This window comes from Oncorhynchus kisutch, linkage group LG24, assembly GCF_002021735.2.
Source record: "Oncorhynchus kisutch isolate 150728-3 linkage group LG24, Okis_V2, whole genome shotgun sequence".
Lineage (NCBI taxonomy): Eukaryota > Metazoa > Chordata > Actinopteri > Salmoniformes > Salmonidae > Oncorhynchus > Oncorhynchus kisutch.
Window position 1 is genome coordinate 11,130,120 of NC_034197.2, and position 63,439 is coordinate 11,193,558.

At 40.3% G+C, this 63,439-nt stretch overlaps 1 protein-coding gene across 2 annotated transcripts; it reads right to left on the reverse strand.

Annotated features, from left to right (window-relative positions):
- Positions 1-9,531: 9,531 nt before the first annotated feature.
- Positions 9,532-54,767, reverse strand: LOC109869824 (nuclear factor of activated T-cells, cytoplasmic 2-like). Of its 2 annotated transcripts, none has more exons than XM_020460089.2 (10): positions 54,293-54,767; positions 50,423-51,350; positions 50,073-50,241; positions 45,839-46,041; positions 44,913-45,085; positions 33,415-33,555; positions 27,392-27,447; positions 27,016-27,148; positions 26,013-26,759; positions 9,532-10,596 (listed from the first exon to the last, which is right to left on the reverse strand). In XM_020460089.2, the coding sequence occupies exons 1-10, from the start codon at positions 54,435-54,437 to the stop codon at positions 10,541-10,543; spliced, it is 2,751 nt and encodes a 916-aa protein (XP_020315678.1). In that variant the 5' UTR covers positions 54,438-54,767; the 3' UTR covers positions 9,532-10,540. The 2 variants fall into 2 exon arrangements, with proteins under 2 accessions (XP_020315678.1, XP_020315677.1); XM_020460088.2 differs by having other exon boundaries at positions 26,007-26,759.
- Positions 54,768-63,439: the final 8,672 nt, after the last annotated feature.

Genomic DNA, 63,439 nt, shown 5'->3' on the forward strand with positions numbered 1-63,439 from the left:
GATACACAGACAATGAATCCAATATTTGCCATATTGAAATAAAATATATATAGATATTGAATTTGAATATTAAAACTGAATGCAATATTAATTCAATTCAGTTTCAAATGATGAAATATAAGTGATTATGATTTCAATGATTCAATTTGTGTATTATTATTATAAATTCAATAATATTTCATTTAATTTCAATATCTTATACAAATAAAACATGTTTTTATTCAAATACAGCTTCTGTTGGCACTGAAATGGCTCTATACTATAACACTAAACAATGATTTAGATTGAAGAGGTTGATTGACAGTCATGAAAAATTTGAGGAATTGAGTAAACCACCTTTGGACTATGATAAAAAAAATATGCCTCTGGCGTCAGAATGACCCCAGTCGGTAGCTTGAGGGTTAATAACGTTTTTTTTTATTAAACATGATTCGACATCCTATTGGTAAACTCTCATGGGATGTTCATTGATGGGCTGCTACGGAGACCTGACAGCAGACAATCCCATATTAAAATGTAAGTAAATCATTAATGAAATAGGCGAATGCATAAGGGATAATTTATGTATTTCTACATAAGCCTATGTCAATTAAATCAGATGTGGAGGCTAACTTACTTATCCACAGTTTAGTGTTGTATTTGTACACATCTTACCTACCTACGTGTGTTACCTATGCCCGTAAGCCCTGCAGGAAACTAACATCTATGAGTGAGAACACCATGCAGGTCTTTGAGAAGTGTGTCTGCTACTGGATAATTCCAACATTTTTCAACACCAACAGGCCATCACTGTTGGTAAAGGGCCCTGACATTTTTATAGAAGGAAATTCTGGCCTCTGAGTAGTAACATACCTGACCAGTCTCAAGCTCCGATAGGCACAGAAAAGGTACTATTGATGGCCAATGACAATCGTATAAATGTCTGTTTTACATGAGTTATCTTAATTACTTACATTTAAATTAGATTTACTGTACACCCCCCAAAATTAAGGTTCTTAAATGGTTGTTTCTTAGCTCTTAAGGTTACTTGGAAAACTCATACCCGATAAAGAACCTTTGAGTTTACTGTGGGGTTTATGGTGTGGCTTTTATGGTTCTTCAGAATGCTAAAAGGTTCTTGAAATGTATGGCAGCCTCCAGATGTGTCCCTTTCATAGCACACAGCAAATTGGCCAGTGTTAATTAACTAGTGTTGATTTTTCAGTTTAACATTTCTAGTGTTGATTCAAGAGTTAAATTAACACTGTAAACAGTGGTGTAAAAGAACCCAAGTGTTGGTGTTAATATTCAGAGTTGAACCAAAACCATGCCCATTATTATCAGATTTCCTAGCGTGCTTTATTGCAGGTAGATTTTTAAAATTGTTTCAATATGGAGTGGCCGGTAGCCTAGTGGTTAGAGTGTTGGGCCAGTAATTGCAAGGTTGCTAGATCGAGTCCCTGACCTGACAAGGTAAACATCTGTCATTCTACCCCTCAACAAGGCAGTTAACCCACTGTTCAAAGGCTGTCATTATAAATAAGAATTTGTTCTTAACTGACTAAATAAAAATATCAATGTTTTTTGCATGTACATTGATTAATCTTATGCTACTCTAATATAAATTACATACATTTTTCTAAACTATTCCAATCTGTTACTTGGACTTATGGCACCCGTTACTGAAATGGTTGTTCGAGTTTAGATGTTTAATGTAGTCTCATAACTTAGTCTTCTCAACCCTAGCAGTCATGCAGGTTGCAGGTCAATAACATTTCTAAATGTTAGATATCCCGACTCTGGCTAGATTCCAATAGGAATTACACATCACCTTGCAAGCCAGCATAATGTGATTTACAGGGCTGATGTGGCCTGTAAACTATGAGTTTCAGGCCACTGTATTAGAGTAAAACTAGGCCCTCCACAGGACTATAAATGAATGAATGTAACAACCATGTCTCTGTCACAAGTAAACACAGACACGGGTGGTACTGGTAACTCTAAAATTAACTTGAAAGGCACCCTGGAAAATATGCAAATAAGGCTTGAAACACTACAGCAGGGCTATTCAATTATGCTCCTGGAGGCCCAAAACATTTCTGGTTTTGGATTTTTGTAAGGTTCTTCAACGAACCATCCCATTTTTGGCTCTTCAGAGAACCTTAAATGGTTCCCCTATGACATCACTCTCAAGAAACTTCTTTGGTTGCAATCAGGGACAGGTTTTTCTATTTGATTTGAACTGAACGGGACATGGATAATGGTTGTGTATTATCAATTTGGCATAACTAATGCTAACCCAATACAGTCTGTTGAGTCTAGTGATGACATCAGAGTGTAATGAATGAAATTCCATTCGCATTAAGGCTCGTTTTTTTTTGTTCTGGGTCAATCTCACACAGTCAATCAGTACTACAGCCGTCTGACCTCATTAGTACCTCATTTGGAGAGGAAGGGCACATGAGTCATGGGCCACAGCATATCTCTAAGAGTGGGGTGAAAAACGCTAATCTAGCGTTCCATCTAGCCCACGTGCTGTGTTTTTTCACCCATGCTATGAGGTCATAGGCAGAGACTTCCTGAACACAGGGTTCATTCACAGAGTCCTCCAGTACTCCCAGTCACAAGAATTAGGCTCCAAACATGCTGTCTCCTGGCAACATGGCTTACAGGGCTATAGTCAACTCTCTTGTTGTTATTTGTCTGAAGGAGGGGTGGGGTTGTGGGGTTGTAAGTGGGAGTGTGTGTGTGTGTGTGTGTGTTGTCACTGAGTATGTCTGTAATAGATGAAGCCGTGGTAAAAATGAACATGAGGAGAGGATAACAGAAAAGGTCACCCCATTGATGTGCCAGGCAGGGGGAGAAGTATGGGGTTATGTAGCATGAGTCAGTGACTGTTAGGTTCTCCTTCACAAAAAAACACAAACAGTCTAAAGACAGACGTCAGTGACAGTATTACCTTGCCAACAACCAATGGAGGAAGCAAAAATATGGAAAATCATCAATTAACTTCAGGATAAGGATAACTTGGAAGTACTAAAACGTACCTACTGTACATGTCAAATTAACTGCAGAAAAGCCTTACACAAAAATGACAAGAACAGTAGTTTCATTTCTTTATGTTTTATTGCTATTTTAAAAATACAACTTTTGCTTCTGGAAAAATAGATATGAATATTACAGAGTTTTAAGGAACATACATACATCAGATATAGAACAGAAAACGTAAAATATTGATTATTAAGCTAAATTAATTCTATGGGGGAAATTATTGCCTGCACTCAAATTGCAGAGATTTGTTAAAACCTGTGTAAAACATCTGAAACATAAATATAACCTGTTTCTCAAATGCAAACTTAATATCAACATCACTTATATTAATATGGGGGCAGTATTTTGATGTTTGGATGAAAACGTACCCAAATGAAACGGCCTATTTCTCAGGCCCAGAATATAGAATATGCATATAATTGGTTAGGTTAGGATAGAAAACACTCTAAAGTTTCCAAAACTGTCAAAATATTGTCTGTGAGTATAACAGAACTGATATTGCAGGCTAAAACCTGAGGAAAATCGAAACAGGAAGTGCCTAAGAGAAACGAATCTCCCTGTTCCATTGCATGCCTTCCCTTCATTTAAAGGGATATCAACCAGATTCCTTTCTTTATGGCTTCCACATGGTGTGAACAGTCTTTAGACATAGTTTCAGCCTTTTATTCTGAAAAATGAGCGAGAACGATCACATCGCGTCAGTGGATGGCTGGGTGCCAGCAGAGTTTTGCATGCACAACAGCTTGGAGCAGTCATTTTCTCTCTCTTGAAAAAGCTACGGTCCGGTTGAAATATTATCGATTATTTATTGTAAAAACAACCCGAGGATTGATTATAAAAAACGTTTGACATGTTTCTATGAACTTTACGGATAATATTTGGAATTTTCGTCTGCCCGTCATGACCTGCACGAGCCTGTGGAATTCTGAAAAAAACGCGCCAAACCAAATGGAGGTTTTTGGATATAAAAATAATCTTTATCGAACAAAAGCAACATTTATTGTGTAACTGGGAGTCTTGTGAGTACAAACATCCGAAGATCATCAAAGGTAAGCGATTCATTTTATTGCTTTTCTGACAATCTACTTTGCTGCTAGCTGTTTGTAATGTTTTGTCTGCTGAGAGAGATGTCCTAACATAAACGCTTGGATAGCTTTTGCTGTAAAGCTTTTTTTAAATCTGACACGCCAGGTGGATTAACAACAAGCTAAACTGTGTTTTGCTATATTGCACTTGTGATTTCATGAAAATTAAATATTTGTATTAATTTAATTTGAATTTGGCGCTCCGCAATTCAGCGGATGTTGACGAAAATGATCCCGCTAACTGGATGGGTGCGCCAAGAAGTTAAGACAGCTATACAGTGGCTTGCAAAAGTATTCACCCCCTTGGCATTTCTCCTATTTTGTGTCCATACATCCTGGAATTAAAATAGATTTTTGTGTGTTTGAATCATTTGATTTACACAACATGCCTACCACTTGAAGATGCAAAATATTGACCAAAGTCAATACTTTGTAGAGGCATCTTTGCAGCTATTACAGCTGCAAGTCTCTTGGGGTGTGTCTCTATAAGCTTGGAACATCTAGCCAATGTGATTTTAGCCCATTCTTCAAGGCAAAACTGCTTCAGCACCTTCAAGTTGGATGGGTTCCATTGGTGTACAACAATCTTTAAGTCATACCACAGATTCTCAATTGGATTGAGGTCTGGGCTTTGACTAGGCCATTCCAAGACATTTAAATGGTTCCCCTTAAACCACTCAAGTGTTGCTTTAGCAGTATGCTTAGGGTCGTTGTCCTGCTGGAAGGTGAACCTCCGTCCCAGTCTCAAATCTCTGGAAGACTGAAACAGATTTCCCTGTATTTAGCGCCCCCCCATCATTCCTTCAATTCTGTCCAGTTTCCCAGTCTCTGCCGATGAAAAACATCCCCACAGCATGGGGATGGTTATCTCAGGGTGATGAGAGGTGTTGGGTTTGCACCAGACATAGCGTTTTCCTTGATAGCAAAAAAGCTACATTTTAGTCTCATCTGACCAGAGTATCTTCTTCCATATTTTTGGGGAGTCTCCCACATGCCTTTTGGCGAACACCAAACATGTTTGTTTATTTTTTTCTTTAAGCAATGGCTTTTTTTCTGGCCACTCTTCCGTGAAGCCCAGGTCTTTGGAGTGTACGGCTTAAAGTGGTCCTATGGACAGATACTCCAATCTCCGCTGTGGAGCTTTGCAGCTCCTTCAGGGTTATATTTGGTCTCTTTGCTGCCTCTCTGATTAATGCCCTCCTTGCCTGGTTCGTGAGTTTTGGTGGGCGGCCCTCTCTTGGCAGGTTTGTTGTGGTGCCGTATTCTTTCCATTTTTTAATAATGGATTTAATGATGCTCCGTGGAATGTTCAAAGTTTCAGATCTTTTTTTATAACCCAACCCTGATCTGTACTTCTCCACAACTTTGTCCCTGACCTGTTTGGAGAGCTCCTTGGTCTTCGTGGTGCTGCTTGCTTGGTGGTGTTGCAGACTCCGGGGCCATTCAGAGCAGGTGTATATATACTGAGATCATGTGACAGATCATGTGACACTTAGATTGCACACAGGTGGACTTTATTTCACTAATTATGTGACTTCTGAAGGTAATTGGTTGCACCAGATCTTATTTAGGGTCTTCATAGCAAAGGGGTGAATGAATATGCACGCACCACTCGTCCGTTTAGAATCTTTTGAAACAAGTAATTTTTTTCATTTGCCTTCACCAATTTGGACTATTTTGTGTATGTCCATTACACAAAAGCAAAATAAACATCCATTTAAATTACAGGTTGTAACGCAATTTTTTTGGGGGGGAAAAACACCAAGGAGGATGAATACTTTTTGCAAGGCACTGTATATGGCTTTTTGTATATTACTAAGACACTGGATTAACAAAACAAAAGAAAAAGCAAGAAAACAACTGATGCAGTTCATAAAACATATTTTCTACCATACTCTATAACTTTGAAATTAAAAAAACAGGCTTAACAGAAGCATTTATGCAGTTGTAAGCAATGAACTATTTACAGATAAAGGGGAAAACTATTTCGTAAAGTATACATTCAGGATATTTCAAACATACTGTATGCTGTACATTGAGAGAATGGCTCGTACAGGCAGATTCAGTCTCTGGGTTGTTAACTTTTAAATCTCAGTACAAACAGCAATGGCATAAATGACTGGACACTGTTCAGGTTTACACTTTTTAAACTATATATAATCTAAGTAAAGCATATTTTCTTTGGAATCTTCTTAAAAATGTTAACATATTGCACTTGGATACGTAACAAAAGTCCCTTTCTACACCAATGTAAGCTATCCCTTTTTACACAATATAAAAGAACTTTGAGCACTTGGGAAAATGTTAATATATAAAGTCAGGTCCATAATTATTGGCACCCTTGATAAAGATGAGCAAAAAAGACTGTAAAATAAATCATATAAATGAGCTGCATTGTATGCCCCCAAAAATGTCAAATTATATTATTTGACACTAATACAATTTCTCAGAGAAATATATTTCATTAAATATTAAATAAAACGTGCAATAAGATTGGGGTCAAAATGATTGGCACCTCTGTTTTCAATACTCTAGCACCCTCCCCTTATGAAGATAAACGACACAGCCTTTAAAAAAAATTTAAAAAGAGATTGGAGAACACGTTTGGAGGGATCTTAGACCATTCTTCAGTACAGAATATATATTTCATCTGGACTGGCCTCTTCAATTAAAACCATAGGTTTTCAATTGGGTTCATGTCTGTAGATTTCGTGGTCAATTAACCATTTCTTTGTGGATTTTGTTAGTGCTTGGACTTAAAGTCTTGCTGGAGGATCTACTTGCGGTCAAGTTCCAACTTCCAATGAGAGGCAACCAGGTTTTTTGGGGCTAAAATGTCCTGGTACTTGGTAAAGTTCATGATGCTGTTTGTTGAACTTTAACAAGGTCCCCAGGACCAGTGGAAGCAAAACCACCCTACAACATCAAAGATCCACCACCTGATTTTACAGTAGATGAGGTTCTTTTCTGCATATGTTTTTCAACGCCAAACCCACCACTGGTGTCCGTGTCCAAAGAGCTCTATTTCCTGTCTTCTGACCAGAGCACCGGTTCCAATCCAAGTGCGAATGCCGTTTATCAAACTTCAGTCCAGACTTGAACCCCATTGAAAACCAGTGGTTTGAATTGAAGAGGGCAGTCCATAAGAGCAAACAAATCATATCAAGGATCTGAAAAAATTATATATGGAGCTCTAAGATCCCTCCCAACATCTTTTTTTTGTTGGAAAAAGACTGTCATCATCCTCCCAATGGGAGTGTGCTAGAGTATTTAAAACAGGGGTGCCAATCATTTTGACCCGTCTTTTAATTAAAAAAAAAAAGATTACTTGTTAAACAAAATCTCTTTCTCTGAGCAATTGTCTTATTATAAAATAATATAACTTCCAAATTTTAGAGCTCAGTATTTGTATTATTTCTTTTATAATGTCTTTTTGGTCAGCTTTATCAACAAGGTCAATAATTATGGACCTGACTGTACATGCAGGAAATCCTATTGATTTCATGTTTGATTGTACATCAAAATACACATATAATGACAATGACACTGAATAAAGAAATCACAGCTCATCTTGGAAATGTGGGATTATCTTGGAAATGTAAGGCAGAGTATGTACAGTACAGGTATGAATACTTGGGATGTTATTGTATATGCAGACAATAATAAGCACTACATATATTGTATATTGCTGATTGTCATTGCGGGAAGAAAAAAAATGTATTACACAAAAAACTATAGAAATAGGTAGGCTATAATATATGTTTTACACATATTATGTGCATTTTTCTCTCTGTATGAACTAAAAATGCCAAAGATTTTGATAAATGTTACAATCAAATAGGCAACTAATAAGTTGGGCACCCATGAGGCTGTATCACAACCGTCCGTGACTGGGAGTCCCAAAGGGCGGCGCACAATTGGCCCAGATTCATCCGGGTTTGGCCGGTGTAGGCCGTCATTGTAAATGAGAATTTGTTCTTAACTGACTTGCCTAGTTAAATAAAAGTTAAATAAAATAAGAATAATAATAACAAAAATGAGCAAGCATACAGTGCCATCAGAAAGTATTCACACCTCTTTTCCACATTTTGTTGTGTTAAAGCCCAAATTTAAAATGTATTAAATTTAGATTTTGTGTCACTGGCCTACACACAATAACCCATAATATCAAAGTGGACACAATAACCCATAATATCAAAGTTTTTTTACAAATTAATAAAATATGAAAAGCTGAAATGTCTTGAGTCAATAAGTATTAAACCCCTTTGTATTGGCAAGCCTAAATACGTTCAAAGTTTTTAAGAAATGTGCTTAACAAGTCACATAATAAGTTGCATGGACTCACTCTGTGTGCAATAATAATGTTTAACATGATTTTTGAATGGCTACCTCACACACACAATTATCTGTAAGGTCCCTCAGTCGAGCAGTGTTTCAAACACAGATTCAACCACAGATTCAACCACAAAGACCTGGCAGGTTTTCCAATGCCTCGCAAAGAAGGGCAGCTATTGGTCTCATGTTCCTAGGCCGTCATTGAAAATAAGAATTTGTTCTTAACTGACTTGCCAAGTTAAATAAAGGTAAAAAAAATCAATAATAATGTTTAAATGAGGCCAATGGTGACTGTAAAACAGCTGTGATAGGAGAAAACTGAGGATAAATCAACAACATTGTAGTTACTGCTCAATACTAACCTAATTGACAGAGTGAAAAGAAGGAAGCCTGTGCAGAATAAAAAATATTCCAAAACATGCATCCTGTTTGCAACAAGGCACTGAAGTAATACTGCAACAAATGTGGCAAAGCAATTCACTTTTTGTCCTGAATACAAACTGTTATGTTTGGTGCAAATCCAATACAACACATTACTGAGCACCACTCTCCATATTTTCAAGCATAGTGGTGGCTGCATTATGTTATGGGTATGCTTGTAATCGTTACGGACTAGGGAGTTTTTCAGGATAAAAAAATAAGGGAATGGAGCTAAGCACCGGCAAAATCCTAGAGGAAAACCTGGTTGAGACTGCTTTCCACCAGACACTGGGAGATAAATTTACCTTTCAGCAGGCAAATGTTGCACAATCCAGGTGTGAAAGAATTACCCAGAAAGATTCACAGCTGTAATCGCTGCCAAAGGTGACTCTACAAAGTATTGACTCGGGGTTGTGAATACTTGTCAATCAAATATTTCTGCATTTCATTTTCAATACATTTGCAAACATTTCTTATAACATGTTTGCACTTTGTCATTATGGGTATTGTGTGTAGATAGGCAAGATTGTTTTTTAATCCATTTTGAATTCCGGCTGTAACGTAACAACAAATTGTGGAATAAGTCAAGGGTTATGAATTCTTTCTGAAGGCACTGAAAGACTATTGTAGTCAAATGTATTGTAGGCATACACTCAAAAACTATCCTGCTTAGACATCTTTATAGCCTGCTAATTTTGTAACTGGGAACAATACGTTATTACATTTCCCACTAATTATTTCCTGTGTAAGGATTTGCATGTAACTATTTGAATATAAGCCCTTTGAGGCTAATTCAATATTCAATCATTCATAGAGAAATGTAGAATACTTTTTCTCAAAGCAGGTCAAAATAATAACCTGTATTAAAAACACTGGCCTCTTCGGCAAATCAAGTGCTTATACTGTAATATACATTTTAGTTACATTAAGTTCATCACATGACTCAAACATAATGAGGAAAAAAACATTAAATATTGAAATAAAGACAACACACCATGTAAGAATACACATACACAACGATTCCCCTACTAAACAGTGCACATAACTTTGAAAAGCAAGAATATGGGGAGATGAACATTCCATCAAATATTTTGGGGGTTATTAGGATGGCAGTGTGCAATGTGTCTCCTTTAGAGTAGAAAGATGAGATGATCAAAGTAAGCTCAAGAAGAATTTCGGTCATTACATTTCATAACACAATACACATATCACAGTGCAATGCTGACATGTTGGCATATTTTATGCATGGTGTCATTAGTAGAAGTGTCGACAAGATTAGAGGCTGAAAGTTCCTTGAAAAGGTTTGCATAAGGTTTGAACACCGAGTACTGCCACAGCTACTGCCATGATTGTGACTTGCTTGAATTAATGAATTTTCACCCTCTCTTCTACATTATACAAAAAAACAAGGCACAATCTAGTTTACGATGATCCTAAAAATTAAGACGATTTTCTTTGGTAGAACGTTCTTTGGTATTGGGTAAAAGGCACTGAATTTTTAGCTGAGAAACAGTTATTTGAAGGAAAAGGACTGAACAGCCAAAATGCTGGCAGCTGATAGTTGATAGTTGTTATGGAGATGGACAGTTGGGCACACAGGGAAGAAGAAGAAGAAGTTCCCGTGGCGACGCAGAGCGAGCTGCAGCTGTCCACTTCCTGTTTGCTGTCGTCTATGTCTGAACTCTGGCCTGCACGCCGGTCAGATCCTTCCTTATGATCTCGTTTACTAAAGGGAGGAGAAGAGAAACAAGTACTGGGCGTTAGCTAGTCAGAGCATAAAATGTGTTTGATGTAATACTGTACTGTCATATGTTCTTCCCAGGCAGCATTTCACAGCTCCAGAGAGGGCAATTTTCACTTCTGGCCTTTTCATATTTCCTTTCTCTTACAACGAATGCTCATAAAAAGGTACATTACATCGTAGAAAAGGGCATAACATCTTGACAAAAACATTCTGATCCGACAGTAAAACATCAAGGGACACAACACCAAGAACTGCTGATTACTGTCCAGGTTGGCTGTAGTAGTGATAACAGAATATGCCGCAACAGTTCATGAGCTGCATTGGCACAGAGTGTCCACTAGGAGGAGGGCCTCAGTATTCGATTCTACCGCTCTTTTACTCCCCCATTACTTCCTGTTGTTCTGCTGACAGCCAGGTGACACACAGCACAGGGGGAATAAATGGAAACTTTCACAGCTTCAGCGTTCTAAAAATAGACTCAGTCAAGGTGTGTGGAGTGCTTACACACACCATGTCGTGTGTAAGGTGGGGGAAACACATTTTACACACATTGTGATGTGATGAAACCTGTCTAAAGTTCATGTCTGGGAGCTCTGCGATGAGGGTAAATAAAGACGTATTAAAAACAGATCACCACCATTAAAAGGCCCAGTGCAGTCAAAAACGTTATTTTCAACACAATTTGGAATTATACTGTGCAATTGTGAAAATAATGATAATGCCCTTTTAGTGCAGGAGCTGTTTGAAAAGACCACCTGAAATTTCAACCTGTTTTGGTTTGATGGAGTTTAGTCACTAGTTAATTGACCAATAAGTAGGAGTTCCAAACCTCTCTGCCAATAACAGCTACTGTAGTTTTCAGTTTTCCCCTCCCCACTCAGACCACTCCCAGACAATTCTAGAACAATTCTTGCTTGAGAAATTGCTCTTTGCTAAGAAGCTATTTTTGTTTATTTTTGACCATTTTAATTTAAATCAATCACAGTAAGGTACTTAATTGTTACCCATAAATGATCTGATATTAAGAAAAAAACGGCTGCGTTGGACCTTTAAGTAATTCAGATATATTACCATTTGAAAAAGTCTACAAACAATGATTGTACGCTTTCTCATTTGGCTTTATATGATCAGTTTGTATGGGGACCATTACAACATATTTATAGGCCTATCGTGAAATATAAAGAATTATACCTATACTGCAAGGTGTCAAACTGAATACTGTATTGTATTCATAAACCACAGCCAGATGGTTATATGAAAACGAAGAGTGATTGTATAACATCACGAAACCAATAAGATTGCTACTGTAGCAGTAGCTTACACTACAACAGCATGTAATCACACTTTGATTCACATTGACAATAGGGAAAACCTGTAGTAAGCTCAGAGGAATGTCCAGTATGATGAGCATGTAGTGTGTCCGGATAGGCCACATCCTCTGTACTGCAGTCTATCTGTCTTTATCAGTAACTAACAACTCCAACAGCTCTGGAAGCACACTGTGTATACTGGCACTATGACATAAGAGCCTGGCGCCATGGCTTCTTGTTGTGACTTTTAGGGAACATTTTAAGGCATGCCCAAAATGGAGGAATAATAGTGTGAAATTGGTTGACAATGACATCAATTGAGCCAAAATGCCTTTAATTCTAGTACATCTGACTTTAAAAGCTAAACCCATTCATGTTTATGCGTGGTATACTATAACAACATGTTTTGAACATTCACAGGGAGGTTGGGTCTCAGTTAATACAGTAGTTTAACTGATATGAAGCATCCTAAAATATATGAAAATATGATCAATCTTTTTTAAGAGGAAACTTTTTCACTTAAAAGGGATGAATGGGGCAAGTTAGTAAGCAGTAACACCCGGGTTTTAGGGGAACTTAATATCCAACAGGCTTTTAGGAGGCCTTTTTAAAGCATTGACCTATATAGTGGGAAAATGGAAAGGGTGCTGCCATTAAACAGCAAGTTAAGCGAAAACAGACACCGTCAACCAACCCACACAGACACACTCATCCCTGGCTGAGCAGTGGTGTGTACCAATGTAACTCCCTCAGAGACACACAACAGCCCTTACATGCTGACCACACCGCTCGCGTCGCATGTGCGAGCATCGCAAAATACGTTTACGCATACATGTTATTCAATCATTGCACCCACATTTCTCACGCGCGCCAACGAGCGGTCGTGGTAATACTATGAAAGTTAGAAGCCAATCGCCATATACAGTCCAAAGAAGAAAAAGCCTGGAAGGATGAGAGATGACTAGAAATTATTTGGTTGACCGTTTTACGTGTGGATTAATTGTCGGAGTCGAGGACCTTGTGCATTTCAGGTAAAACAACAACTCAACATTTATATCCAAGGACAAATTCGCTAGCAACTGCAAGCTAGATAAATAGGACCAATTAGCTAGCAACAGCTAGCTAGATAAATAGGACCAATTAGCTAGCAACAGCTAGCTAGATAAATAGGACCAATTAGCTAGCAACAGCTAGCTAGATAAATAGGACCAATTAGCTAGCAACAGCTAGCTAGATAAATAGGACCAATTAGCTAGCAACAGCTAGCTAGATAAATAGGACCAATTAGCTAGCAACAGCTAGCTAGATAAATAGGACCAATTAGCTAGCAACAGCTAGCTAGATAAATAGGACCAATTAGCTAGCAACAGCTAGCTAGATAAATAGGACCAATTAGCTAGCAACAGCTAGCTAGATAAATAGGACCAATTAGCTAGCAACAGCTAGCTAGATAAATAGGACAAATTAGCTAGCAATAGCAAGCTAGCTAGCTAAATTGCCATAAATTGTTTAATGTTTTTCGACCTGTCCACAAATTAATATAAGTGGTTCTGAGTTTGTTTTGATATTTCAACCTGCGTGTTATGATTGCGCTTGGTGTGGGGGGACAAAATCAATTTGCGCAAGCGCGCATCCGGTCTGGGCATGGTGTTACCCTAAATAATTCTCAGTGAAACTGGTTGCAAAGTATGCACTAATACTGGAACCCTGTTTGTGTAGTTACTATTGAGATAAAACAGGTACAGTTAAGATAAAACATGATTCTGTAGTTTTCAATAACCTTCGCTTGTTATTGCAAGTCACTGAGTTATCTATCAGATATGCATTTTTTTGCCTGACAAACAATTCAGAAGCTGATCTAAAACAGCCTGCCAGCAGAGCAAACTGTAGGCCCACTTCTATCATTAAGAGTAGCTGCTAGACTATCCTCCTCCCAGTCCTCTCGGCTCCTTCTGTCTCTGATCATCTGAAAGAGAAAATAAATAAACCATGGCTGTTTACAGCAGCTCAACACTAAGCACACTTTATGGAGCAGAGCAGAGCTGCATCTAAAACAGGGAGGGCAAACCAACTAGAGTGGCCAAACCGGCCCGGTTGCTTCAGCTCTCTCTGCTGTCGTCAGAACCTCAACGTCCATGTTTATTTTATCCTCTGGTGGAATTCCCTTTGACACCTAATGCCTTAAAGAAACCTTCAACTACTCAACGATGCCACAGGATTCTCCTGAGTATAAAAAAGAGGGATTAGAGAGGCGAGTCGTGCTCCAGAGCAAGGCAGGCTGGGAAGTTATACAGTAGAGAGCTTTAACTGAGCCTCATGAAGGGTTGGCACGGTCTGGCCATTTAAGGCCGGCCCAGGGAACACTCAGACTTGACCATACAATAGATGAGTGTCTGGCTTTAGAGTCCTGCACCAATAAACATGTTTGTTTACCAACCAGGGGTGGGAGAGAGACACACGCAGTACAGTAGCTGACTCAGTCACTTCATACTGCCTCCTATGAGGTGGTGGTGTGAGTGAGTGCTAAAGTAAACTTCTCAGAATACAGTACTCTTTAACCCAGTTGAGTTTCTTAACTCTGGTTCTCTGAGTGACCATGGGCATGTTGCTATTGTTGTCGTTGATCTGCTCGCTCATAAGTGGGACGTAAGGGACCTAAAACTAATCTGTGCTCAGCATGCTGTTATTGTGTGCTTTTTCTCTGAATAGTATCTCTCTCTCCTTTCACCTGCTGGAATATTTTCACCTGCGCCACTGCCTCTGGGGTTAATTCCAGTCCGTTTCACTACAACTATAGCATGAGTGGGCATGGAAAGATGCATGTGCAGGAGTGCATCCTGACTCACTTTCTAAGTCATAGACAGCACCTTCACAGTACAAGAGTGTTAGCCTATATATGAGCAAAGACACTAGCTTCTAGAAGAGGTCTTTAGAGTACAGTATGTGAAGCCCATTCCATGTTTTAGTTTTACTCATAGTGAAATGCATTGCTTTCTTCTATTGCACTTTATCTCGGTCACACCACAGAGAGCAGCACGGCCAAGATGATATAGTTCTATAATCGAAACCACAGAATCATGACGCTCCAGAGTTAAAAACCTTTTCGAAATGAGCAAGGTGTGAAAGATAGATCTGAGTGACTAATTTGAGAATCTTATTTCTCTGAAAACATCTTTGTGAAGTTCAAATAAATGAATGTTTAGGGCATAAACCACACCTTGACATCTAAGTAGTGAAAGACAATGGGACTTTCTGCATTCCCCATCTTCCTGTGCTTTGTTTGAAGAAAGGGTTTGAAGGTGGAGCGGGGGCGTGTAACTACAAGTGGCACTGGGGAGGTGGATTCACACCCTACAACTGAAGGCTGTGTTTAAGAAAAAGTATTCTACTGATGCTCTCTCAAACTGCACTTATAACCAACACACTATCACAGATTATCATGAAATACAGTAGACACAAATGACTTATTCAAAATTCTTGAAAGGCACACACACACAAAAAAATGGTGTCCACCATACAATCTATATATTATGTTTTTGTGTTTTCTTTTTCATAACGCATTCGTGTCCAGTACATGATTTTCTTCATAACGAATTACATTTTTTGGTGGCTAAAGTTAGCGAGGTTAGTGAAGTGACTAACCTTACCTAGGCTAAGGATTAAGGTTAGAGTTAGGCGTTAAGGTTAAGGTTAGGGTTAGGTAAAATGTTAGCAAAGTAGTTAAAAAGTTGAAATAAGATAAACCTGAGATATAGCTTCATCCAACTGGCAAATCTCATCTTGACCACAACACACACATTTTCTACTGCCAAGGAGGCTCAAGACTACTTCGATAAGCACACAAAATGTCCAACACACAAGGGGAAGAGCTGACAGATCTAGGCTTTTGGCTGACTCAATATTCAGGTATGCTATCCACGCACAATCACGCAGCCTAGCCTATGGTGTGGTGCTGCCCTCAGCACAAGGCGATGATGAGAAACCCCTCAATTGGGTAAAAGGAACAGTATTATTATTATTCTTTCTGAACATTGGACTTTGTTATTATTAGATTGCCTATGTTCGAGGACATTTCCACATTGATGACACCGCGCTAATTAATGAAACATTTCCAATATATTGAAGTACCATACATTGAAGAGCCATAACAGACTAGGGTTGCTTCCTTACGGGGCTACAGCACATTACACCCCTATGGGCTAAACTGTTCAAGATAGATTGTCAGTCCCATATGGGCTTCCACACAATTCCTTGTTTGCTTGTTTTTTTTATTCTTCCTCCTATGTTTAAGGTCATTTAGAGTATATTGCTCACAATAGTGAGGATATGTGGCTGTTTAGGCTTGTATTTTCAGTTGCAATATTTCATTATTTTTTTTTTATCTGCTAACTTAAATGTAAAGGTCTGAAGAGGTTAATTATTAGTTATTTTATGTTTTACTTTACTTATGTTTTGCAATACCTTAAGACCCCCCCCCCCCCCCCTTATTGGCTAATAATTACAACATTAATACTACTTCTTTTTTTTAAACAATGGCAACGCTAGCTATTCTCTCTTGACATTGTAAAGGCCTAAACTCACATATTAAAATTTCCTGCTGTCTTGATATCCTAAGAAGAAACCATATTGATATAGCAATGTTCAAAGAAACACACCTGCCCCAAAAGGACACACAGAAAAGAGAATAATTTGTGACTCGTTTCATGAAACTAGGCATATGTCCCGTGTCACTTCTTCACAGGAGAGGCATTTGAACATTTTTATTTATTTTTTAAGTGTTTTTTGTTGTTGTCTGAAATGCCTTCTGGAACATGTGAACTTTCATGTGCCCTAATAACAAATGTGTATGCCATGTGCAAATATGAATGAAAATGTAAAATTACAAGCCTAGTTGGTTAAGCCACAGAAAAAGTCAGGAGCCTTCCCGCTAGACATGATTGGCTGAGATAATGGATGGGCTGAACATGCCAAGAGATGAAGTGGCTTTTTTGAAAGCTATCACAAAGAACTGCAAAAGTGTTGATAAGGCTCTCCACTGTCTGGAGGACTGCATTTTGAAATCAATGGAATGCCCGGTGGAAGCAGAATATGATAGCTAAGGAGATAAAGAAAATTCTGGCATTTGTTGGCAAATGCGGAGGGTGTCGAAAAGAGAACACAGAAGGCTGTTGTAATAGCTGTTGTATAAAAATCTCAAACTAAGGGTAACCATGGCATCCGTGACAGAGAGGGAGAAGCGTTCATCCATGTCTACGGGTAAGAGAGTCTAGCTAGCTACATTTTTCAGATACTATACATTTCAAAATTTTGTCAGAAAGTCGTTTTCATTGCATGTTAAAGTTTATGAGACAGGTTCTAAAATTCTTCTATAGAATAGCCTGCTTTTATTTCGACACACTCACACTCACAACCGTAAACTATTTTCTGTAATTAGCTCGCCATTGACTTGTAAATAATAACATTGTTGTGAGTTTATTTTCCTGTAATAATGAATACAAATTAGGTCAAGTTTAGACGCTGTCAGCTACAATTGAAGTCGGAAGTTTACATACACTTATGTTGGAGTCATTAAAGCTAGTTTTTCAATCACTCCACAAATGTCATGAAACTAGGCACTATTTTTTATTTTTGGAAAAATAACGTTCCCAAAGAAAACGGCGTATTTCTCAGGACCAGATGCTAGAATATGCATATAATTGACAGCTTAGGATAGAAATCACTCTAAATCTTCCAAAACGGAAGATTGAGGAAAATCCAATCAGGAAGTGTCTTATTTTGAAATCGTTGTGTTCCTATGCATCCCTATTGGCCATTGAAAGGGAGATCAACCAGATTCCTTTTTCTACATATTCCACAAGGTGTCTACAGCCTTGAGACGTAGTTTCACACCTTTATGTTGAAGAATGAGCGTAAACGACTACATTGCGTAAGTGGCCAGCTGAGGGCTCAGAGTGATTCTTGCATAAAAGACAGAGGTAGTCATTTTTCCTCTCGCTCCTACTGAAAAGTCAATTGTCCCGGTTGATATATTATCGAATAGATATTTGAAAAACACCTTGAGGATTGCTTATAAAAAACGTTTGCCATGTTTCTGTAGATATTATGGATATAATTTTGGCGTTGTCGTGACCGCTATTTCCGGTGGATTTCTCAACATAACGTGACCAACAAACGGAGGTATTTTGGATATAAAAATAATCTTTATGGAACAAAAGGAACATTTGCTGTCTAACTGGGAGTCTCGTCAGTGAAAACAACCGAAGATCAAAGGTAAACGGTTAATTTGATTGCTTTTCTGATTTTTGTGACCAAGCTTCCTGCTGCTAGCTGGACATAATGCTATGCTAGGCTATCGATAAACTTACACAAACGCTTGTCTTGCTTTGCCTGTGAAGCATAATTTCAGAATCTGAGATGACAGGATGATTAACAAAAGGCTACGCTGTGTTTCTCTATATTTCACTTGTGATTTCATGAATATGAATATTTTCTAGTAATATTTTTGGACCGTTGCGCTATGCTAATTAGTGTAGTTGATGACAATTCTCCCGGATCTGGGATGGGTTGTTCCAAGAGTTAACCTCTTGGAACTACTTAATCTCTATGATATGGAATCCCAATCGTTTTCCATTTTAAATAAATATTTCCTTCTTTAGATAAAACCATGGACAGAAAAGCTTAATTCGATTAAATCTGACCTCAGTAGATGGAATAATATCCCAGTTGCTTAAATCAGCAGAATATCTATTGTCAAAATGAATATTTTGACACAGCTGAATTTCTGTAGTTTAATGCTTCCCATGGCTCCCCCATCTGACCGGTCAAAAGTTTAAGGACACCTACTCATTCAAGAGTTATTCTTTATTTTTACTCTTTTCTACCTTGTTATCAAAACTACGAAATAACACATATGGAATCATGTAGTAACCAAAGAAAGTGTTAAACAAATCTAAATATATTTTATACTTGAGATTCTTCAAATTCTTCAAAGCTCAGTAACTTTTAGCAGTGTGCAGTATGTGATTTTCACCAGTGGGAAATTATATATATTTAAAGTGGTTTTATTTTAACTTGGATCTTGCCTGTATTTGATTTTGCTGATGACAGTTTTGCACACTCTTGGCATTCTCTCAACCAGCTCCATGAGGAATGCCTTTCCAACAGTCTTGAAGGAGTTCCCACATATACTGAGCACTTGTTGGCTACTTTTCTTTCACTCTGCGGTCTGACTCATCCAAAACCATCTCAATTGGGTTGAGGTCAGGTGATTGTGGAGGCCAGGTCATCTGATGCAGCACTCCATCATTCTCCTTAGCCCTTACACAGCCTGGAGGTGTTTTGGGTCATTGTCCTGTTGAAAAACAAGTGATAGTCCCACCAAACCAGGTGGGATGGCGTATCTCTGCAGAATGCTGTGGTAGACATGCTGGTTAAGTGTGCCTTGAATTCTAAATAAATCACAGACAGTGTCACCAGCAAAGCACCCCCACACCCCCTCCTCCATGCTTTACGATGGCAAATACACATGCAGAGATCATCCGTTCACCCACACCGCATCTTCACAAAGACACGGCGGTCGGAACAAAAACTCTCCAATTTGTACTCCAGACCAAAGGAACATTTCCACTAGCCAATGTCCATTGCTCGTGTTTCTTGGACCAAGCAAGTCTCTTATTCTTATTGGTGTCTTTTAGTAGTGGTTTCTTTGCAGCAATTTGACCATGAAGGTCTAATTCACGCCGTCTCTTCTGAACAGTTCAAAGAGATTTTTAGGGAGATTGTTCTAGTAGCTACCAGAATAAAAGTCCAGAACAGAGGGAAGAGAGAGAGAGATATTGGTAGGGAGCTCTCAGATCAACACCTTGCAAACACAGTCCACCCAGTATGACTCTCCCAGTTACTCTGTGTTAAATCAGAAACAGTAAACGCTGTTGCTGTTTACAGAGGGAAACCCTGTTAGGCCATCTAAAACAAAATTCCACTCGTCCACTGCTGGACCCTTTTCTCAGTTTCATTTTTTCCATCCAAACTCAGCCCTTTCCTTTTTCCTGCTGCTGTTGCCTCCCGACTCCCACCCTAAGCGCTATCTTATGGAGATCAGACCGGATTTTCTGGAGGAGAGCAGCTGCAAATAGGATTTTCTTGGGCCAGATTGGCAGAATCTTGGGCCAGGGATGGAAAAAAGCAAATCCTCCAGTGTGTTCTCCACAGAATTGAGGGGTGTGGGGCCAAGGGAAACCCCAGCCAAGTATAACAAACAAAGAGGCTTTCCCGGGCTCTCTGAAGCAGCCCATTCCACTGTTTGACAATGGTTACCATGGAACTTGTTTTTCAGATCATAACAGTGTCAACACATCCAGGCGGTCGGTCAGGAGAGCTGGCTGCTTAATTTTTTCCTTTTTTTCTGTTGTTTTATTTTAAAAAATTGAAAGAGAGAAAAAAAAGAAGTCTCATTTCCTGGTCTGTAGTAATGCCAGAGAAATCCCTCTCTCTCTCTATTTCTTACTGGGATGTGCTGAACTGAACAACATGGTGATCCTTCAAACTACAGATCACCAGGGATACAACACTTCCACATGGTCTAAGACATGACCTGTCACTGACGAGGACTAGCTACCTCCCCAACCAAAGAGAGGTTTAAAGGGACAACATCATTATTATCAGGTCTGGTGATCACACTGCAACAACATGTAGTTTGGATGTGGTCTGTTATTCTGATCTCACAGGGTGATAATGGGGCTGACATGGGTAAGTATAAATATATGATTCATAATCCATGTTATTTCCACATCGAGTGGAAAACTATGTAACTACATCTCCTGGACTGGCAACTTGGGAAGGATTGTTGTTAAAGTGCACATGTGATTAGGGAATAATTTATGTTTGTCTATCATTTGAACAGGATTGGTCAGTTACGTGAACCAATCTATCGTTTAAAGAAACACTGACATCTAATAGTCAAATCATAATGTAAATGCAGGTCAGCTGCGTCTAATATTTTTGGCCATTTTCTGTTGTTTTGTGGTAGAAAACTGAGCGCGTCAAGCATAACACGTCAACCCTGCTACCCATACATAGATACAGTACCAGTCAAAAGTTTGGACACACCTACTCATTCAAGGGTTTTTCTTTATTTTCACTATTTTCTACATTGTAGAAAAATAGTGAAGACATCAAAACTATGAAATAACACATGAAATCATGTAGTAACCAAAAAAGTGTGAAACAAATCTAAACATATTTTATATTCTTCAAAGTAGCCACCCTTGACGACAGTTTTGCACACTCTTGGCATTCTCTCAACCAGCTTCACCTGGAATGCTTTTCCAACAGTCTAGGAGTTCCCACATATGCTGAGCACTTGTTGGCTGCTTTTCCATCACTCTGCACAACTCATTCCAAACCATCTCTATTGGGTTGAGGTCAGGTGATTGTGGATGCCAGGTCATCTGATGCAGTACTCCATCACTCTCCTTCTTGGTCAAAAGGCTTTACACAGGCTGGAGGTGTGTTGTGTCATTGTCCTGATGAAAAACGAATTATAGTCCCACTAAGCACAAACCAGATGGGATGGCAAATCGCTGCAGAATGCTGTGGTAGCCATGCTGGTTAAATGTGCCTTGAATTCTAAATAAATCACAGACAGTGTCACCAGCAAAGCACCCCCACAACATCACACCTCCTCCTCCATGCCTCACAGTGGGATCCACACATGCGGAGATCATCAGTTCATCTACTCTGCGTCTCACAAAGACATGGGGGTTGGAACCCAAAATCTCAAATTTGGACTCATCAGACCAAAGGACAGATTTCCACCAGTCTAATGTCCATTGTTAGTGTTTCTTGGGACAAGCAACTCTCTTCTTGTTATTGGTGTCCTTTAGTAGTGGCTTCTTTGCAGCAATTTGACCATGATGGTCTGATTCACGCCGTCTCTTCTGAACAGTTGAAGTTGAGATGGATATGTTACTTTAACTCTGTGAAGCATTGATTTGGGTTGCAATTTCTGAGGCTGGTAACTCTAATGAACTTATCCTCTGCAGCAGAGGTAACTCTGGGTCTTCCTTTCATGTGGTGGTCCACATGAGAGCCAGTTTCATCATAGCGCTTGATGGTTTTAGCGACTGCACTTGAAGAAGTTCTTGAAATGTTCCGGATTGACTGACCTTCATGTCTTAAAGTAATGATGGACTGTCATTTCTCTTTACTTATTTGAGCTATTCTTGCCATAATATGGACATGGTCTTTTTGATCTTCTGAATACCACCCTTACCTTGTCACAACACAATTGATTGGCTCAAACACATTAAGAAGGAAATAAATTCCACAAATTAACTTTTCACAAGGCACAACTGTTAATTGAAATGCATTCCAGGTGACTACCTCATGAAGCTCGTTGAGGGAATGACAAGTGTGCAAAGCTGTCATCAAGGCAAAGGGTGGCTACTTTGAAGAATCTTTGTTTAACACTTTTTTGGTTACTACATGATTCCATATGTGACTCGTTTCAGGAAACTAGGCGTATATCGTGGGTCACTACTTCACAGGAGAGCCATTTTAACGGAAACTTTTTTTTAATCAAAATGTGTTTTTTTTGGCAGAAATGCCTTCTGGAACATGTGAACTTTCATGTGCCTTAATAACAGACGTGTATGCCATCTGTAAATACAAATAAAATTGTTAAATTACGAGCCTATTTGGTTTAGCCACAGAAAAAGTGAGCAACCTTCCCGCTAGCCATGATTGGCTGAGAAAATTAGTGGGATGGACATGCTGACAGATGAGTTCGGATTGGTCTGCCATATAGCACACTTCTGTCTATTTGAGCTGGTCAGTATGTGTAGGTAGTAATGTCTGACGCGGCTTAAAACCAAATGTATTGTGTAGTACGTGTAATAAGTGATATTCAGTGGAATTAGTGGAATTAGAGTATGATAGCTAAGGAGAAGGAGAAAACACCTGTCTCCGGATTACATCTTCAATCTAAGGGCAACCATGGCATCCATGAAAGGGAGAAGCATGCATCTATGATGTATACTGGTAGACGTTTCTAATTTTGACAGAAAGTCGTTTTCATTTCAAGTTAAAGTGTACTGTTAGCTAACCAGCTAATGTCAGCTGGCTGGGTCGCTAGCTAACGTTACATGTATGATCTTATTATTCGTATCTTAAGAGCCATTTGCTTTGCTAGTTATAGCCTAATGTTTGCTAGCTAACATTGAACCTGGTTGGTTAGCTACCTGCAGATTCATGCAGGGTAGTAACGTCATGATATGTGATTATGGTTCATTGTTTACCTAGCTAGCTAGCTACATGTCTTACCAAAAGACTCTGCTATGCAAGTAACCATTTCAATAGAATGTCACTGCGACAACTGTTGATAGACGTAGCTGGTAAATTCGCTCTGGTTATCTACTCCGATTTCAGAGCACTCTCGTCTGAGTATGCCAGAGTGCAAAATAACTGACAAATTTACGAACACTCAACACCCGTTGAATATGGACGTGTCAGAAAATGTTGGGAAAAAGCGCAAATTGTTGCCAGCAGCACAGTTACAGTCACCAACACTGGTTAAACATAAAAACATCCACCTCTGCTTGGGTGAGTAAAATGGTCAGTGAGCTGTTCTCTCATTTGTGTTTGGAAGTAGCAAGCAAGGTAGTTTGGGTGCTTGACTGTTGTTGTTATGATTGAATGCTCAGATCAACCCTTAACCTCTTGAAGCTAGGGGGCACTATTTTTATGTTTGGAAAAATAACGTTCCCAAAGTATTTGAAAACTCTATGTTCCATAGTCTCCCATTGCTCCATTTAAAGGGATATCAACCAGATTCCTTTTCCCATCGCTTCCTAAAGGTGCCAACAGTCTTCAGACATAGTTTCAGGCTTTTATTTTGAAAAATGAGCCAGAACAATAACATCGCGTCAAGTGGTCACATGAGGTTTGCTCACGCAACAGATTTTTTAATAGGTATTGCTTTTCCCTCTCCTACTGGAAAGACATTTGTGGTTGATATATTATCAATTATATATTTTAAAAACAACCTGAAGATTGATTATAAAAAAACTTTGACATGTTTCTGTGGACATTACAGATATTATTTGGAATTTGTCTGCGTTGTCATGACCGCTCTTTTCTGTGGGTTTCTGAACATAATGCGCCAAACAAACAGAGGTATTTTGGATGTAAAAATAATCCTTATGGAACAAAAGGAACATTTGTTGTGTAACTGTGTGTCTTGTGAGTGAAAACATCTGAAGATCAAAGGTAAACAATGAATTTGATTGCTTTTCTGATTTTCGTGACCAAGCTACCTGATGCTAAGTGTACTTAATGTTTTGTCATGCGATCGATAAACTTACAAACGCTTGGATTGCTTTCGCTGTTAAGCATAATTTCAAAGTCTGAGACGACAGGTGGATGAACAAAAGGCTAAGCTGTGTTTTGCAATATTGCACTTGTGATTTCATGAACATGAATATTTTTAGTAATATTATTTGACTGAGGTGCAATTATCCTGCTTAAGGGATGGGTAACGTCAAGAAGTTAAAGAGATGGTTGGGGCTAAAGCTTAAGAGGGTGTGAACGATGCTGAACGGGTGTAGACAAAGAAGCGCTCTCCAGTGGGTACCAAAACATTCAAAGGCCATTTTCTCCAAAGCGAAGTTACAAGTTTATCAACTTTCAAAGCAGAATTACTTTCCCATTGTTCCTCAAATGAGGTGTATTATATACCATTTGGTAGCTCTGTGTATCTGCTTTTATCCAATGTAAAAGATACCATTTAAAATATTGCTAAATAAGACCGAATCGAGGCAGTCGGTCACATATGTGCTATTTCATAGTTTTGACGTCTTCACTATTATTCTACAATGTAGAAACTAGTAAAAAATTAAGAAAAACCCTGGAATGAGTAGGTGTGTCCAAACTTTTGACTGGTACTGTAGACTAGAAATGTTTTAACACATTTTTTTTGTGAACCTCCCTGTTGCACACAACAAGCTTCCTTCAACCCTGTTACAGTCAACCCTGTTACAGTCAACCCTGATTCTATAATTGGCCCATTCTATAGTATTTTTATTTAATAATTTTTTATGCTACAGAGGTGATGTATCATTTCAGCCAGTAGTTTTAAAAGTAGCGGTCACGAGCCAGAAAAGTGTGCACAATTGTGTACAACTTCACTCACTTCATATCATATGGTACAGCCTGCAAAATAAATATATACACTACCATTCAAAAGTTTGGGGTCACTTAGAAATGTCCTTGTTTTTGAAAGAAAAGCACATTTTATCCATTAAAATAACATCAAATTGATCAGAAATACAGTGCGTGTTAATGTTGTAAATGACTATTGTAGCTGGAAACGGCTACAATAGGCGTACAGAGACCCATTATCAGCAACCATCACTCCTGTTTTCTAATGGCACGTTGTGTTAGCTAATCCAAGTTTGGCCAATTGATTGATTATTAGAAAACCTTTTTGCAAATATGCTAGTACAGCTGAAAACTGTTGTTCTGATTAAAGAAGCAATAAAACTGGCCTTCTTTAGACTAGTTCTATCTAGAGCATCAGCATTTGTTGGTTTGATTACAGGCCAGAAACAAAGAACTTTCTTATGAATCTCGTCAGTCTATTCTTGTTCTGAGAAATGAAGGCTATTCCATGCGAGAAATTGACAAGAAACTGGAGATCTCATACAATGCTGTGTACTACTCCCTTCACAGAACAGCGCAGACTGGCTCTAACCAGAATAGAAAGAGGAGTGGGAGGCCCCGGTGCACAACTGAGCAAGAGTACGTTAGATTGTCTAGTTTGAGAAACAGACACCTCACAAGTCCTCAACTGGCAGCTTCATTAAATAGTACCCTCAAAATACCAGTCTCAACGTCAACAGTGAAGAGGCGACTCTGGGACAATAAAAATAAAAGATTAAGATTAAGATGGGGAAAAGAACACAGACACTGGACAGAGGAACTCTGCCTAGAAGGCAAATAACAAAATCGCATGGATGTTACACCACCATGCATCATTCAAGAGCATTAATTATATTGATGTATAAAAGCCTGGCACTAACTTACACTCACCGTCATCAAGGTACATTTGATCCAGGTTCTCCTCCTTGACTGTGACCCGTCCTCCAGGGAGGCTGGCTCTCTGCTCCTCTCCAGGGGGGCATCTCTGGGCATCCATCCCACCAGGGGAAGACCTGCCCTTGGGCACCGCCTTGGGCACATAGGGCTGCTGCTGGATCACTGTGGTTGGGTAATGTTGGGGGGAGTGGGCCGAGATAGGGGAGTGAGCTTGGGCTCCAGACTGCTGAGGGTAGCCATCACAGTAGATGATGTGCTGATGGTTGTCAGGCTGGAGAGGTGGAGGGTCGCTTCCCCGGAGCAGGTGTTGGTTGTTGGGGGAGAACTGGATAATGGAGGGGTGCTGGCCCTGGCCCCCTCCATGCTGCTGTTGCTGGGCCCCCAGCAGGGACGACTGAGCTGGGGAGCCCGTGTGAACCAGGACGGAGCGGTGTGGGTCGGGCATCACCCGCATCTCCCCAGTTTGCTGGTAGAGCCCCCCGGGACTGCCGCTCAGACTCTTTCCCCCACGGGAGTACACAATGGCTGGGCTCTGCTGCTGGAAGCAGGTGTCTGGGACGGGGGTGGGGAGGCCGGAGCGGACCTGCTGGCAGGAGGCCATGCTGGAGACCAGGCCGTTGTCTGGGTGGATGATCCCACGGGACCCAGGGCTGTGGTGGTAGTAGGACTGGGGGGGGACACCCATAATCTGGGTCATGGAGAAAGGATAGTCATCCACAGGCTCTGTTTTAATGGACGGGACTGTGGGAGAGACGGAAGACAACAGAGATATGAGTGGGGGTTAAGTCATACTGCTTAAAGTAACTATAATCTACTACACCAATCATATATCTTAGTGACATATTAATGACATGGAATAACATGTGACTTGATATCATTCCTACATAATTGTATTGCTCTTTCACAAAAGCACCTAAAATAACACACAGTTCACTCAGACCATCACAGTCATATGATGGGTATTGCCTCCTTATTGCTGATGCTTATGGTTCCATACCTGCCAGTGGAGTGAATGTGAAGTGCTGAGGCTGGCTGCGCTTCCTCTTTCCGTTGATGACATAGAAGTTCACTTTGGCGGAATGGCAAATCGACAGGTCGCGATAGGATGGTATTTCAACAAACAGCAGACTCTGTTAAAATGACAATTTTAATTTCATATCAATCTGTCACATTATTATTAGAAATTGTATTCAGAGTATAACCACTGTAGATGTGTAAACAATGAAATTGGTGACAAAAGTATGACATTATTATTTAAAAAAACGTTATTTAAACAAACGAACAGACAATTCCCACATTATAATCAGTGGACTGTTTTGACCACTTTTTCAGACATCGAGAAGTGGGCCATCTGTAAAAGTACTGATACTTACGGGCTGACATTTATCTTTGTCTACAGTTGCCTCCATCTCCCAAATCTGCTGTCCATCTGCAGAGACAGAGAAGGGAATGGTTGTTTCAGGTCATATACATATCTCAGGGTGAATTACAACACCCTGTTGGACACAGCAAAAACAGGAACACAGTACAGTACATCTAAAACCAGAAAATGTGTGCAATTGCTACTCTGCTTTTGATTAATTGCAAACATGCTAAGTTGCAAACCAATTAAAAATGAATTCTAACCAGTAAAAATGTATATCTCAGATGTTTCCATGTGTTTATCGTGAATTCATGAGCTCTATTGTCTCTTTGGCAGGTTGAGCCAGCGTGGTAGAGGATTCTCCGCTTTGTCTCAGAACACAATGCCTGGTTTCAACCTTCACATCATTGTCTGCCTGCCACTAACCCATAGGCCATATTATTAACACGCAAGAGGAGTTAGGAGACTCTTTGTGTCACATAGATTATATATCTACTCTCACCACTTCCTCTTTCACCATTCTGCTCACCTACAGCCAGAGACAGCTACAGATTTATCATGAAGTAAAACCATTATCTGGACCAATATTTCCCATAATATATTGTAAGAAATCATACATAAAATCACATATTTACTCTGTGTCAAGCAATATTGGAATTATTTTAGAGGTTAAGAAAAGTCTATTCTAAAAATGCACCCTGGTGGAGAGCTTTGGTCCAATGGCTGATGGTTGACGCACTGGTGATCAAAAATAGGCCAAACCTGTCTGGGTATGAAGGGATTCTTAACTATGAAGTTGTTCATGTTCTTAACTCCATCCTTTCAAAACAGACATGTGAAAAGATTCTGGGGAGGAGCATGCACATCTCCAATATATCCCCATTGTTCCTCTTTAGTGCATTTAACAATAACATTCAAGTAAAAGTTTTGGGTGGAGAGTTGACACAATTCCAAGTCTGGAAGGTATAAACCACCCTCAGACTTAGGGTCATGTAAAACGTTCATATTTATTCTATGCGTTTCATTTGCCCATATAAATTCTTATGGCCGAGTATACTTTTTAAAATAATGTATTCGGTGGGGTAATAGGTATTACTAAATATAAATATAAAAACTTTGTTAAAAGCATGCCATTCTAAAGAGTTTTATTTAGATTTCTGGGAAGATTGCTCCATTTAATTATCATTATATATTTGTTGTTACTTATTAAGCATCCTAAGTATTTAATATTTTTTGTGGTCCACTTAAAGGATTGCTGTAGATCATGAGTTATTATTTTTCCTATTGCCATTATTTCTGTTTTTTCACGTTCATTTTATATGCTGATATTTGAATATTCTTAACAAGGGGGGCATTGAGTTTTCAAAATTAGTCATTGTATATCAACAGATCGGTGGCAAATAAGTTTAGTTGCTATTAATTTTTACCAATACTGATACCTGTTACGTTTGGGTCCTGTACAAACAGCAGGGGGGAGAAAGGACATCCCTGTCTCGTGCCCCTTTCTAAAGCAATTTCAGCAGATTATGTATTATAAAAAATTTAAAAAATGCTTTAGGATATTTATATAATATTTTTTATGAAATGTATTATTTCAGTTGGAAAGTTGAATGCTTCCAAAGATTGGAATAGAAAAGGCCATACAAGAAGGTCTAAAGCCTTTTAGGCATCAACAGCCATAAGTGATATATCTACATCTTGTTTTTTTTGCATATTGTATTATAGTGAATACATTTTTAATAAACCCTGTTTGTATCAAGTCTGGTAAGACTTTGCCATTCTGTTACTTATGAGTTTTGTTATTATGTAAAGGTAATTTAATTCAGATTTATATAGATTTTCATGGAAGCTTTTAAAATTGTAATTAATTGGATTGTTGTTTCTAATTAAAGCATTTGTATCCTTATCTTTTAAAATGAGAAATGGTTTGGCGTGTATTCGTTTTGTGAGGGCTGTTTAACAGGTTTATTATCCATGAAATAGTATGCTTAATTTGAGTGTAACCTACAGTTGTTGGCTCTCTTCAAATGTAAAATATCATATTTTTGCTTAAAGGAAAATTCCACCCAAAAGCTATGTTTTGGTATTTGTTTCATTAGACCATTGGTGACATAGTCCCAAAACGTTTTGCTTGTCAGCTATCAAGTTTTCAAGATGCGCAACTTTCAAAATACAGAAAGCATCCCTGTATGATAAATGTAGCATTATATGATGCAAAACGGAGAATCATATGATGCAAAATGCATCATACAGGGATGATTTCTGTGTTTTGAAAGTTACCTATCTTTTGAGACTATGTTAACAATGGAATAATGAAACAAATACCAAAATATACTTTTTCGGTGGAGTTTTCCTTTAAATTCAGAGATGTTATTTTCCTCTTTGCCTTGTGCAGATTTTTTATGGCCCTTTCCCAAGATAGAAAAATAAATAATGAACTCAGATTGAATTTTTGCAGAGTTTAAGATTATAATTCCGGGTCTTGAAGATGCACTGTAGGGCATTACTTGATACCTCAAGGTTAGGTCTTGCTCAATAACGTAACATTAATGTGTTGAACATTTTTGATGTGCTGGGTAAGTGACAGCATAGGTATTGTTGCTGCTATCTGCATTTAGCTGTGTCATTTAATGTTATTACATCATATTGCAGTCATTTACAGTTAACTGGAAAAAGAGTATAGGTCAACAACTCAGGTGTTGGAAATTATGCTGATGATGACTTCTTGTCATTGATGATCATAAACTTTCAAAAGCAAGATAACAAACTGACAACATGTCAACCCGAAACACACAAATAACCCCAAATGTTTTTTTGTTATCATCGACATTTTAACTAGATTTGCTCTCTATTAAAAATAAACAGCTTAAGCATTTTCTCAAAAAGGAAAGAAATCCAGTATTTAGCAGTCGGATATCTGTTTAATGCTATGTAGGAAACCTTTATGTCAGACTGCAAATTAAACGCATATGGCTGAAATGAGTCAGAAGGAGAAAGGGGGATTCCATATGTCTTGCCAAGTTTTCTTTATTTTCGTTTTCTCTCGTTTTATGATCAACTCGCTCCGTTTCAGTACAGAGTAACGACAGGTGATGACTGTTGCTTTCTTGGCGTTTTACATTTGTTTGCGTTTTGTTCCAAAACTACTCTACGGGACACCCCTTGTCTTTTCTTTTTTCTCTGGTAATTAGGAATGGAGGCAGCCAGAAAGAGTTGAAGAGGCCCAGCTTGGCTTGACTGTGGGAATCCTCTGTAACACTTTATGTTAAGGGTCCATGATAAACCATTTATAAGACATTTACAAACCGTTTGCTCACCATTTATTAATCATTACACCCTCATTTTTGTGAGAATTGACATTAGTCACTCAAAACATGTAATAGCACTCACTTTAGATTAGGGACTGCAAAAATACTTTACGAATGATTAGTAAATGGTTCATGTGGGAGTAATGATTTATTAATGCCTTATAAATGGTTTATTACGGACCTTCAAATAATGTCTTATGGAACACTCCTCTCCTCCCCTCGTGGAGCCACGTCCATGAGATCGAGCCAGAGGAGCCCCAGCCGAAGCCAGCTGTGTGTGTGTGTGTGCACAGTGTGTGTGCACGTGCATGCATGCGTGTGTCTCCTAGAGCCAGAGAAGGCCAGAGCCAGTTGTGTCCCATTCAAAGGGATTTCACAGCCTTACTGTTCCAGAACTCTGGGTCACATGGAGAACCTCTCCAAAACAATGGCAATCCCTCTTCTACGTAGATCTACTTGTTTTTATATGCGTCTCCAATACTAGCCATTAGTGCTGTGTCATAACCCGACAGCAGGAAAGCCTTGATTTAAAAAAAACCTGGACAGACAAGGTCCAAGTTCTAGCTGAAGCAGCCCCCTAGAGAGCCCACGTATCATAGCTCCCCACACTCGGCCCCCGGAAAGCCCATGCCTCAAAGCTCCCCATACTCAGCCTTCAGACAGGCCATGGATGTAATGAGTCACAACCATTATGCTAACAGACTAGTAACAGATAAAGCATCTAAACACTAGGCTACTCTTCTGCCGTCCCATGCAGTCCAGAGACATCTGAGGGCTATTAACAACAACAACTGAAGGACCATAAATAAAAACCTAGATCTGATTTATGGAAGGTTATAAACAAAGATTGGATGGCCAAGCTATATATAACAAAAACATAACATAACAGCTAACCAGGAATAAATAGTTACATTAGAATAGTCCCTAGGTTGTGCATCTGGCTTTATAAGAGCTGGCGTTATGGTTAGTGTTTGGGTGACGAATGCCAAGGTAAACCAAGTAGCTGCCGTAAGTGCTGTAGATGGATCAATGAGGACCACTCTTCTCTCTGGACTCAGTATTGAGGATATTTTTTAAATATATTTTTTTAACCTTTATTTAACTAGGCAAGTCAGTTAAGAACAAATTCTTATTTTCAATGACGGCCTAGGAACAGTGGGTTAACTGCCTGTTCAGGGGCAGAACGACAGATTTGTCTGACAAGATTTGTACTTTGTCAGCTCGGGGATTTGAACATGAAACCTTTCGGTTACTAGTCCAACGCTCTAACCACTAGGCTACCCTGCCACCCCAATATTGAGGTGCAATGAGGTGACATAAATGATATATCCCTCACTACACAGACAGTCTGTATTGAGGCGACAGAGAGCAGGACAACAAAGACTGTACTGAAAACTGTGACTGACAACTATAACAAAGTACATCTCCTCAGCATACAATCCTGTAAGCTGTCAATGAAGCACATTAACAATCTGCACAATATACTAATACTTCAGTAAGCTTGTTAAATAATCGTGTGAAGTTCTAAAATAAACCTATCTTGCTGTGATAAGCTCCTTATCCTAAAAGAGTTGGCACCGTTTAGCATCAGAAGGAATTGGAATGTCATGCAAATATCTGAGTGGTGGGTGAGGAGGAAAGGTCAGGATTCAAATGACAGACAGAAAGTATGGTGGCCTTTGTCACTATTACGCAATCACATTGATTAATACAGCAATATCGGAGACTATCTTGTAATGGTGATTCTGCCATTCCAATGTACAAGTTAAATAATTGTGTCACAAGGCCTATGACTGGATAGAGCAGACCAATAAGAATGCAGTAATACACACACTAGTAAATGCGCACCTTAGGTTGAATTCTGGTACTGCGATGTGACAAGTAAGCCTAGTATCACTTTTTTCCCCCCTAACATACTGGGGGGGGGGGGGGGCTGCCTTAAATCGGCACCCAGGGAGCAGTTGTTGTTGATGGTTAACTGCCTTGCTCACCTTGCCGGCTCGGGGATTTGAACCAGCGATCTTTCGGGTTACTGGACTAACACTTTTAACCGCTAGGTCATATTCCACTTGGTCCTATTCCTTAACAGAGGTCCTATTCCATGCACAACAAAATAAACAGCATAATGATAACATAACACATGGATAACAGGCGAGGAAGGAGAGGGCACAAGAGAGTGAGGCTGCTGCCTTATCTGATGGATCATGCAAATGATTCATAGGTAAAATGCAGCATGGGGGTGCTGTGGCACTAGTGAGCGAAATTTGTGGAGGCATGATCAACCAGAGTAATAATAATAATAATAATAATAATAATAATAATAATAATATAGAGCTGTGAAGTAAATTGCCTCTAAATGGGCATGGGAAATAACTGTCTACATCTGATTATCATGGCTGGTTTATGAGGGTAAACACTTGCAAAAAGGTAAAAAGTGAATTAATACCCATATATTCCTATGTAAAGTTTTCCACATTCCCACAGTTTTCCAATGGAAAATTCCCAAAACATTTTCAATGCTACTGGCACGTATTGTATGAGTGTTTTTTTTCTCTCTCAGCAGAATCTAACAACGGTCAGAAGAATACCGGAAAACATTTCACTCTAGTAAAATAACCGTAACATTTTTTAACAGATGAGGTGGGACATCATATAGAATATGGTCCATGCCACCATCATCCACTTCCACCCCCAGAGGTGTTGACTCATATTGAGTAATACTCACCACGGGTTTTCTCCATAAAGATGACCTTGGAGTCGGAGCTGAAGTTTTGTCCCGTCAGAATCATCTGCTGACCTCCCAGGACAGAACAGCTGTCCATGTCTTGTTTATCCACCATGGGCAACTCATGGGCGGAACGCTGGGCTGTGAGATGGAAGAGAGAACATGACGTTACACACTGTGGTACTGACAGGCCGTGTTGGCGTAGTGGGTAGAGCTGTAGGACAGGAGACAGAGCATGGCATTACTTTGACAATGTTACACACTCTGTGGTAGGTCATTTTGGGATAGTCTGTTTGATCTCTGGTTGATGTTTGCTTTGAAGTCACAAGGTAATTGTTGACTGATTACAATGAGACTAGTACCGGCTAATTAAAATATATATATTTCCTCATTGTGCACTTTAAATATTTGTCTGAATATTAGATTTGTGTAGACATTAATATGAGGCAATTACTTGGTATATATGAATGAAGAGATCTTGTTTGAATTTGAGGTTCTAGTGTCAATTGCGGCTACACGCCACAGGCCTGGACAAACAGAGCACATCATGGAAGTGGGACTCTGTCCAGTGGAAACATATGACAGCGTGTGGTAGCCTACAGTACAGAAAGGGGTTGAGGGAGGAGGGGGAAGGAACATGGAGGGTGGACCTCTCCAACACTATCATCATTACGCAATGGAGCGTATGTTGGAGTATGTTCAATAAACCCTGTGACCTGTCCATGATGTAGACACTGATTGGCTGCTCTACTGTATTCTCTCCCGGTACTGTAGATTTCCAGGACTGATAGCTTAATCAAGCAGTGGCACAGAAGTTGCAGCCACAGAGACAGTGGTAACCATAGAAGTATAATTTGCTAGAACGGAGAAGCTCCACAGACCATGGCAATTCAACTGGAACACCTATGGGTGCACTCAATATGGCCACCAGTTCACCCATTACAGACCCAGGGACTTGAAAGGGAATATCCGTTCTAGTAATTCTATTTCTATGGAGGCAGCCATGTTTAGGGAACCAACACCTGACTACAGAAAATCAGCCCTTGACTCTCTGCTCCTCTCTTTTAGTGACTGACCTTATTATTGGGGATCGACTGTCAGCAATGCCAGCATAAGGGGTTGCCTTCTTTTTAGCCAGTTCATGTTTACTACTAGAGAGTGTGTGGCAATTAAATCTAAAAACATGTTGTACACATGATGAGATTGAGACCAAATGAATGGAAGTTACTTACTCAAGCTTATCATCACGTCCCACCTGAAAGACTGAAAACCTATCTCCAGTGAGGTGTGTGAAGTGTAGACAAACAGTTGTGACCTTCGGACAGCCTACTATACTGTGAGTCAACACAGAGGATAATACCTCGAAGCTAGTCTCTTCAAACACACACCCCACTGACACAGTTTAGTTTGCCTATTGGCCATTTTAACAGATGTGTTGGGGGTGTTCTTTTACTTGACTGGTTTTAAGTGATGCCAGGTTTGCTGGGGAGCATGACTGCATATTTTTCTTTCGCTCATCAGACAATGTTCTGACACTCCGGAGTGAGATTGCATCCGAGTGTTGGACAGCACCCACTACATCATTTTGCACAGCACAGTGACGTGCAATCAGGGTAGGCAGGGTAGGCAGTGCTTACCCTGTGATAATCTAATTTAGAAAACAAAAACTGTTATGAAAAGCCAAATAAAAAGACAAATATATTTTTTTTAAATTGTTATCTAATGTTTTTTTCTTAATGATTATGGTGGTTTTTATGCTCAAAAACGGGGAGAAAATGTGCTGAAACTGCATCAAAACCTCAGGCACTGCGCCAGGGTGTTCATGCCTTTCTTTCTAGCCATTCAAATCCATTCAAATAGTTGATGCTGCGGCCATTCCTGACTCCAGTCCCTGTTAATGGATGGGGTCAGTACATGCGTCGCTGCTTCGCCTAGCTTGAAGTAGCTTCATTTATTGCATTGAGCTCGATTTCATATTCTGAGCATGAGTATGGCCTAAATATGTTGTGTGGTTATTGCCTGGGGTAAGCTACATCATTTGGCACTCACGTCCCTTGAACTGATCAAACTCGAAACTAGCTAGCAAAAACAACCGGACAAATGGACTATACTGCACCTCAAATATTATTCCAAGTTGGAATAATGTAAGGCTCTGTTTGGAGCGTTCGAAAGAGAGGAACACCAACCATAATGAATGTTTCGACCAGACAGAGGCAGCATACCTCTACAAGACATGACAGGCAACCACCATATCCCTTACTGCTAACTGTCGGGCAGGCGAACAGCGAGTACAGGACTGTCCACTTGTCTGAAACGTCGCAACGACTTCCACTTCGCTGCCACTGCAGGGTTGTACTGTTGAATCGTGTGAATAGGCAGCATTCCTTTGAATGCATTTGATTTATCAAGCTAGAATTTCATTGTGACAAGACACATTTTCAGTCATTTCGATTGTTGATGTGGAAATTTAGTTAGAATCTTCCCAGCAAACCAGGAACATTCCCAGAACATTATGTACGATTCCTATTAAGTTCTAGTTAGGGTTATATCTAACAAAGGGACATGTTTTAAGTAAAATATCCTTGGAATGTTCTCCTAACGTTCACTAAAATGTTGTGCACAACATCTGTAACAACCACCACAGAACATTCCCCAAATGTTCTCATTAGGTTCCAGGTAATGTAATAACAATGTTCCGGTAATGCTCTTAGAACATACTGGCACAACTAAATGTTCTGCAAATGTTGATGGATATGTTATTCAAAACACCCATAACAACAAGCAGGGAATAGTCCTACAATGGTCTCATGAAGATATTCTGTAAGGTGATCCATGATGATCCATAATTTTTCTAAAAACATACTTCCGTGATAATGCATAATAATGTTCTGCTAATATTGATGTGTAATGTAACATTATTATATGAAATCATCAAACTTTTAAACAAACGGCATTTCAATCCTCTTACATCATTATATTTTTATTAGGGTATTGTCCTAACATAGCTATAGCTATTTTAAAGAATGGTATTTAAGTAGATTTAAACATACAAACTGCCATCTTCAAGTCTTGTAGGCTACTTACTCTGCTGCGCCAACAGGATCCTAATGTTTCTAGTAGATTTCCCTTTGTACTAAAATCCTTAAATTATGACGCAAACTACGGCTATTATGATCCAAACTATATGTCTTGGTACATTTACATTTTAGTATTTTAGCAGACGTTGTTATCCTGAGCAACTTACAGGAGCAATTAGGGTTGGTGCACTCGATGAGCTCAAGGGCACATCAACAGATGTTTCACCTATTCGGCTTGGAGATTCAAACCAGCAGCCTTTCGATTAACTGCTAAGCTACCTGCCGCACTGTACATACATATGCACATCTACACTCAGAACATTTTCATTTTTCAGGACTCTATCTTTCAAAGAAAATGTGTAAAGGGTTTAAACACTGTTTCCCATGCTTGTTCAATGAACCATAAACAATTCATGAACATGCACCTGCGGAACGGTCGCTAAGACACTAACAGCTTATAGACGGTAGGCAATTAAGGTCACAGTTTTTAAAAAACTAGGACACTAAAGAGGCCTTTCTACTGACTCTGATAAACCCCAAAAGAAAGATGCCCAGGGTCCCTGCTCATCTGCGTGAACGTGCCTTAGGCATGCTGCAACGAGGCATGAGGACTGCAGATGTGGCCAGAGCAATAAATTGCAATGTCTGTACTGTGAGATGCCTAAGACAGCGCTACAGGGAGACAGGATGGACAGCTGATCGTCCTCGCAGGATCGGTATATCCAAACATCACACCTGCGTGAGTTACACCAGGAATGCACAATCCCTCCATCAGTGCTCAGACTGTCCGCAATAGGCTGAGAGAGGCTGGACTGAGGGCTTGTAGGCCTGTTGTAAGGCAGATCTTCAACAGACATCACCGGCAACAATGTTGCCTATGGGCACAAACCCACCGTCGCTGGACCAGACAGGACTGGCAAAAAGTGCTCTTCACTGACGAGTCGAAGATTTGTCTCACCAGGGGTGATGGTCAGATTTGCGTTTATAGTCGAAGAAATTAGTGTTACACCGAGGCCTGTACTCTGGAGCAGGATCGATTTGGAGGTGGAGGGTCCATCATGGTCTGGGGCGGTGTGTCACAGCATCATTGGACTGAGCTTGTTGTCATTGCAGGCAATCTCAACGCTTTGCGTTACAGGGAAGACATCCTCCTCCCTCATGTGGTCTTCTTCCTGCAGGCTCATCCTGACATGACCCTCCAGCATGACAATGCCACCAGCCATACTGCTTATTCTGTGCATGATTTCCTGCAAGACAGGAATGTCAGTGTTCTGCCATGGCCAGCGAATAGCCCAGATCTCAATCCTATTGAGCACATCTGGGACCTGTTGGATCAGAGGGTGAGGGCTAGGGCCATTCCCCCCTAGAAATGTCTGGGAACATGAAGGTGCCTTGGTGGAAGAGTGGGGTAACATCTCACAGCAAGAACTGGCAAATCTGGTGCAGTCCATGAGGAAGAGATGCACTGCAGTACTTAATGCAGCTGGTGGACACACCAGATACTGACTGATACTTTTGATTTTGACCCCCCCTTTGTTCAGGGACACATGTTTCCATTTCTGTTAGTCACATGTCTGTGGAACTTGTTCAGTTTATGTCTCAGTTGTTGAATCTTGTTATGTTCATTCAAATATTTACACACGTTAAGTTTGCTGAAAATGAACGCAGTTGACAGTGAGAGGAAGTTTCTTTTTTTTACAGAGTTTATATACCCCTCACTCCAATCTGCCAGGCAACATTTTTACATGATTTCTGAAATCAAGTTTGTAGTGAAAATAAGTCAAATCATCCCAACTTTACAGTATGTAAAGAAGATTGGTGGAGTAAGAAAGAATAGAGGATACTTATTGGTATCCTCTTTTGCAAAGACAAAGACCACAACCTGGAAGTCAGAGTAAAGGTGTGAACAGCTTGTGTATTCCCTGTGATGCACTGGATTCATTCCAGAAACACTCCAATGTTCCCAGGTTCGATCCTCACTTACAACTACCAACAAACTATGGTAAAATCTACATTTTGTACAATAAATGTCTAATAAATTGTCATGTGATTCCAAATAATTGCCATGTGTGTTTCTACATGGATCTCTTTTTGTACAACTAACTTCCTCAACAGTAAGATAACACTAACACATGAAATAAACCTCCATGGACTGTTCAAAATGGAATTTTATCATTCTGGGAACATAGGAATAACATTCTAAAAACATTGCGGGAATGTTTTGTGGTCGCTGATAGAACTATTGTGAGAATGTCATCACAACTGGACAGATTTTGTGTTAGGGAAACTATCTGTTGTCATATCCCCTCAATATCCCCACAGCCTAAATATATATTTTAGGAACTTTTAAAGACCTGGCTTAGCTGGTGTCTCCAGAGATGCAAGCTCTCTCATCGTCACTCAATGCATAGGTTTACCCCCACTGTACTCACATCCTACCATACCCTTGTCTGTACATTATGCCCTGAATCTATTCTACCATGCCCAGAAATCTGCCCCTTTTATTCTCATGTTCCCAACGCACTAGACGAGCAGTTCTTATAGCCTTTAGCCTTTAGCCATACCCTTATCCTCTGGTGATGTAGAGGTTAATCCAGGCCCTGTAGCCCCCAGCATCACACCTATTCCCCAGGCGCTCTCATTTGTTGACTTCTGTAACCATAAAAGCCTTGGTTTCATGCACGTTAACCTCAGAAGCCTCCTCCCTAAGTGTGTTTTATTCACTGCTTTAGCACACTCCGCCAACCCTGATGTCCTAGCCGTGTCCGAATCCTGGCTTAGGAAGACTACCAAAAATTCAGAAATGTCCAACATTTTCCGTAAAGATAGAACTGCCAAAGGTTGCGGAGTTGCAATCTACTGCAGAGATAGCCTGCAGAGTTCTGTTATACTACCCAGGTCTGTGCACAAACAGTTTGAGCTTCTCCTTTTAAAAATCCACCTTTCCAGAAATATATCACTGTTTCCACTTGTTATAGACCCCCCTCAGCCCCCAGATGTGCCTTGGACACCATATGTGAATTGATTGCCCCCCATCCATCTTCAGAGTTCATACTGTAAGGTGACCTAAACTGGGATATGTTTAGCACCCCGGCCGTCCTACAATCTAAGCTAGATGCCCTCAATCTCACACAAACTATCAAGAAACCTACCAGGTACAACCCTACATCCGTAAACATGGGCACCCTCATAGGTATCATCCTGACTAACTTGCCCACTAAATATACCTCTTCTGTCTTCAACCAGGATCTCAGCTATCACTGTCTCATTGCCTGCATCCGCAATGGGCCCGCGGTCAAATGACCACCCCTCATCACTGTCAAACGCTCCCTAAAACACTTCAGCGAGCAGGCTTTTCTAATCGACCTGGCCCGGGTATCCTGGAAGGATATTGACCTCATCCCATTCAGTAGAGGATGCCTGGTTGTTCTTTAAAAGTGCTTTCCTCACCATCTTAAACAAGCATGCCCCATTCAAAAAATGTAGAACTAAGAACAGATATAGCCCTTGGCAAACTTGACGAGCACAAAAAACATCCTGTGGCATACTGCATTAGCATCGAATAGCCCCCGCGATATGCAGCTTTTCAGGGAAGTCAGGAACCAATATACACACTCAGTTAGGAAAGCTAAGGCTAGCTTTTCAAACAGAAATTTGCATCCTGTAGCATTAATTCCAAAAGGTTTTGGGACACCGTAAAGTCCATGGAGAATAAGAGCACCTCCTCCCAGCTGCCTACTGCACTGAGGCTAGGAAACACTGTCACCACTGATAAATCTACAATAATCGAGAATTTCAATAAGCATTTCTCTACGGCTAGCCATGCTTTCCACCTGGCTACCCCTACCCCGGCCGCAGCAACTTGCCCAAGCCCCCCCTGCTTCTCCTTCACCCAAATCCAGATAGCTGATGTTCTGAAAGAGCTGCAAAATCTTGATACTTACAAATCAGCTGGGCTAGACAATCTGGACCCTCTCTTTCTAAAATGTTCTGCCGAAATTGTTGCAACCCCTATTACCTGCCTGTTCAACCTCCATTTCGTATCGTCTGAGATCCCTAAAGATTGAAAAGCTGCCGCGGTCATCCCCCTCTTCAAAGGGGGAGACACTCCAGACCCAAACTGTTAGACCTATATCCACTCCAGACCTACAGTATATCCAGCCGGGCCTGACTTTCTAAAATCTTCGACAGCCAAGTTAACAAACAGATCACCAACCATTTCGAATCCCACCGTACCGTCTCCACTATACGATCTGGTTTCCGAGCTGGTTATGGGTGCACCTTAGCCACGCTCAAGGTACTAAACGATATCATAACCGCCAGAGATAAAAGACAGTACTGTGCAGCCGTTTTCATCGACCTGGCCAAGGCTTTCGACTCTGTCAATCACTGCATTCTTATCGGCAGACTCAATAGCCTTGGTTTCTCAAATGACTGCCTCGCCTGGTTCACCAACTACTCAGAAAGAGTTCAGTGTGTCAAATCGAAGGGCCTGTTGTCCGGACCTCTGGCAGTCACTATGGGGGTGCCACAGGGTTCAATTCTTGGGCCGACACTTTCTGTATATATCAATGATGTCGCTCTATGCAAACAACACCATTCTGTATACACATGGCCCTTCCTTGGACACTGTGTTGACAGACACTGTGTCCAAACGAGCTTCAACGCCATACAACACTCCTTCCGTGGCCTCCAACTGCTCTTAAATGCTAGTAAACCTAAATGCATGCTCTTCAACCGATTGCTACCCGCACCTGCCCGCCCTCCTAGCATCACTACTGTGAACGGTTCTGATTTAGAATATGTGGACAACTACAAATACCTAGGTGTCTTGTTAGACTGTAACCTCTACTTCCAGACTCACATTTTAAGCATCTCCAATCCAAAATGATATCTAGAATTGGCTTCCTATTTTGCAACAAAGCCTCCTTCACTCATGCTGCCAGACATACCCTTGTAAAACTGACTATCCTACCGATCCTTGACTTCAGGGATGTCATTTACAAAATATCCTCCCACACTCTAATCACCAAATTGGAAGTAGTAGTCTATCACGGTGCCATCCATTTTGTCACCAAAGCCCCATATACTACCCACCACCGCGACCTGTATGCTCTCGTTGGCTGGCCCTCGCTACGTATTCGTCGCCAAACCCACTGGCTCCAGGTCATCTATAAGTCTTTGCTAGGTAAAGCCCAGCCTTATCTCAGCTCACTGGTCACCATAGCAACACCCACCCGTAGCACGCGCTCCAGCAGGTATATCTCACTGGTCATCCCCAAAGCCAACACCTCCTTTGGCCGCCTTTCGTTCCAGTTCTCTGCTGCCAATGACTTGAACGAATTGCAAAAATTACTGAAGCTGGAGACTTATCTCCCTCACGAACACAGCCCATCGGTAAATAGCACACCCAACTACCTCATCCCCATACTGTTATGTATTTATTTTTGCACCCCAGTATCTCTACTTGCACATCATCATCTGCACATCTATCACTCCAGTGCTAATGCTAAATTGTAATTATTTCTCCACTTTGGCCTATTTATTGCCTTACCTCCCTAACCTTACTACATCTGCACACACTGTACATAGATTTTTCTATTGTGTTATTGACTGTACGTTTGTTTATCCCATGTGTAACTCTGTTGATGTTTTTGGCGCACTGCTTTGTTTTATCTTGGACAGGTCGCAGTTGTAAATGAGAGCTTGTTCTCAACTGGCCTCCTTGGTTACATTTTTTAATTCACAGAACCAGTGTTAGTTTGCTGGGTTATTTATTATATACAGTGCATCCGGGAAATTATTCAGACCCCTTGACTTTTTCCACATTTTGTTATGTTACAGCCTTATTCTAAAATCTCCACACAATACCATATAATGACCGGTATTAATAGATTTTTGTAAATGTATAAAAAAATACAAATCTGAAATACCAAACTTACATAAGTATTTCAGACCATTTGCTATGAAACTCGAAATTGAGCTCAGGTGCATCCGGTTTCCATTGAACATCCTTGGGATGTTTCTACAACTTGATTGGAGTCCACCTGGGGTAAATTCAATTGATTGGACATTATTTCGAAAGGCACACACCTGTCTGTATAAGGTCCCACAGTTGACAGTGCATGTCAGCGCAAAAACCAAGACATGAGGGCGAAGGAATTGTCTGTAGAACTCAGAGACAGGATTTTGTGGAGGAACAGATTCGGGGAAGGATTGAAGATCCCCAAGAACACAGTGGCCTACATCATCCTTAAATGGAAGAACTTTGTAACCACCAAGACTCTTCATAGAGCTGGCCTCCCGGCCAAACTGAGAAATCGGGGGAGAAGGGCCTTGGTCAGGGAGAAGACCAAGAACCCGATGGTCAATCTGATAGAACTCCAGAGTTCCTCTGTGGAGATGGTAGAACCTTCCAGATGGACAGCCATCTCTGCAGCACTCCACCAATCAGGCCTTTATGGTAGAGTGGCCAGACGGAAGCCACTCCTCAGTAAAAGGCACATGACAGCCTGCTTGGAGATGGCCAAAGGGCATCTAAAGGACTCTCAGACCATGATAAACAAAATTCTCTGGTCTGATGAAACCAAGATTGAACTCTTTGGCCTGAATGCCAAGCGTCACGTCTGGAGAAAACCAGGCACCACTCATCACCTGGACAATACCCTCCTTACGGTGAAGCATGGTGGTGGCAGCCTCATGCTTTGGGGATGTTTTTCAGCAGCAGGGACTGGGAGACTTGTCAGGAATGAGGGAAAGATGAACGGAGATAAATACAGCGGGATCCTTGATGAAAACCCACTCCAGAGCACTCAGGACGTCAGACTGGGGAGAAGGTTCACCTTCCAACAGGACAACGACACCAAGCACACAACCAAAACAATGCAGGAGTGGCTTCGGGACAAGTCTCTGAATGTCCTTGAGTGCTCCAGCCAGAGCCCGGACATGAACCCAATCGAACATCTCTGGAGACTTGAAAATAGCTGTATCATCATACAGCTTTTTGTCATCATACCCAAGAAGACTTGAGGCTGTAATCACTGCCAAAGGTGCTTCAACAAAGTACTGAGTAAAGGGTCTGAATACTTATGTAAATGTGATATTTAAGTTATTTTGTAATATTTTCAGTTATTTTGTAATAAATATGTCTAAAAACCTGTTTTTGCTTTGTCATTATGGGGTCTAGTGAGCAGATTCATGAGGGGAAAAAATATTTATTCCATTTTAAAATATGTAATGTAACAAAATGTGAAAAAAAGTCAAGGGGTCTGAATACTTTCCAAATGCACTGTACGCGTGTGTAATTATAGTTCACATCATAATATTATTATGTGTGTGTGTGTTTTCACACACCGTGCATTGGAAGAATTGTGAAAAGGTGCCACATTTTAGTTGTAAATGTGGATGCTACATTGGTATATGGCTGAGCTGAGTTAAGCAGTGTGTTATTTTGTCAGATGATTTGAAATATCCTGCCATTGGAGGTTATCGCTTGGCTACATTGGTATTTACATTTCATGAAAATTTCGGTTAATAGCCTATGTCACTCTGGTTTTTGGAGCGATCTGTTGTATGGTGAACTTGGGCTTCATTGTTTATTTCCGAGTAAATCTGGCTTTGATAACCAGTGCCTACAAAGCCACCAAACTCTACGCACGTCACTGGCATAGCATACACTGGTACATGGACTTCGTGTTCCCTGGACATGTTAGCCTACACGTAAGTAATGTTTTGCTTTTAACTAGGATTCAGACACACACAAGCACACAAACACACACACTCGCATAAACACACACACAACAAACACACACCTAAAAGAGGTTTGAGAGCTGCTAGCCTAATCATAAAACAGTCTTTGAACATCCATGTGAGTGGACTATCAGCTCTACTCTGAGTTTTAGCCATGTTTATTCATTATGTGTGTTTTACCTCTGGTTAACATCAGTGCAATGAAAACAGGGAAGAGGAAACATACACGGAAATGTACTGCATTGTGTAACATCAAAATACACTAGAACCACGTTAAACCTAAATCACATTATAAATCAGGCACTTTGGGTCCTGGATGCTGATTGCCTGAAACAGCATTTCAGCTATGTGTATATCCGACATTATATTATGGGTATGAAGCTAAAATAATTGTTTACTGATCTATTTAGGTTGGTATCCAGTTTATAATGGCAATAAGGCACCACATGGGTTTGTGGTATGGCCACTATACCACACCCCCTCAGGCCTTATTGAATTAATTATAGCACATCAATAGAAGGCTATAGAAGGGAAAGACCACATAGAACCACAGACTATATGTTTATCACACTAAAGAGCACGGGTAATATGTCTGCCTTTGAAAATAGGTATTCTGGCCTCAACGGGATCTGGTTAAATACATATGAAATAAATAACTATGAATGTACTTACAGCACTCAATAGGATGGGAGGCGGTTTGCAGTGAGATGTGTTGCCCATTAGGTTGGGGTATATGCACACGAAACACTAGACGCACACGAGTGTTCTTTCGTCCGATGTCCGTCTCGCCCTTCCTCAGCTCAATATCAGCATTCCTGAGCTTCAGGATCCCAGCACAGTCGATTCTGTGAGATAGGAGGATTAACTACTGTAAGCCCTGTACAGATACCCATGTGTTGCATTATGATCACAACTGATATGGTTAATGAGATCAGATCTAGGTTCAATTAGTATGAGTTTTATTTCAAAAACTTGATTGAGCATGTCTGGCACAGCCTCCCAAGTGGTACGGTGGTCTAAGGCACTGCATCGCAGTGCTAGCTGCGCAACCGGGCTCTGTCGCAGCCTGGTGCGGTGCACAATTGGCCCAGCGTCGTCCGGGTTAGGGGAGGGTTTGGCGGCAGGGATGTCCTTGTCCCACCGTGCACTAGCACCCACCGTGCACTGTGGCAGACTGGGAGCAGTGCATGCTGACATAGCCAGGTGTACGGTGTTTCCTCCGAAACATTGGTGATGCTGGCTTCTAGATTAAGTGGGCATTGTGTCAAAAAGCAGTGCGGCTTGGTTGTGTTTCGGAGGATGCACGGCTCTCGACCTTCGCCTCTCCTGAGTCCTTACGGGAGTTGCAGCGATGAGACAAGACTTTAACTATCAATTGGATACCACAAAATTGGGGAGAGAAAAAGAGCATGCCTGGAACCAATGGAATATTCCCATCAGTTTAAATTCTTCCCGCTTATCTAGTGGCATTGGAGACAGGCTCAGTAAACAGGCTCAACGAGTTTGAAAGAAAACAAATACTGTTTCAACCAGTCTTCAAAGGACACTGCTTTGTATGGGTGGTGTTTGACATGAATCACTACTCTAACTTCTCTCACATTGCTTTCATGTCGTTCTTGGGCTCCAGAGGGATCTCCAGGACTTTGGTGGAGTTGATGATCTTCTCGTAGCTGGTGGTGGTAACCGTCTTGCCCGTGATGCGGTGAACCTGGTAGAAAGCGTGGGGCTTCAGGATCCTCTCATCTGCGGTCCCGATGAAGATCTGCAGGCCCAGTGGCTCCTTTCCCCTGTAGCCATGCAACTGGAAGAAACTCTAATAAATATATATTTTTACATGAAGTCAAGATGTTCACACTTTTCATAATGGGTAGTTTTTCAAGTTCCTGTTCTGCCCCCCCCCCCCCTAATAATTTCTCATTATTTGCCTATATGGTCATTCAATTTAATTTCAGCAAGCTATGACACCCACCATCTCAGATGCTCCTGAAATGGTTTCTGTAGTTAAAAAAAAAAATAACATAAACATTCCTGCAACATTATTTTGTTGAAATTGTAATTTATAGGATTCAACTACTATTCAATAAACATAAAACCCAACATCCGATTTGAACCAAGCCTCTTCTTAACAATTATCAAGACCTGAGGAATCCAAATAAATGGTCAAGTCACCCATGGACCCCCCCCCCCCCCCCCCCCCCAAACAACACTCTAAGCCCACCCAAATGTCCAGTATCAGTTCTTTATGGTTTTAGCAAGTAGTATGAAGCCACGGATTGGAGTATTGTTTATTCATACTATGTAATGTGTTCTCAGTGAATTTGTGGATGTTTTTTCCCCCTGTTCAGAGAAATTAGCCATTGAAGTAGCTCGCATATTTCCCGATAAATGAGTAAAAATGCCAGGTTTTGCCCAATAGATGATGTTGTTCCTTCTACTGCCACACCATTTTATCAAATGTTGCTGGTTTCTTGTGTTTACTAAATGGGTCACAACATTTATGTTGCAACCTTGAGTAGAAAACCAATAGCTTTTGCTCATGATGAAAATAAATGGTGTGGTCATCTTCACAATTTATGCCAGACCTCCATGAATTGTTGGACATTTTAGGAGAGTTGGATGAGGCATTCATTGCTAAGAGAAGGACACATTTGATTGCTTTCATGGAGGACTGGCTTGACTTGTCAGGACACAATTCATTTTCATCTTGAGCAAAAGCTATTGGTTTTCTACAAACCATTGTTGTGAGCCATTTAATAAACACAAGAGATCAGCAAAAGGGATAATAGGTTGCAGTAGCAGGAATAGTGGCAAAAGCTGGAACTTTCACACTATTTTATGGGGGGAAATGCAAGCTACTTCAATGGCTAATTTCTCTGAACAGGTGAAAAATCCCCACCAAATTCACTGAGAATACATAACATAGTATGATTAAACTGTACTCCAAGCCGCAGCTTCATACTACTTGGTGTGGGAATTGGGGTGTCCATGGGTGGCTTTTGACCATTTATTTGGATTCCTCAATCATTGTTAAGAAGAGGTTTGGTAAAAATAGGATATTGGGTACTATATTTATTAAAAATTACATGAATGCTATACATTTAAATTTACAATTTGGGGGCAATCAATTAGAGTAAAAATATTTTTCACCAAAATAATGTTGCAGTGATGCTCATATTATTTTTTTCTAACTACAGAAACAAAACCATTTCAGAACAATCTGAGATGGTTGGTGTTGAAATCCACTTTCTTGTGCTTTTTGAGGGTGAATGACTCTATAACTACATCTTCTTTGACAGTTTTCTGCAAACAGTTTTGGATGAACATAAAGATAACCCCCTGGTAGGGTAGCCTGGTGGGGTCACATGTGGCTCAGTTGGTAGAGCATGGCGCTTGCAATGCCAGGGTTGTTGGTTCGATTACAATGTGGGACCAGTGCAAAGAAATATATGGAAATGTATGCACTCACTACTCTAAGTTGTTTTGGATAAGAGTGTCTGCTAAATTACTTAGATGTTGGCTCAGCAGAAACACTCACTGCTGGAAACATTAGTATCCTCAACCTTGAATATCAGCTAGCAGCTCTTTGTCCTAAAGTAGCTATCTTTGGAATTCAAAGGAGCTCCATAGGAATCACTATCATTCATTGGCATGCTTATTAGAATATGACTGCCTTAGTTTAGCCACATGTGCCACGGATACTTTCAAGACAAAATAAAGACTAGGTCTACATTAATTCCAGTACTTCTACAGTGGAATGGTTTGGAGAATTGGAGGTGGCCACATAGTAAATACATGTTTATAACATGATGTAAAACTCCTAATCACAAATATTTATCAAAATCATTGCATATAATCGCAAAGTAGCTGTAGGCCTAGTTGTTGCCAATATTCAGATAAATAATCAAAATATGCTTGCAACCTTGTCAGACATCTTCACTTTACATAGTTCTCTTAACTCATCACTAAAACCCCGTCTGTCTCTCTGTCTCACACACACACACATTTTCAAGCTCATGATTTTTCAGAAAGATAATTTTAGTTGCAAGTTCACACATTGTGGTTTTTGCATGCTTCCTTCCGAGGTAGTCTCTGGTCTCTCCACTAATCTGTGTGTGTGTGTGTGTGTGTTTGTGTGTGTGTATTTTATGACAGGTGAGAAGAGTATAGTGGGGGCAGAGTTTGGCTGAAAGAGGCATGGCAGAGATCACATCTCATCTAATTTCCTTGTTGCTCAGACATACAGAGAGACAGACAGACAGCAGAGAAACAGGCATGGGGGGGCTGACCGAGAGAAAGAGGCACATCCCAGGAACCTGAGTAGCCTCAGCATAGTTTCCTCTTTAAAGTCAAGTGAGAACTACAATATTCACATTCACTGTTGTAGAGCTTTTTCACTGGTGAAACTCCTTACAACTGTTCAATGTAAGCAAAAACTATAGTGACATGAGTGGTCTTGTACACAGGTAGTCGAGTCTGACACAATGAGTAAAATAGAATTCCTCTATCTGAGAACAGGCCATCTGAGAAGCTGGTTGCTATGGTTGCAGTGAGTGAGTCAGAGCGAGTGGGACTAGGAAAATTTAAGTGGAGGGAGTTCAGAGTCTGGGACTGAGAGGGAGTAGTTTGGCCGCGCCTAGCCAGCCACGTGATCAGACGACACCAGGCACAGCTCACTGACCTCAAAGAGAGCCAGAGAAAATGGAAAGTGAGAAATGCTTAATTTCCACCTGGCCAGGTTCTGGCAATCAACAACAACAAGTAAGCTTTCAAGATGTTGCCTTGGAAACATTAAAATATGAACTGAAAGTTCTATTTCCTACTTCTTTCCTAAATATATGGACGACGTGGAAATGCCTTCTGTTATGTTCAGCTTAGATTGAACATGTAAAAAAGTGATACTAGCTCTATATAGCAAAACGTAACTTTTTTTTTTTTCATATGAGTATGCCTGAACTTAAGTTCACCACTCCTGTCTCCAGAGTACACTGGGGGTAATGTGACCTGTGTGTAAATGGGCCAAAACATTGGTCCGTGAGAGGCAAAGCAGCAGTGTATTTTCTGCAAGAAGACAAGTCTTCTCATGACACTTTGATTTGAAACAATTAACACAAAAGTTGTTGCTCATAGTAAATGAAGACAAAAACAATAATCTGCGAGGTGTTTACTGTAATAATGGCTGGAATTCAAGTCTGGGAGTTGACTTGATGAAACAGTAGCTGACATGCGTAAGATATCAGTGCACATTATAACTCATTTCAGTGAGTGTGGCAGGCTGCTAGGAAGAAGAGAAAGTTAGAAGGAGAGAGACAGGGAGAGATAGAAAGGGAAAGATAGAGAAAGGGAGAGATAGAGAAAGGATGAGGTAAATAACATATACTGTAGAACGTACACAGTAACACACAGTAGTAATTTTCCTAAGTCAGGCCCTGGGACAGTAGTAGCATAGCTATGTACTGACTAGAAAATACCATTACACACAACAGGCCTTCCTATTAGGGCTGTCCTACACTAAAAAGGGGCTACCTAGAACCTGTAGGATAACTCTTTTGGTTCCAGGAAATGTATTATCCTTTTTGGTTCAAGGTAGATTCCTTTCACCAAAGGGTTCTTAAAAAGGTTATTTGAGGGTGCTTCATTGGGTGAAAAGATTGTATCAAGAACCAAAAAAGACTTCCATAAATCAACTTATTTTCTAACAGTGATACAGAGCCATTCCACTGGGGACACACTGATTAAATCAACATTGTTTGCATGTCATTTCAATGAAATGACATTGAACCAAAGTTGAACAGACGTTGAATTGAAGTCTGTGCCCAGTGGGATGCAGCGTACCTGGACAACAGGATGACCACCAGTGGGGGCTTTGACCGCGCCCCTGCTCCCCTCTGTCTCATAGTGGGCTCGGTGGTGGGGCTTGGGCTGCACGTCAACGTGGAGCTTGTACTGGTCTGTACGGCTGGGGACAGGCCATTCCAGAGGGGGCAGAGAAGACAATGGGATGCTAAAGGAAATAAGACATGGGGGAAAAGTATTAATTTGTCTTGTGCAATGACTAGGCACGCTAAATTGTGGTTCCTAATGAGCAATGAAAGCTTGGTCATACAAACATACAAATTAACAACTAAATCAGATTCATAATAAAACTGCACGATGCACCTATACAGGCTTCCTACACCATTCACCTGCAGAGGTTGGGGACCATCTGCTTGGTCCAGATGGGAGGGATCACAAAGAAGGATTCAGCCCCAGTTTTATTCTTAACATCCTGCTCACAGGACACCAGGTAGTTGACCTCCCTGTGGTTCTCTGGGTAGAAGGCATATGCCTGGTTGGCTGTCTTCACTATCTTGGTGGGGACTAGACCAGGCTGGACAGTGCCATAGCCGTTCATGGCCTCAGCCAGACTGTTGGAGGTCCCGTAGTGGGCCCCTGCGTTCTTTTGGGGATGCTCCTCGTGGCCCCTATGGGGGGAAGGACTGTTGGAAGGGATCCCGTTGATCAGGCTGGTGTTCCTGTACATGTCGTAGGTGCGTTTGCCCTGTGGGGAAGTGGAGCGGGATCCTGGCCTGAGGGATGGGGAGGGCGAGCGGGGGGCGATGCAGCCCTCCTCTGTGCGGGGGGAGGTGCCCGGAGAGGTGCGGGGGGAGCCGGTGTGGATGTTCTGGAAGCGGGGCCAGAGGTCCCCAGCCCCGGTCTGGCCACTACTAGGGGACACGCAGGGAGAGGCCCAGGGGGAGTAGCTCTCCGAGTGCCAGCTGGTGGAGGAGTTGCTGGAGGCTGGGCTCAAGCACTGGGGCTCACGGTAGGCCAGGCTTTCGTGGCCCGGGACGGTCAGGGTGGGACGGGGGCTGATGTTCAGAGTGTGGTTCTGCAGGGAATCTCGTCCATCGCTGTAGTGCTCACGTGACGGTGTGATCTCGATCCTGGGGCTCAGGGCAATGCCCCCAAGCCTAGAGTGGTCCAGGTAGTTTTTGGCTTCCAGGTGCTCATAGCCAGAGAGGCTCTCTGGGTTGTGCTCACTACACTTAATGCTGTAGGTGGAAGCCTCCTCCTGGATGTAGGCCAGACCAGATGGAGGGCTGACTCTCTGTGAGGAGAGATTTGGCTCATCTACAGGAGATAGGAAACAAGGAAGAGAAATCATTAGGAAAACACATGAAAGTACAACAAAATACATTATTTATAAAAAGGGATTGCCCATAGTCTGAATATCTTTAGTGAGAAATGATTTTACACTTTCCCCCGAAATCGCCTATCTTAAAAAACGTACATGTTTTCAATGCACATGTTGAGAGCCACATTGAATTGAAATTCTGTGTTTATTGAATTAATCAAATAACCATTTCAAATAACCATATTGTTAATCATTTTTATTCAATCCCTTAGATCAGTTTGATTTAACAATCATATCAAACAAAAGGCTTAGATTTGGAAATTATTCACAAATCACATCAAAAGGGTCCTCCTTTTGTAACCATTAACCCATTATGTACATAAAACAAATGTCATGATGTTTTGTGGTTGGAAAGTGTGTTCAAACAAGCTCTACCAATGCACTGTAATCAACTTATCCAATTGCTTTATTCTTTGAGTTGAGTGGACTTCAGAAGAACAAGAATTTGAGCTAACGTGTTAAAGTTTGTTTAGTCAACAAACTGCTCGAAGTGAGCTGAATTTGAACCAGCTTGTTGAGTAAAATTACAACTTCATGTTTGATCAAAACCACTCAAAACCACACCCACCATTATCATATTTCCCAGCATGCCATACTGCAGGTTGATTTTCAGAAATGTTTGTTTCAATACCTGTATTTTTGCATGTACATTGATGGGTTGATTAATCTTATGCTACACAAACATAAATAACATACATTTTTGATACCAATCCAATCTGTTAATGGTTTGACTTAATGAACCCGTTGCTGAGATGGCCGTTACAGTTTATATGTAGCCTCTAACAACTCTTTCCTACCTGGCCAGTCATTCTCAATACATGTTGTGAGTGATTGATATTTTCAAACACATGGTGGCTATGTAATTGGGGAGGATGGGTTCAAAGTAATGGCTTGAATTGAATCAAACACACTAGGCAGAAACTGGTTGAATCAATGTTGTTTCAACCAAAAAATTCTATGTGATGTTTAATCAACATTGAAAACTGATATTCTATTCCAGCCATTGTTGTGAGCCGTCCTCCCCTCACCAGGCACCTGGGATGAATTGTTGGATATCCTCACTCTGGCTGGATTCCAATAAAAAATATACATCACTTTGCAAGCCAGCATAATGTGACTTGCAAAGTGATGTGGCCTGTAAAGTAGTGATGGGAAGTTTGGCTCTTTTTTGACTCTGATCTTTTAAACTCATTTAGTCAAAATAACATTTAGTTATTTGGATTCAGTAATTCCCAGATCACGCAGGACCCACTACCGGTGGGTCCTGAGTGATTCTACAAGCCTCTCGCTCACCATAATTGCCTTATTGGAGCGGTCATTCGTGGCTGAGACTGTGGGCTTCAAACGATGTACATTTGTGATTGCTACTCACTGGGCACACCACGTCATTTCAACGTGGAGAATTGGGTCATATTTGGTTGATACGTTGATCAATGAGATTCCAACCTCAAAAAGACAGTCAAAAGTTTATTGAATTCCCAATGAGTTATCACTATGCTTTCAACCATCTAAAAACACAACCAAATTCCAATGGAACATCAATGTCTGATTTTTGGTTTAGTTGTTACCTAAATGTGATATCACTGTGCTTTCTATAATTTTTTAAATGGGAACACAATGTCAGATATTTTGTTTATTTTACAACAACTTAATGTGTTATCATTGTGCTTCATCTACTAGCACAACCAAATTACCTGGATTGATTATTTAAGTACATGGTGCAAGTTGTCAATGCCATTTGAGATTCTGCTCAGCTTGTTCTATCAATTGTGAAGATCTCCACAGACCTGTGACATTTCCATGCTTTCTATTATTACATAAGACATTTATTGTTACAGTAACCTCAAAATGTGTCCAGGGATGTGTTACTAATTTTAAAGACAAATAAATACTGTAAGATGGCCTTAACTTTAGGCTATTTACTGTATTACAAAAGTAATATTGAATTGTGTTTGGTTGACAACTCAACCAAATATCAACATTTAAAGAAGATGCATGCATCTATTGCTTGGATAGTTCCATCTGAGCCACTGGCTTAGTCCTATTCTTTAACTTTTATTTTAGGTTGAGATGGAGATCTGAATCCAACTGTATCATTTGTTGAATCAAGAATCTAGTCAGTAAAAGGATTTGTTAAAAAACAAATAGTTCAAACTGCACATCAGTACAGTAAACCAGTAGGGAAACTTGAAACAGGAGTTTCAGACCACTGTGTTAGGATGTATCTAGGCTCTCAATGAACGGCTATTTGCAATGTATTGTCAGAGTACAATTGTAAAGATAACATATTCACTTAGACATCCACTTAGTGAAGGCTAAAGGACTGAAAGCAATCATCTCTGTTGCTGACAAATACAGTCATGAGTTGTAAGTACAATTCACTCAAAAGGCAAAGCACACTGGGAAATATACAAATAATGTCAAAAAAAATCTGAAGTTGAATTGTATGTTCACTCAACCTAAAATTTTAAGTAGAATGACAATACAATTCAATTTGAGAATGTATGTTGGTTCAGCTATATGCCCAAATGTTGAGCCAACTCACAATCCAGTTGCAGCTGGTTGCCTTACAAATGAATCAACATCTTATTTTACAGTGTGATTATACAATGTATACAAACATGCATAAGAAACAGGATCAATCGTATCATTTATGTCAACGTTTTTATTTATGTTTAGTAATGACTACTAGAACAAGAAGTGGAAGAAAAGTAACATTGTCAAAATTACTTCCTGTATATTTGTTTTCAATGACGCCAATGAATTAAACGTTTTTGAGATTAGAACATTGTTTAAGAAGTCATTTTGTCGTTAAAGTACTACAACGCATATAAAAGTTGAAAAGCGCGTGGGAGACTTGACAAACCATTGGACAAACCTTGATCTTCCCCAGGAAAGTTGTCGCAAGGTGGTTCGTATTCAAACAGGTAGTCAAACTCCAACTCATCTTGGCAGTTCACTTGACTCAGTTCCTCTTCCAACCCTAAATCACTAGGGTTTTTTCCGTCGTAAAACGAGTTCATCTGTCTTATTTACTCAGTTAAGTTATGAGAAAAACGAAAGGAAATATAGATAGTTTGTAGAATCAATGATATTACGCTGGCTGTTGTCTTTATCCACTAAGACCATGCGATGTTGGAGGCGGAGAGACTATTTACTTGCTCGATTGAAGCGATGATGCGACCCTGATGCATCAGTAAAACGCTTTGAAAAGAACGATCAGTATCGTAATAGTAGCTAAAGCTTCCTGTTTCAAACTTAACCGCATGGTGAGACAAGGGGTGTCTATTTCACATAGTAAATAAATACGATGCAAGGTGTCAAACGCGGAGTGATCACGCCTCCCTATGATCACTGACAGAACAGTTGCAGGTGCACAACTTCATAGTGACGAGTTGCATCAGTGGTACAGTTGAAGTGCTGCTGCCCCCGGGTGTTTGGCACCAAACAATTACGCATGACATATATAGGCTAGGTATCTTACTATAACTTTTAATTCAAACTGTAAAGATAGTGTGTCCAAGTAGGCTATAGTATACTGTAAACTACTATTGTGCAGAATATCTTTACAGTTTGAATTAAAAGTTACAGTAATTGTAGCATTTTCACCCACCCATGCTGTATCAATGAGTCAATACATAAAATGAATAATTATACATCATTATTATACATAATTATGAATGACCTTTTTTCTGTATTGTTTGGGGGGTTTACTGGTATGGTCTATGTTCTAATGAATACATTAATTCATTCATTAATTACGTTTAAACCCTTTATAAACTACACTGAACAAAAATCTAAACGCATCATGCAACAATTTCAAAGATTTTACAGAGTTGCAGTTCATATGAGGAAATCAGTCAATTTAAATAAATTCATTAGGCCCTAATCTATGGATTTCACATGACTGTGAATACAGATATGCATCTGTTGGTCACAGATACCTTAAAAAAAGGTAGGGGCGTGGATCAGAAAACCAGTCAGTATCTGGTGTGACCACCATTTGCCTCATGCAGCATGACACATCTCCTTCACATAGAGTAGATCAGGCTGTTGATTGCGGCCTGTGGAATGTTTTTTTTCAATGGCTTTGTGAAGTTACTGGATATTGGCGGGAACTGGAAAACACATGTTGATCCAGAGCATCCCAAACATGCTCAATGGGTTACATGTCTGGTGAGTATGCAGGCCATGGAAGAACTGGGACATTTTCAGCTTCCAGGAATTGTGTACAGCTCCTTGCAACATGGGGCCATACATTATCATGCTGAAACATGAGGTGATGGCGGAGGTTGAATGGCACAACAATGTGCCTCAGGATCTCCTCACGGTACCTCTGTTTATTCAAATTGCCATTGATAAAATGCAATTGTGTTCATTGTCAGTAGTTTATGCCTGCCCATACCATAATCCCACCTCCACCATGGGGCACTCTGTTCACAACGTTCACATCAGCGAACCGCTCGCGCACAGGTCGCCATACACCCTTACAAGGACAAGGGGAATTGAAATGGTATTTTATTTGATCCTTAGCACATCGATTCTTCTCTGAGATGCTTTATGAATATGGGCCCTGATATACATTGAATTGAGAGAGCTAGCCTGCTGGTCCCAGGTCAGTTTGTGCTTTGGCATGACCATGAACATATGAGATTGTAAGACAGCACAGACATATCTAGCTAGGATCAGGCTAGAGAAAATTTGACAGAAAAAATTAGACTCCTTCCTGTCTAAACAAGTGGAACAAGTTTAAGACCATGTGTAGGTATTACATTTGTAAACCCTACTGTATCAGCTATAACAACCATTGTAAAGTTATAGCTTTATAATAACATCTTGTCATAACACCATACAACAATAGGTACATTGTGAAAGTTTAGGCCTACAGCAAAAGTAGGAAAAATGTCTGGGAGGGGTCCTAATTGTTCCTAACAGGAATAACTGAACAATAATGCCTTGATAGCAGAAATGTGTCAAAGTAAGTTTTTTTTAAAGAGCCTACACATTTTTATAATTGATGACCTTAAGGGCCCGATTCAATCAGATCTGCTTTAGCCGAAATCTGCTTAGTTGATGTTTTGACGGTGTGGGAGGAGGAATTGCGTAGAGCTGTCAAATCCACAAGCTGCTCCGGCATTATATTGCCATGTCTGGAGTAGCATTGAGATAAATCCCATGCAGCCTTGTTTACAAGTTCGAACACTGAGATGTGATGTGAGATGTAAGCCTACACATCGTTTTATTTAATTATTTCCCATTTGAGCGTCATTATTTCTATATAGCCTACATTTTCTCGCCGGGAACTTCCAACGCGAGTGGGATGGGTATGGCTTCGAGAAAGCTATTACACGAGCAGCTGCTCACCGATTTGACCGCTCCGTCCAAAGCAGTTCCACCTCTCGACACCACCAAAACATCAGCTAAGCAGGTTTAATCATGTCCTTAATCATCCCAAACCAAACTGTTCAATAGCCATACACATCTTGCCTTGGTATTGTCAACATAGAAGATGAACTCCCCAGGACGCACTGAGCGCGTGCACATATCAGTCACAATTCATAATGCTAATATTTTATCATAGCCAACCCCGTAAGGCTTTAGGTAACAGATAACAATGCCTATTTTACATCTTATATTGTTAGTATGAATTTTGATATCTTACTGCTCATTATAGCTTGCAGTCATGAATGTTTTATTTTAATAGTTAAACATGTAAATGTAATCTACTACAACCCGAAGGCTCATTTTCATGTGACTACAATGACGTGAAGTCTACCACTACAGTAGCGTAGCCTACCTTACATAGCGCTAGCGTTCCCCTCGCCGCTGTCCAGGACATGTAGGCAAATAGCGGAATCACCATGGAATAAACTGATCAACTCATGTGCATCAGTTAGATACCCAAACCACTAACTGACAGTCCAGATATGCCACACACGATATACAACTACACAGTCAATATATCATATTTTCTGGATTATACAATGTACAATTATATATGAACACATGTCTAGGACTAGGCTACTCGAAAATCAATAGGGTTGATAAATTACCAGATTATCACTATTCAGCACGCGGCATCCATACCTTGATCCATCGACCTCATTGTGTGGTACTGTGCCAGTCTCCAAGATTCTCTAAACATTTGAAAATAAAGTTGAAAAAAATATATAAAAATGAAAACCTATTCTGCTATAATAGCAGTAGAAACCCACTTGCATAAAAAAAGGCAATATAAAAATGAAATATTAGACTTCCAATACTCCTTTATAAACTCAAAACCATGGAGCTAAAATAGACCCCAGCAAGCTATGGTTATGGTTTGAACTTCTTTCCTTGCTCTAAGGATTACTTGAGTATCAAGAGCGGCTTCCTTCCCCGCTCTGGGTGTTTATAATGGTCCAATGCTGTAAAATAACGGGATTCCCTCAGTGTTTCCTCCTGTTTATGCGCTTTGCCATGGAAACCTGGAGCGGCTCCATCTCGGAGACTCAGGGCTTTCCTGCAAAGCCCACACTCAGGAATCCATGACGTCTCCGGCTCCTGCGCCAAGGCATTTCTGTGGCTTCTCGCAGACAGTGGCACACAAGAACTTCATTGTAGGGATGTGAAAAAAAATGACTGCAGGACAGGGGCTAAAAAAAAATTTAACAGTAGGCCTTATGTATACTATATACAGTAGTACATAACTTTTTTAGGCTACAAAGTTTTAATGTTTGCTGGTCACCTTAGTGTAACTTGTGCATTAACTGTGTTTTAAAAATCAGCAGTAGTTCTAGGTAGAGGTCTTCACAGGTCAAAACAGTTGGACCTGGACCCGAACAGACTCGAGGGCAATCAGACCCGGACCCGAACGACCCTACAACAACCAGACCTAGACCCGATCTAGACCAGACCTGATTGGACCCAGTGACATTTTTTTTTTTTTTAATCAGCCAAGTTGTTCTTCTGGTTAAAGAATATGTCTTTATATGTTGGCTAAGCCTTCTATAAGTCAATAAATTCCTTGTATTAGCATAAAATAAATGTTCTATATTCTAAGCAGTGCTGTGGTCGGGTCCACTCGGGTCTATCAGCTGTAGTTACATAGACCCCATTGCCACGGGAAGTAGCAGTGTCGAGGGTGCTGCAGCACCCCCTGAAAAATCGGAATAAAAAATCTATAATTCAAAATTGAAAAATGTGTGCACTGGGCCTTTAGTAGTCCTGTATTAGTAGACTGATTTAGCCATCTGTAGCGCCCCATCTTCCCACCCCTATCATAGACCCGAGACCTGATGACAATCACACAGAAGCCGACACAGACCCGAGGGGAAAGTTTGAATTTTGGACCTGGTTCCAGATCGGGTCGGTTGAACCCGTGAAGACCTCTAGTCCGAGGCGTCCCAAAAACTGGACGAATCAACGTTGTTTCCACATCATTTCAACCAAATGAATCAATGTGATGACGTTGAATCAACGTGGAAAACTGATTGGATTTGAAAAAACGGAATCAACGTCAGGGTATTTTGGATTTTTTTTCGCCCAACTTAAATCCAATGACATGGTGAAATGTTTTGTTGATTTCACATTTAGTTGACAACTCAACCAAATGTAAATCCAAACAACACATTAAACTGATGTCTGTGCCCAGTGGGTTATGCCTTCAATTCAGTCTGGTTGAATGGCCTGCTTGCCCTGCTGAACATGCAATGTTTTCTATTGGAAACTTGCTGTTAATAAGTTGTATAAGTTGTAGTCTTGCATCTTGACATTACAAATGAGGCAATATACGGCAGAAAAAGGTATGAAATCATAGACAGCTAAATTGACTCCAGAAAAAATTTCCGTTGCAAATAAATGTGGAATAAATTCCCAATGGAAAGCATCTTACAAAAAACCCAGAATAGTATTCATAACAGCTATATAAAAATAAAGATTGAACTTTTACAAAACATATACAATTCACAAGCACTTGACAGATTTATTACATACATTTCCCCTATGATAGCATATTTCATTTGAGAATAAAGCCCTATACTGGCTTCTATGCCAATGGTCAACAATGGCATGTCATTGTTTGGATTGGATGGGATTTTGGCAACACAGTCAGCTCTAGGGGTATTGTCCTTTTATGGACTTTTATTCTGTACATTTGCTACTGTAAGTCTATTCACACTCAATACACAGTTACACACACTGCCAATGAATCACATAATAAAGGTCTAACTGATGCATTTATCTTGGCATGGTCTGTATAAGTCATGGAAACCAGGTAACTCAAACCAATAAATGTTTCAACCTAATTCAGCGCATTAACAAGTTCACTGTGGTGCCCAGTGGAGGAAGCTGAGGAATGGGACATACAGAGAGGCCAAGGTAAGCTTAGTGGACATAAGTTACCACAAACATGCAGGTCTGTATCAGCCCTTACTCTCTTGCACACGCCTGTAGCTTGATTCCTAGGCTACATGATACAAAGATAGCTGACTAGATGTGATAGTGCCTTGTAACAGGATGCACCCAGAGTATATGGAACTTGTGGATGGATTACCATTCACTCATATGGTTCATATATAGGCTAATGTAGTAGTGTATAGCTCTGGGAGGACTCACTTGCCACCATGTTCCTGTACATGAACTCCATCAATACATTTATGGTCTCTTGGGCACACTTTCAATTGCCAAATGTAACACCTTTTCCACACTCTATAATGACTTTGTGAGGACCTATGTAGGCATTCCGAAAGCTTTTAAAGTTCTTGTTCATTTAAAGTGGGACTTCCAAGTATCTTTATACCCAATGGTGGTACGCGTTGTCGAGAAGCTACTGATTCAGTGTTGACATTAGTGACGTGAGCAGCAGAGCTATCCATAGGAAAATCTGTGTACTATAAAGGGCATAATCAGGGATCTGGTTCCAGTTCTGACATGGGTTTAGAGGGGTAACTGAAAGGATTTGGGTGGTAGACCCAGACTATCGGGTGAACTAAGTGCCTGCAGTCAGTGACTGTGCTGTAAACCACACAATTCAGAGCATACATTTTGGGGGTAGCCTAACTCTTCGACCGTCCGAGTTAAATCCCTCGTCTACCAGATGTAAATTCCTCCACTGTTACGTGACTCTTATGTAACTCAAGTTATGAATGAGTAAATTAATAAGGCATATGTTTGAGAAGGGAAAACTGACTAAGTCTGTCCAGACGGCCGATTTTGCACTTCCGTTTTTTGCCATTAGAACCCACTTTTTCCAAGTTCATGCAGGATTTTCCATCACTGTAAACCAGCTAATTTAGGGAGCGTTGTCTGGGTTATAGCATTACCCCATTTAGTTTTCCTAGTGCAACATGTGTGTTTCAGTTTTTGAACTAGTGGAGCAGTGGAACTTTGATATGGAAATGGATGGCACATTATAATCATGTCTCATGGAAAGCTTTTGAAGGAAATTCAGACGGCTAAAGGGATGTGTAGACATTTGACTCCATTTTAGTTTCTCCCTAAGAAATCCATAATGAAATTGTCTCATTAAAGGTAGACTCGCCAATATGACTTTGTCATCGACAAGACTTCTTGCTTACGGACATCAACAACAACAAAATTCCAATCATCCAAGACTGCCAGCACCCCTTCCCCTCCAATATTGGCAGAATATAATTGTTTTATTGATTTCTGTAAGCAGCGAGTCGCCCCAAATATGGTGATGTCATATTGCTGAGTCTACCTTTAATGTGTTACTTATAGAATTAGGAATTAGAATACTAATAATTACTAGTCATTTAATAATATCTCTATGGTGGTACTGCTGTCTTGTCTTGAGCTTCATTATTTACATAGTTGTAGTGTGTAGCACATTACAATTTACACTATATAGATGTTGTACTAACCAGTAGAGAAGGCTCTTGGCAAAAATCCACATTCCTAATTCATTTAGATTTCTGTTTGGACTTCCTGTTCCCTGTTTCAGCCAGTGTTTAGAACTTCATTCCTTAAACATTCTAAAGTTCTATAAATAAAAAAAACATTCCAAGTTATTCATGTTGCTGCTTTGACAGAACACTAGGTAATGGAACTGAATTCAAATGCTTGGATAGTAGAACCGGGCAGTATATTATGTCATGTGTAATAAGGAATCCTGTTTCTGTTCTGCCACAGCTTGTCAACTCTGGAAAACATTTCCTTTTTTCTTTTTCCAACTCAATGAACTAATACATTCCGTATCAGTATGGAAACTACATGTCCACATCAGATGAAACAATCCACTTGTGTAATAGGAGTTTGATCGATACTCGTGTTTGTTTAACACATTTCTCTGCTTTAGTGCACTGGAAAACAAAGTTACATAGCTTTTTCCCCTCCTGAGCACAGGCAGCGTTATGAAATCCCATGAAACAATATCCCCCCAGAAGACACTATTCACTGCCGTAGTACCAAGTTTCCAATACTAACTCATACTGTAACTCTGACATCCTTCTATCACACATTCATTAGAAATACAGAGGGATGACATGTTTCTCTGTTTGTTTCCACGGTAGCCAGGTGTGGAGTTCTTTGGATCAATGGTGAGACTTCTTTATTCAGTGGTACATGATCGAGAATAAGCACCTCTGTGCTGTGCCCTGTGCCACTCAGGCCCACGGGAGACACCTGGGACCTGGAACTGTCTATTCACCCAGCACCTCAATAACAATAACCTCCGACCCTTATAGGAATAGCTGCATCTCCTACTTGTAGTACAGTACTACTTCTACCAAAGATGGTGGATAAATGAAGATAGTTCCCTCAGGCTCTTCCATAGACACCAATGCGGTAGCAGTCTGCTAAATTCATTGACTTCCATTGAAACAGGTGTTATAGAAGATTACAATAGGAGGGAAAATACAACAGCCCATCCTTCGCAGTAGTAGTAGGTGCTTAGACCAATCAAAGCATTCCAGTCCTCCCAGGCTATAAATAGCTGTTGAAAATGGTGTGTGAATGCTCAGCACACTTTCCTATGGTGTGTCATCACCAAAATCCTTTGTTTACACTAGGCGAAATAGAACATGTAGTAGATTGAAGTGCATTGACTGGTTTGTCAGAATCTGCCACTTTTGATTTATCCCCACAGTACAGCAAACAGGGTTTGACATATTTCAAACGAGCTTGGTCGTCCTTCTAATAAAAAATGTTTATTTATTAAAATTCTTATTATGCAACTAGCTTCACATCATTGTTTACATGCATTGACTTAAGCCAAAGGAGTTCCTTAGCTTAATATAGTAATTAAAAATACATTGAAATACAACTGACCATAACAAACTGTCTCTGATACCAGGAGTCATATTGGGGACTCGCTATCTCTCCTCTTTTGATTGAATTGTAGGTTTGGCAATGCTCCAACGAGTGGCTCTGTTGATTGCTTGAAGCTCAGATGAAATAGTTCTAGAGGGCATTGCTATTGATTCTGGGGTGAAATTTCGGTTTTCATGTGGCTGATTAACTTAAATTGTTTCTTTTAAATGGTATAACCTACGCATGTGGGCCATGGAACAAGAAAAAGTTGGACGGAGGAGTAGGATTTTATTATGAACATACAGTAGTGTGGGGCTTGAATCACATTTTACTGGTTGGACTGAGGCTTGGTTCCAACAAACAATTTCTTGAAATCTTGGGAGATTCAATACATTTTAGCTTGTGCATGTTCTAATTTGGTGTGAGATTCAAGTAATATTTTCTAAGACAGATTTTTCATAAAAAAGAAAAAAATATGGAAAAAAATATGAAAAAATATGGAAAATCATATTTAATAAATCCCATATAACTCCCTATCATGACACAATCCCTTTTGGAAATTAGATGGTCAAAAAGACAGGGCATAGGCTCACCCTTCCACACTGAAGGCTACAGGATGTGATTGTCAGAAAGTGTGGCTGACTGTATGAGGAGAGCAGCTTTTATTGAGTGTCAGGGACTCCCTCCTCTGGTGAAAATGAGACACACGCTCATTTACATAAGGAAGATTTCCTCTACAATAAAGGAAAGCAAAGGGAAAGGGGGATACCTAGTC

Bases quoted from the DNA above. Each gene is read 5' to 3' on its own strand.
- LOC109869824 (XM_020460088.2), bottom strand. From the start codon at position 54,437: ATGAACTCGTTTTACGACGGAAAAAACCCTAGTGATTTAGGGTTGGAA. The intron at 50,242-50,422 runs GTGAATGGTGTA...TATTTCCTTTAG, and splicing joins ATGGTCCCCAACCTCTGCAG to CATCCCATTGTCTTCTCTGC. The intron at 45,086-45,838 runs GTGAGAGAAGTT...CCTATCTCACAG, and splicing joins AAGAACGACATGAAAGCAAT to AATCGACTGTGCTGGGATCC.